The sequence below is a fragment of the Thermobia domestica genome, chromosome 5, assembly GCF_964235325.1.
Source record: "Thermobia domestica chromosome 5, izTheDome1.hap1.1, whole genome shotgun sequence".
NCBI classification, from domain to species: domain Eukaryota; kingdom Metazoa; phylum Arthropoda; class Insecta; order Zygentoma; family Lepismatidae; genus Thermobia; species Thermobia domestica.
Genome location: NC_137458.1, coordinates 34647126 through 34705795, shown reverse-complemented (window position 1 = coordinate 34705795; position 58670 = coordinate 34647126). Strand labels below are relative to the sequence as shown.

The window sequence follows — 58670 nt, the reverse complement described above, 5'->3', positions numbered from 1 at the left end:
ACTTGGCTGCCATGCACTGCCGTGCATGTTGATAATATTACATACATTGGAGATCCAATGTAATTTTCTTAATGTAAATAAATAAATATTTTTCTTTTTCTAATTTGCGGAAGCAGGGGTAAGCCCCATGTAATGCCATGATTGTTCAAATCAGACACATTTTACAGATTATGCCCTGTGTCCCCCTTGTATATGTAAATATATAAGTTTATTATTATTATTATTATTATTATTATTATTATTATTATTATTATTATTATTATTATTATTATTTGATTGTAGAACGGAGAGCTATGGGTCCTGCAAGTTGCTGTCATTCTACTCATCATATGCTATAGTACTCACACCGAGTCGTGAAGCTTGGGCTGTAAACCAATCACATAAACATTTTGCTTCAGCTCATATGCATCGGAAAACTTCGGCACAATTCGTATAGCCGATTCCCGAGCGCACACTTGAGGAAACGTCAAACAGCTGAAATTCACCAATAATTCTGCCAAATTTTGAAGAGATAGTAAATGAGTATTTAAAAAAAAGCATTTAGAAATTACTAATAATAACATTGTACAACAATAACCACTGTAACAATTATTCTAAAACGGTAACAATAACACGAATAATAACAACGAAAATATAACGCAACAAAAAGTAATTAACAAAACGGAACTTGGCGCCGATCCGACAACACTGTACTCTCGGGAGATGTTTTCCGTGTAGTGCGAGAGACGATACTGACAAAATTTGATGGGAGGGGGTTAACGACTGGAACACACCCTCGTGTTCTATTGGGTGGTAAAAGCGATAGATCTAGGTCAAGCTTCATGACTCGGCGTGAATACTATAGACCCAAGAGCCAAACCATAGGATTACATAGGTTACCATGCCTCTACGCTACCTCAGAACAGGAAAAGAAAAATCCAAATACTATGTAGCTTTCGATGATAATGAGCATAACTTCAGTTTTGATAATTAAGAAAAGAGTGTTTTTTTTTTTGTTTGTTTGTTTGTTTTTTTTTTTTTTTTTTTTTTTGTTATTGCCATGCTGCAACTAATATTATTCATTTTAAAATAATTTTAATAATGTTCTTCTACTTTTCTTTTCTCGTCCATAATTTCAAAGCAAAACACTAAATATGTATTCATAAGTAAAAAAGGGGAAAAAATATATGTTTAAGAATAAAAGCGCCTTGATGTTGCTGTACTGCCCTCCTGATGATAGAATGGTTTATACTTTTCTTGCGTATGGTTTTCGCAGTTAGTGAGTCTGGCAATGCTGCTTGCTATGTACTTGGAAGATAGAGAAAAGTTCGTTGTAGTTCTCGAAGCATTTAGATGATAACATATTTTGTGAATGACACGTGATAATTAAGTGATATCTGGCAGTGTGTGATAAGATTTGCAAAGATCAGGAGAGTAAATATAATTATCGTTATAATAATAATTATGAACACTTTTGAGATTAAACGGCAAGTATTCTTGTCCTGTTGTTACAAAGCGTTGACTTCCGAAGTCATGTAGGTCCTATTCTTGTCGTGGAGGTTCCCAGATCAGTTCCCGGAGTTCTACACGCAGTTGAGGAAAGAAAACCATATAGCAGCATAAAGGTATGCAGTCCCTTCTGTTTACTTCTCAGGAAAAGTTACCATCTTTGTGCAGAAAGATTAGCTACTGGATAGTTTCAAATTAAATGCAGTGTCAAGTTTATTTTCCCTAAAAAGACATGGAGATAAAAAGAAATTGCAAACGAAAAGTGATCCAAATTAGCAGTTCCAAGGTGTTATCTCTATATAACGAAAACAGTAATAGGTGCGAGAATAGTTTCGTTTTGCCTACAATTCAGAGTCTGATGACGACATACTCTGAAAAGAAGTCGTTCAAATTTACTTACTTCCGGTTTCAATATCGATTTCAACGTTTATCGCCATAGAACGTAACAGTACCAGCGATAAGTGATTTGTTTGCAAACTATTCAGCGTTTCAAGAAAATATATTGTGACTATCCAAAACATTCTGTCTAAACCAAAAATGGTTCAAACTTTTTATTCCAGTTTCAATAGTGATTTCCATAGAGGCAAAACAGTAAACGTTTTCAATATGCGGTTTTAGACAGTCGATTCACGGTTCCACAAATAGGTTGCATTCCCTCTGGTTAACACTTTATTCCAGTCTAAGTGGTTCATATTAGCCATTTTTGGTTCAACGTTTATCTATATAGAACGAGAGCTGTAATAGCAACAAGGGTTTTAATATTTTTCGCCTGCGATTCAGCAGCTCAATACAACATATCACGACTGTAGACAACACTCTACTAAAACCAGAAGTGCTTTAAATTTACTGTTATTTTAGGTTTTAATGTGATTTTCGTAGATCAAAAACGGTAAATGCTATCAAGATGCCCTTTTCTACAATCGATTGAGCGTTTGAAGAATGTGTTCTGTTTCCTCCGTTGAAGCTATATTCAAACTAAAAGTAGGTAAAATTGCGATTTCCGGTTTCAACGTTTATCGTCACAGAAGGAACATAGTAATAGCGAGGAGCGTTTGTTTTTTCAAACAACTTAGCGTCCGAAGACATTATGATTATTTATAGCACTACTAAACTGGAAGTGGTTTATATTTACTATTACTTCCGGTTTCAATGCTGATTTCTATAGAACAAATACATTAAGAGATGTCAAGATGTAGTTTTTTGCAATTGATTCAGCTTGCCAAGAATAGGTTCAAATCTTTTCCATTAATCTTTTTTTAAACCCTTTCGGGCCCAGGTCATTTTTGGCTTTTTCCTACATTTTCAGTTAGTGACTTCTTCCTGAAAAACTGTTTACCCGATTGATATGGTTATGGCCTTGCTTTTTAGAACAGGAATATGGCTACCTTTGGTGTAAGTTACCTTGCAGTGTTGGCAACGGGAGGGAAATTATTGAGAGCAATATAGGGGTGAGAATTTACAAAAAAAAAAAAAAAAAAAAAAAAAGAAAGAAACAGAAAAAACACTAACCTAATTTAAAGATTTTTTGTAGCTGGCATCACTTTTGTCACATGGGTCCAAGTCACCTAAAAATTCTTAGGTGTGTTGAGAAGGCACAATGAAAACCTGAAGACGCTGACTGTCATACAAAGAGAGAAAAAATATTCTCTCCGTACACACGAAATTTTTACACTTTTTCCGCCTCAGAAGCAAATATCAACAGTTGTGCAGGTGCTGCAGCTTCCCTATTTGTCCTATTGAAGCTTTGTGTGGTACATTGAGGTAGCCAAAGACGAGACCCTTGAGATACTGGTACGTTTCTTCCAATGTGGAAAACGAGAGGAAAATTACACAAGGAAATGTGGGATATTTTCCAAACTTTCCACCTATAATCAGGAATAAAAATTTTCTGTGACTGGAAACACTGTTACCGGACAACCGCAAACTATCTTTAGAAAAACCTATCTTACACCATTAATAAATCCTAGAAGTATCATGACTATATCTAATAAACTAAGCATGTCCTTACAAAAATATCTCATTCTACCTAAAGAAAAATCACAATTATCTTTCCGCTTAGAGAACAAGGTCTACTGCAAACCTCTACTGTACTAACCCTAATTATCCTATTGAAACTGTCTATGGTGCATTGTGTAGGGCAAAGACGAAACTTTCAGATACTGGTACGTTTGTCCGGATGTAGCCAATATGACGGATATGTAGTCAACAAGAGAGAAAAATGGGATTTTTCCAAATTTTCCCTAAAATAAGGAATTAAAATATGGCTGGAAACACTGCTACCAGACAGGCACAAACTATCTTAAAATAAACTTTGGTATACTTAATACTTACCCAATAGATGAAAAATTTAAGAAAAGAAAATAAAACCCAATAATTTAAAAACATAAAATATCTGAAGAATATTTTCTTTTGAATTGGTGCTTCTGATTTGTAAGAATATCTAGTGTTTTTGATAAAACGTCTAGTGCTTTGTGAAGCAGAAACAGCCACAAACAACAAAGATGAAAGAAACATTTTAAATGGTATTGTATGTATTACCTATCTGACGAGTTGTTGCGCTTGTTTCGTAGAGTCGCTTTTTGTGTTTATTCGTTAATGAAGGAGTTGTCGAGAGGAAAAGATTGGTTTTCTGTTTTAATTTACATGGTGGCCAGAAGACTAACGAACACTAACAGTCATTACCCATAGTCCATTTCTTGATTTGTTGTGTTATACGTATTATTGCTAAAGTAATTTTTGTGATTTGAAGTGGAAAATGGAAACGAAAAGAAAAAATCTCGACGCGAAGTAACGCATTCGAATACTAGGAGTACTCTATATAACTTTATACAAAAGAAAGGAAAATGCACACTGATATTGCAGTTAGTAAAACAAGAAAAACAACTGCCTGTTCAATAGATAGAAGTGTAAGGACTGTTATAAATATTGATACGTTTTTTCCAATCATGCTATTCAAACTAGATTATACGCTTAAAACCACACTAGACCAGTGGCGTAGGGAAGGAGCTGACACACTGTTGGTTAACCCCTCTTAGCGATATCAAAAATTGATTCTGGTAATATGCAATGTATTCCATTTGTGATCCCCGATAATACGACTTTCTTATAATATATCATAAGTATTGTGCAGCCATGTTAAAAACGGAACCTACTTTCCAGAAGTTTCCTTGAACCCTACATCAGGTTTTAACAAATTAGTTATGTAGGCCTACTGAATGATTCTTTTAGAGAAATATGCTCTTTCTCGCCAGCATTAGCATCACAATGTACAGTGCGGGTGCGAGTTAGAGCATCAAAAAATAAACAACTTGTTTTACTTTTTAAATGCAATGGTGTGCTTAGTAGAATTGTTAGTGCTCATGACTTCATAGTGCGTGGTCCTGGTTCTACTCCCAATTGAACCACTACCATTTTATGGTGTTGGCTCAACATCATAAAGGACCGCGGTAGGTCAGTATAGTAGAGCATTTCCCTCTGATGCTTAATCCCTGGCTTAATCTCTGGTTTAATCCCAGCTAGCGCCAAGTAGGCCTTGTGCTCGACAACCACCATTTCGAAGGTTTTCTCATGCTCTTCCGTTTCCTTCCACTTTTTCGATCATTACCATCATCTCCCTTAGCCTGAAAAGTATAAGGGTGGGTCGTAAAATAATATATATATATATATATATATATATATATATATATATAGATAGATAGATAGATAGATAGATAGATAGATATAGATGTAGATATAGATATGTGTGTGTGTGTGTAATTATTTACTTAATTTTTTAAGTTAATTAATTGTTAGTTTTAATTATTTTAGATCGTCATTTTGTGTAATTAGCAACAATACAAAGCATCTATATAGAAATTTTCAAATAAGTATAATTGAAAGGGATTTGCTGCTGCCAGGAGCCAATCAGAAGAAAGATCTCTCAGCTGTTGAATGTATATACGATTTTACAGTTATCCTGTATCACATAGTGTCTGATGGAGCCAAAGAATAGTTGGTGAAACTGTAACAAGTGTTGAATTTTAATGAAAATATAGTTTTGCTCAGCAAATAATTAGTTTGTATTTAAAATAAAATCATTTTTTCATATCATGAGGCAATTCGGGGATTACGTGAATTAAGAAGTAAGGAACTCATATCCAGAAAATCTGAAATAATGACACCTGAGAGCTGTTGCACTAACAAGACATCACCACGTTGAACGTGTTACATCTGGGAAATCATAATTGTTCATGGAGTGTAGCGGCAGCTAATTAGGTATTTATTTATGTCTGTTAACTAATTTCATCAGTAGTTATATCAAGCCATATTACTCTAAAGAAAACTTTGAGACTTGTTTGTTATTTGTCTCTACTGCAATTTGTCTCACCTCTGGTACTTCACGTAGTAAATAAAATATTTAAAGTGGGGTTTAAAGAGAACATGGAAGCCCATTTTACCATGCGACGAGGGTTTTAGCCGGTGACACATGGTCAGTGCATCCGTTGATATATAAAGGGTGTTAACGAAGTAGACCGACAAACTGAAACAAGTGATTCCTCACATCCAAAAAGGGAAAAGGAAAAATGATCATATAGACTTGTGGTCAGAAATGTATAATTTCAGAGCTAGGGCTGTCCAAAATCGTGGGAAAATTATCTCTGGGGGATGAATATCTCCGAAACTATTAGCCATTGGTCTGAGGCGGCATGTTATTATCTTAGACTTCCACTGTGCTCTTTTCTAAATATGCATGATTCTAAATCATTCACTGGCGGTGCAAGAGATTCCTAACCGGAAGTGGGGAGTCCCGAATATTCCATTAGGAAAGATATTTCCGATCCATAACAGATAGAACGACTCCCAACAAGTAACAAAAAGTCGATAAACTATTGATATTTGGAACACAATCAAGATGGCGAAGGATTTGTGGTGTGTGTATGGTTGCATAACTACAACATTGACTACATGAGTGGATAAAATGAAATTAAATAAAATCGTTACATCTGCAGATTCATAACCTCCTATCGTGATCTGTGTGCTAAAGGAGATAAACATTAATTATTCTTACTTATATTCGTACACAGTTCAACTATGTGATCAGATGACGGGAAGTCTTTACTTTAGGCAAGGCAGTGACAATAACCAATTCATCTGAACCGGTTTCCGTAGTTACAGTTATAGTTCCCAAGAAAGAAAGACAGAAAACAACGTGCTCTGCGGGGCTGTAACCCGCCTTGACTCGCTAACGTTCGCTCTCCAATACTATGTACTGACATAATATCACTGCCTGGCCCAAAGTAAAGAGTTACCCAGATTGACAACAACGGACAATGTTCTGATATAAGCATGCCTACTTTGGCTTCAGTTGCACGCGAACATTATGATGATGATGTATGTATAGGTTTCAACCCTAATGTCTTTTGTCTTCTATTAATAAAAGAATTTGAAGCCTTCTTGTGTTTTCACGTGTGTTTTTAGAGCATATAGTTTCGTCCTTAACTCTCATTTACAATACATATAATGCGCCTTACCGACATCATTAGAAACAACCTCCAACCAAACACATTAGAAACAATGTACAACGAACCACAACATTCACCAGTTGATTCCCACTCTTGTCTATAATGTTGGGCATACTTCGAAGACATTTTCGGAACATTCTATAGTGGAATTCACGAAACCAAATCCACCACCCATACACTACCAAAAGTTCAGACTGATCACTCGTTAATATAACATTTTCGTATTTTGTGTCAAATTATTATTTCCCAGAAGTTGGAGAAGGAAGGTGTTCTGCAGAAGAAACACTCTGTCAAGCTTGTAACTTCAAACTCCTAAATTAAATTGGTGATGACACATTGAGAAGATGTGAAGCAGTGTTTCTCTCCTCAGAGGGTGGGCAGATAGAAAAATATATGAAAGTCAGAACAAGATGAGTAAAATGACATTTTCGAATTGTGTTCATGTCGAGTGTTGAGAAACCAAGTTTGACATAGATACACACACATTTCCTTCTTTCTCTTAATACTAAAAAAATCCTATAACAAGGATATGGGGGAGCTCATTAGTACTAGATTGCTCACTACTAGTGCGTATGCTTCCTTCTTATGTCTTACTTATTTGTCTGTAAACCAGATAAATATTCATTAAAGCAGATAATATACAAAATCAATCCTTCAAGTAATGTTCAAAAATGCTACTTTAAACAATATAAGGAATACATGCACATTTATACTTGATTTATTTAACAAACTTCCAGCTACAGCATACGCCACTGATTTACACTAACGAAGTTGCCGACGGCGGGGTGTCAAGCCACTGGGGTTATTAATTGAACTATCCCACTGTAAGTCACTTACTGAAGGGTCTGTCAGCGACGCGTATAAACATTATACCTGCTAAAAGTATTTTGAGCAAAAGCATAACAAATATACTTAAGAATTATGTGCGTGAAATTAATTAGGATTATGTTAAGATGACATTGCTATACGTACGATTGTTTTCGTCTGAGAAGAGAGCCATGTATCGTCTCTTATAAAAATATATTATTTCTCTAAGACCTACCAACAATCTGGTATAGCTAATGTTATTATAACAATAAGCAGTTAGGAGAGAAAGGACAACTTACTGGCCAGGGGAGTGTGTTGCCATCCTCGATGAACCTATTCAAGATCTTGGTAGTCGATTCAACTCGAATTTTTAAATCATAACTTGTTGTTAAAAGTGAGTCCTTTTTTTATATGATTGTGGCAAGACACTTTCCCTTTCACCAGAAGTTGTTTACAATGATTTGTCCGTCTGATGAAATACCTTGTTTTCTAAAGAGTGTTGCTATTTTTATATTTAAATGAGTTTTTTAAAAAAAGTTTTAGTTATACTTAATATCATTATCAAATTTATATTAAACAACACAATTAGGTAAAATAGTTAGAATATTGCTTGATCTTAATTATTTAAAGGAATCGCCTGACAGGTAAACTTAGAATTCGTGAGGTATCTCAAAGTCGATACCAATTTCATAAGGTGGAGAGATGCTCTGTTCCGTTCGAATAACTGCCAACCAACAATTAACTAGAACAAAAAGTTAATGAGAATTCAAAATAGCATTAATGTGTAGGTGACACACAAATATATACCAGTTGAAGTGCTGTCAGCGCCAGGTAACTATTCCACCGTTGCCGACCAATTGAAGCGGTGGGAAGGAAACAATTTGAACACGGAAGCCAAAAGGAACAATAAAGTCTATCGCCGAGAAGTAATTATTTGTAGTGGGATGACAGCCTTGCTCAATATTGTATGCAGAAGCAATTTGCAAACAAAAAAATTAATTAGGCAAGATTAATTACAATGGAAATGAATTTGATTTAATAACGTGATTACTCACAGCATAAAATTATAATTGAAAAGAGACTGTCAGGCTCTGACTATTCTTAGTCAACAATAGCAACACGTAATTAACTAACATCATAAAATAAGTTTGTTTAGTAATAAGTTTTGAGTCAATCAAAACAAATGAACGGACGATATATTTGACGCCAGCAACCAAGTTTGGAGGGATCACCTTAATAACAAAATTAAACATTTAATACAGACACTAGGCACATAAAATAGCGCTTGATCTCGTAATTAAATGCGCAAAAGAGACACAACAAAATCAGAACAATGAATATATCATTTACTCACCCTACAGCTGAAAAAGGGTGTGGTGATAACAATGTTTGGTGGAATCTCGAGCGTTGCCACGTATAACGCTATGGATAGACATAAACTTTTAAATCAACCCTCGTATTTCCCAACGCCATTCTTAGAAGCAAAACGCAACGAGCTAACATTTGAAGGAGAACGAAGCTCAGGAATTTTGTTACCCAAAAGGTGCCTCACTTTTCCAGACAGTTCTACTTCCTCCCGTCAGACCAAATTAGGTGAGGAATTTTGCTACTTTCGTGCTGAACGCCCACGCAGAATAGACTCATGTTATGACGACAGATCCTACGTGAAAATTCAGCATTTGTACATAACCATTGATTTCATATTTTATTGGGATGATCAGTGTCTTCAATATGATTTTAATTAACTTGTGGATTATTCATTATGCATTATTAGTAAAACAATGAAGCAAAAACTTAATGTTCTAAGTGGACTATATTTCAGTTTGGTAGTGTATTCTTACGCTGCTCAACTGGCAACTATGTGACGCTTCAAGAGGGGCGTCAGAGTTTGTTTATATCCTTCTTGTGAGCTCGGCGTATAAAGCATACGCTCTAAACAAAAACCATCGAAGTGCATAGGATTCTATTGTTGAGCTATTAAATAGAATCCCAAAATGGTTTCTAGCATCGTAATGTTGAAATGGAACTAAAGAAATCGTAATAATTTCTTACATCAGTAAATGATGTAAACAGCAAGGAAATGTGACTGAAATAATGCGATATTCATTACAAATTATAGATTGAACCGTATCGTTCTACGCATCCTAATGGAAGTGAAATGTCTGGAGTGAACCTTTATCTTCGTTCGAATCACAGCATCCGCCGATCGCGAATATCATGCGCGTCAACGATGTCGTTTCGTAAAATAAATGGGCCAGTGTGATTAAAAGTGAAAATTTACATAATAATTCAAAGGTGTTTTGTGTTGATGCTTATTTGTAAATGTTTTATTTTTATGGAAGTTAAATTAAAAAATACAAGTGTGTAGCAAAATATTTCCTTTTTTTTTAATATTCGTTGAAAGTGATGTTTAATAGCATGAAAGTGTGTGATTTTACATTTTTTTCTTTCTTAGTGAATGAAGGATAGTAAGTCCTAAATATGTGTGTAGCTTAAAGTAGGACGTCACGAGGTAAGGTATCTTCGAGGCAGTGAAGTGCAAATGTTTACTTACGTCCTCCACTACTCGTCTGGTGTTAACTATGCATATCCGTTCCGCCTTGTATTCTTTTACAGGTATTAAGGAGTCTACATTTAAATTGACGCAACAGTGACGGTGGGTACACGGCATATGCCTCTGGTATTTATAACACCCGGATCCTAAGACAGTGGGAGTGGAGTTATTTGTTTTGTTACCAGTTCCTTACTGGATCCCATTAGTTTGTTTGCAATTGAATGATACTATAAAGAAGATTTCTAAAAAGATCCAAGGTTCGGATCCTGATAATGTCATAGGTGGTCCCATGAATTGGAACAGGTAAATTTTGAATCTCAAAATCCCATCATAAAAATGGCATCCCGAACAGATATGGATGGGAATCGAACCCCGTCGGGTCATACATGTCGTCTCGAAGATGACGGTGACGGTGAGCATGACAATACTAATTGTCTAGAAGAAAGTCATCGTTCCGAAAGGCGAAGCGAAGCCCAAAAGATCCGAACGGTTGATCTTCCAGTGGCATAGCCGATTTCCTTCAGAAAGGTCGAAGTCATTGCCCCAACAGGAATCCCACGGACTAAGGCCGAGATGGAATTGGACTCATGGGACACAAGGTGATATTAATCCTTGCAGCTTTCCAGACACAGAGTCACTTTAGCACGGTAACTGTCCAACACATGTGAATGAGAATTAAATTCACAAGAAAATCGATTATGGTAAGGTAGTTTTCATAAGTGAGCGACGACAGACGGTACGCTGATATTCGAAGGTAAATTAAGAGAAAGAATTGCTTAGTGAATGAGGTAATATGGTTTGTAGGCGTTGAACAACTGGAACGCCATGTTAGATAAAGAATGAGTTTTTATTGCTGGTTGCCAAGATACAACACAGAAGAATTTTTGAAATATTTCAGTTCATACAATTGACTCAGAAACTAAAGTCTGAATTCTTAAAGGCATGAAAGTTTCTAGCAGTGGCGTATGTGCTTGTCCTGTATAGTTAAGAATGCAGTGTGATATACAAAGAGAGTAAGAGAAGTCAAGTTAATGTATCGGAAGTTAACTGCCAGAATGTTTGTTTCGAGGCGTTTGAAGTAAGATTTCAGCAAACAATAAAGTTGTTAATAATTGTCACACACACTGAATATCGGCTAGTACACTAATGGAGAACGAAGATGAGAGGAGTTCTCTCACTGAGGCGGTGTAGTAACACACTGAGAAACTAAGTAATAATTTGTTTGTCTCAATGACTAATAACAAAAGTTAAAGTCGCAGAAAAAACGTAGAAGTTTGGAAGGCGTGGGACAGAGTCCTCGCCTAAAGTGTGGCCTGAGCCCCTAAAGTTTTACAAGCACGAAGTTCGTGCCTTGCAAAGTGCAGATGGAATCCCCACAAAACGAGCTTGCATAGCTGTTTTGTCTTGAGGAAGGATTTCCACACGGCCCTAATCACAGGCGTGGAGTAAGAAGTATCCTTCTCTGATATTAGACATTCGCATACAAAGAGGATATTCGTCTATTTCGGATTGGGTGTGAAAGGTAATTCGGATTTCCGCACATAGGTCGAAGATTAACTGATCTAAGCTTTCGGCATCCTCTATAATAAAATATTCAAATTAAAGTTTAATAGGTAAAGTGACATCTGCTATAAAATCGAGTTTTGGCCGGAAATTACAAATTATAAGGTGACACACATAGCTGTATACATGAATCAAACCAATAAATACAGTGTCTAAAATAGACCAGTATATGAGGTTCAAGTGTCACGAGTGGCAACAAAACATTAATTATGCATCTACGACACGTTACTAGAACACTCGTATTAAAACAGAAAAAAAGTAGCATTCAGAAAATACACGGAGCACATTTTGATAATCACAGAGCTGGAATATATTGAACACGTCCACAGTGAATCATAGGTCAAAAGGTTAGAGTTTAATTTTCTTTCCCTCGATTGCATGAACATGGGGAAAGAAAAAGATGAGATGAGATGACTCTCACGCAATGTTACAGAATACATAGCTTGGGATTTTAGTTTTCACTAAGTTGTACCAAATGAATTAATGCAAAATAATGAAATAAACACAAGTAGAGTAAAACTATCTGAATTAACTATGTAGTAATAAATGATAATAAACTCTAATTATGCCATTTAAACCATGAAAAAGCAAAAAGTAACCTCGGAGAAAATGAAACTATTCAAACCACTATACTATAACCAATAGTAATCAACATCATCTTCAACAATAGTGAGAAATTAAGTCGCCCAAAACCTGTATTAAAAGTACGGTATTCACCTTGAAACAAATTCTCAGTCATGAACGCCAGCTCATGGATTTGATCCTCATACGTAACAACTGCCAATAAGCGCGCTACCCACAGGCCTATCCCCGTTGTAAACAAAACTATTTTTCATGTAGCCAGTGATACTATTAACCATAATCCTCTTATCTTAAATTTTCTGTTCTGTATCAATTAATTTCATTTTTCTGATTTGAAATGTTGTAAAGATAAAATAGAAAATACTTACGTAAGTTTTAAAACTTAGTAATATTGCATTAGATTAAATTTGAGTTATTTTATATTTTATTTTATTTAGCTTATAATCTTTCTACTTTCCTTGTATTTTCCTTTGTATATAGTATCCTATTGCAATTTTTATCTATTAGATTTACCTTATAGCATTTTGAGTATGTTAATGCACTTACTGTGATTATTTCTTTCACACGATAATTGATAAATATTTTACTGTAATATCAAATGGTTTCATTATAATACTTGAAAATAAGACTTCGAAGTATTAAAAGTAGAGAAAATAGTTTATTATACGTATCTCTTCCTAAGTTTTTACGCTGTTGGTCATTTTCCTGGAATCTAGGCGTGATTATATGTATTAGGGATGGCCAGATCCGGATCTAGCCGGAACATGGATCTGGATCCGGATCTCGGATCTTTATCAACATCTCGGATCTGCATCCGGATCTCAGATTTCGGATCTGGGTCCCGATCTCGGATCTGGATCCGGATCTTGAATCTGAATTCGAAATTCTAATCTTGGATCTGGATCCGAAATTCGTATCTGGATCCGAAATCCGGATCTCGGATCTTGATTCTTACTCAAACCCACATCCCACCGACATTGTGATAAACTTGAATATGGAAAATTCGCTGAAAGTAATTTTACGAAGTCCTGACAGTGAAGAAGAAAACAGAAAATTAAGACGAATATTGAGAAGACTATTTGTCTACTTCATCTTTAATGCTTGCCTTCTTTAAAAAAATCTGATTTGATCCGGATGAGAGTTCGAATGTCGAATCTAGGTCAGCCCGGTTCCAGGACCGAGATACACATCTGGGATTTGGAACATCTGAAACCAAAATACATTTGAAACCGGAATACAAAACTTGAATATTTAAAATTCCTCAAGAGACGTATTTCATTGACAATTAAGAAAACATAAACAGTTAAGACAAGTATTGACTAGTTTTTACTTATGTTCAGTGGCGTATTTACGATTTTGTTTCGGGGGGGCTTTGCCTGAAATTTTAAAATTCTTCAAGATTTTTCATATACTTTACTATAGTAAGTAATATTTCGGGGTAGGGGGCTTAAGCCCAGAAGCCCCCCCTAAATACGTCACTGCGTATATTTATTTTGCTCAGTCTGCTCAAACTATCAAAAGTACACCTTACAATTAGATTTAATAATTATTTAGTAAATCACAATATGAGCACCGAGAATATAGCATCATTTTGGTGCCCTTATCTAGATTTGAAATTTCGGATTCATACATAGAATCAGGCTGAATGGTAAATATTTGAGATCTGGAAACCGAAACATGTGCTAGTACCAAGATCGTAGCCGTTTGTACCTAGGTAATGCGAGCGGAAGGCACTTGCACTAATTCCACGTGTACTTTGGGGAACAAGAGAAACTAAAAAAAAGATAAATATTCTTTTCAGAGGGTAAGTCGCGCTTTAACATGACTTTTCATGAGTGTTTTTTTTCAAATACTAAAACTGTAATGGCGACTTGTTTGAAATAAAGGCCTTTTCATTTTTAACAATAAAGTTAGGTACTTTCACATTGGGGAAAAATTTAGCAAGGCACATTCCACCGATTAGGGTGCTGATTCTTATGGAAGCTTTCACTTGAACGGGAAGATTTCCTGATTGCCACAATTCACCTTGCTGAAAGACGTGGTTTATCAGGAGGTCGGCCAAGATTCTTTTGGACTTAGCCTGTAGACTGGTCTCAATTATTCCCATATAACAAGACTAACCATATATATAGTTGGTTCGAAATAAGTTAAAACATCACTAATTGACCTTAAAGGGATAATCCCGATTTAAATATTCGTAAATCAGAAGAGATGTGAAAGTTAAGCGTTAAAATAAATTCAATAATTCAGAAATGAAGAGATTTATATGCAACCTAAAGATAGCAATAAAACTCCTTATGCAACATTTTCAAAGCTAAGATTAACAGTTATCTTCTTTGAAGAGGGTTTACGGCAGCATAGTGAATTATAAATCCAATTATTATAAGTAGTACCTCTGACAGCTCCGCATTTCACATCACAAGCGCCCTTCATCCAGAGAAGTGGGCAATTCACTTACCCATAATGACTTTTCAACCGTTTCAGTAACATTATCAATATCTCACTTTGGGTTTGGGGATCATGCTTCAGTAAACCGTGACTATCACCATCAACAGCTAATAGAGAATCAGAACTTATTTCTGTACTAGATAATATGGGTAACAATAGCTTTTCGTCTGTAGAAGACGGAGAGTGTATGGTATTATCGCAGGAAATATTTGATACATAAGATTTAGATTGTCAGTATTTAGGAGCAACTTTTAAAATAATCAGTTACCTTAAATGTGCTACCGCTTAGCCGAGAATACCCAACAGCCATAGTCGGGTGGTCTGTAGCATTAGGCTATGAATCGTTTGCTGTGAATGTCTTGGACTCGAATCCCGCTTCGGGCATAAGTGCTTTAACTGTCCTCGTTTACTTCTATGTCTGTGTGGTGTCGTAATCGTTACAGTGTAATCCGTGCAAAGCGTTCAGCAGGTTGAATAATTTGATAAAAAGCTGCTACCTTTTCATATATATAATAGTGGTTAGGGCGTGCCTTCGGTGCCCGTGGTCATGGGTTCAATTTCCGGAGAGGCACTCAACAATTTCATGCTGAGCCAGCCGTATCAAAATATTTTCGCTTATTAAAATCAAATCACGAGGAAAAATTAAATTATTTCGACAATTGTCATGTTTCTTGTTTCGTCTCAAATTTGAAAATATACTTCTCGTCTCGATTTCGAGACGAGATTAGAGATATGAGAAATTTCGCGACCTATAGGGATCACTACACAACCATTGAGAAAGTCTTATCTTTTATATTGCTATTGAGGAGGGCATAAAAGAAGAATTTAGGGATGTAGCATCATTAATCTTAGGGGCAGAGGCTTGGGCACTCTTGAGGTAATCATCCGTTTTTATTAAACATCCACTTTAACTTGCACGACATTATTATGAACCCTGAACTAAATTTTCCATTTCGTAGCCTGGAAAGATTTCTCAATTCTGAAATCATTCTCAACATTTTTTAAAGTTTTGCATAGTAGAAATAATTGTGAAGTTACGTTCTCTGCACTTTATTTTTTATTATTATATTTCCCATCCATCGTTTCTATAGACTATCAGATACAGAAAGATATTTAGTATTAACAATGTGATAATCCTCCTTTTAACATGTGATTGTTTTCCATTCGCTCCTCTGAAGTAAACTAAAATTTGCTTACATTTGATAACTTTGCCGAATCCACTTTCCCTAGAAACTTGCTTAGAGAACGTACAGTTGTATTCGAAAACTTCTTGACGACCCATCTCTGAAAAGCTTTGTATTCTTGCGCACAGAGGGAATTAAATCAAACAAACCTGGATACACTTTGATCAATTTGAGATCTATAATTAGAGTAAAAGTATTAGAATTTTCTACATATAGTTATCTGAATATGCCCATCTCAAAAGACGTGAGTAGGTTAAATGTTTTAAACAAGACTCTATGGTAATATTATATATGTGTGTGTTCATGACAAAGTTATAAATGTATCAAGAATTTTGCTATACTTTCCTACCATTTGTTAACGTAAGGAAAGACTGTAAAAAATGAAAAATGTCAAGATATTTTAACCATACACCACACAAAATGGGTCAAAGCATCTAAATGCGTCGTAGGAAGTAAATTACATAGCGTATATTTATACTTATGCAGAGTAACGTATCACTACAGTAATAAATGCTTTCTACGTAATATCTACTGTACAATACATTCTTTTTTAAAAGTGCATTCTTTCTTTACATCTTAAAGTGCATCAATACATTCTTTCTTTACATTCCCCTCATTTCCGTCGGTTTGAAAATTTTACATAAGGCAGTGTCCCTGTATTACATTTTTTTATACTACCAACAATTTTAAACTGAAAGTTGTTCAATTGCACTATTCTATGTTTTGTTTCAACTGTTAGAAACATGCCACGAAAGTGTATTATTAATGCTTAATATTTTTAGGAGATCATAAGGAGAAAAGTGAAATTCTACGCCTTTGTTAGGAAAAGAACTCAGGACAAACGCTCTAACTTAAGTTGTAGATCGTGTTCTCAGATCATTCCCACTGAAGAAACACACACCCACTTTAATCGGAAGTAATTGTACGAATAATTGTAGAACTAAACTTGGGAGTCTAATAAAAAGATGAATGACAAATTTAAGTGTGTATGCACATTTTTATGTTTCTGCTATCGTAATCTTTAAAACAAGAATTATTATTTGAATCAACAAGCAATATGGTTGATATTTTTTTCTTTTTCTTGTAGGTGGGAAATGATATATCAGAGAATTTGGTAGTCCAACTATTGCATATACTACACATCCTGACTTGCAAGTTTTCGTTTTAAAATGCTACAAACAACCACTAAAATGTTCCTGTAGTCTTTCATTTTGAACGCAACAACGTGACAAATTTGCAGGGAAATGAAATGAAATTAAAACCTGTAATCGAACTTTATAAAATAAGGATCATTAGCGACAATGCCCACGTACAAGCTTTGTCACAATTGTGAAAAGTATATCGAAGGAGACTTGGAAAACCACCAATTATATTGTGTACGTGACGAAACTCATTCACAGCAAACTGATACGACTGTCAATACTGATAACAACTGCACTGGCGAGATGTTGAAATGTGAATTCTGTTCACAAGAATTTAACACTCAGCAACTACATAGTGATCATATTGAACAATGTAAAGCAGAAGTCATACAGTGTACAAAATGTTCTGTGAAAACACAACGTTTTGACATGTCTGAACATGAAAAGAAACATTCTCAAGAAGCTTACTCTAATTGTAATTATTGTGGAAAGAAAATGCCAGAAGCTGATTTAGAATTACACATCCAAATCTGTGAATTTGCTTTAATTCGATGTGAGAAATGTGCTGTAATGGTTCAAAGGTTATATAAGGAACATCATATGGAGAATATTTGCAGTAAGAGAATTGTGAAGTGTGACTATTGTGTTTGTGAAGTAGTGGCTGATATACTTCAAGACCATTTTAATGTGTGTGATTTAATTCCTATTTACTGCGAAAATAAATGTGGAAGAGAAATGCCGCGTAAAGATATGAAGAAACATTTGTTGGAGGAATGTCCTAAAAGACTGGTCATTTGTGAATATTGTAGTGAGGAAATGGAGGCCAAAAATTTGGAAGATCATCATTCGAAGTGCGTGAGATTCCCAGTAGATTGTCCAGAGAATTGTGGCGTAAGTGTTGAAAGAGGTAATATAGATACACATCTTGATGAAGAATGTGTGAAACTCTTTGCTAAATGTAGCTTTGAAAGTGTTGGTTGCAGTTACGAAGGGTTCCCCATAGCATTACGTAACCACATGCAAGAATTTAATATTCCCCATTCAGTGCTTACCAAGGAAATGGTGGAGCAACTTTCAAAACAACTTGAAACCAAAGATATTGCAATGTTGCTGTTAGAAGAGAAGCTCAAAGCAATGGAAATGAAATTGATTGAAATAACAACGAAGAGTAATTGCACGTTTTTGTGGAGAATTCCAAATATTTCTGAGAATTTACAATTACATAGAATAGATAATCCTTTATACAGTAATTACTTTTATGACTCTCAGTATGGGTATAAGTTAAAAGTAAAGATGTACTGTTGTGAAGATTGGCCTTCTACAAGTTATATTTTATACTTTTTTATTGTAATATGTTCCGGAGAATATGATTCTCTTTTGCAATGGCCTTTCAAGAAGAAAGTAATTTTTAAACTGATTAATTTAAAAGACAGAAAAAAGGATGTCATTCGTTCTGTTGTTGGTAATGACAGTAAATACTTCGGAAAACCTTTGAATGGTAAAGATAATGATATTATTGTCATCATCGAGAATATGAGTTGTCACAGACTAAATTATGAAGGCTATATTTCCGATAATGATGAAATATTTTTGAAAGTAAATGTAAACTAGAAAGCTTTGCAAGACAGTCTAAGAGTAGTAAAAGCATGATTTTATTTGGATTATGGAAAATGTAGGTTCAACACTTTTATGAATCTAAATAAATGCTAGACTCTTCAAGTACCTAGGTATTAGTAATTTTACATTTTAGATTGTCTGTCCACTATTTTATTTTACTTCTAGAATTAGTTAAACTTATTTTTCCTTAGAATATTATCATTATTTCATAGCCCAAAATTATTTGTATACTGTGTTGAAAATCCATTTTACAGTAACTTACCGTATATATGTTTTTAATTAAGAAATTCGTTAAGCACATAAATTGAAGGATTTCCTTTCTTTGTAATTTTAATCCTTACGTCGAAACTTTTGGTCCCATAGGCTTGAATTTCAAATGAACAAAAGCAAATGGGAGGGCTATAACTGCAGGAAGTCTATAATGTTCAGGAATACAAGATGATTTCGCTTAGTGTCAGTGAAATGTTGAACGAAATGTTTCACAAGGTTCATTTAGTCTAAAAGTGGGATAAAAGTGACACTACTTAAACACCGAAAAAGCGACACAACATAGTGCTGTATCTTGTATATATTTAATCCAATAGATAAGGAACAGTAAAAAATTGTAACAATTTTATTGGTCATGATATGAAGAGTAATATACACAATCAACACATAATATTTTTTAAATAGAAGTTTGGGTTCCTTTTGAAGTATATGCGTGCTAATGTCCTCTGCCCGCATGAATGCGCTTTTGGAGGTGTGGCAGTTTGTGCTGTTAAATCTGGTGTACTTCATGATAAATTAATGATTTCAATTCCTCAAGCTTTATTATTATTATTATTATTATTATTATTATTATTATTATTATTATTATTATTATTATTATTATTATTATTATTATTATTATTATTAAGAGGAAAAATCCTCGCATTGAGGAACAAACAAAGCAATTAGTACTAATATGTTAATCTGGAGGTGACGTGGTTAATTTAAAAAGCGACAATCTCCGCACAATCTAAGAATTGACGGCATCTATCCGTTGATAAATGCGCACGATTCCACGAAATTTAGTGCTAGTCCTTATGGATGATTTTCCACCCGAAATTCATTCAATATCCTTACAGACACTTGTAGGCGAAGAACACTTAAAAGACGTCATTTTGCAAAGAAACTGGTTCTTGTACACTGTATTAAATGCGATTGTAACGTTTAACGTCTTTGACAAACTTAAGTTTTCGCTATTCTTTAATAACGACATATACAACAAGGTGGCAGAAAAGACAACTTCTTCTATGAGGGAGAAAGATTATATTTGTAATACAAAAATGTTTATTTCCTGCTTTAGAAAGGTAAGAGAATCACAAAATACCGCACATGCTTCATATGGTTCTTATCATTTCTAATTCATTCTAAGTAACTATGATAACACTTATATATCTTTGGTAACAAATCTCTAGTGTGTTAAATTTCATCAAAAAATGTCAATGCATGTAGCAAATCATTCAAAATGTAATTTCTCTGAGAGCTGAATCACAAGGTATAAAATGGCATGAACGAGGATGTCAGCCTAATATATTACGGCAACGATCTATTCAGCTATGTATTTATTCAAGAAATAAGAAAAAAGAACCATGGTGTGGACCATCTTGTTGCCAGATAAAGTATTAAACATATTGGTACATACAGTCGCTTTCACAATTGAGTAATCTATTTAGATGGCGCTAATTCTAAGCAGAATTTTCCCGGAGGGGTTCTTGATACAATATTTTATTTTTAATTATTTGAGTTACATAGCGTACTCAGTTTCTCGTGGTGAAGCAGACTTTTGAGCCACGTGAGTACAATGATAGAATGCGAATACACTAGAAACCTTTTATTGATTTGATGGTCTAGCGTTCGATTCAAGAATTCTTGCATAATGCTTCTATTTAGGAAATTTATTTTTAAAATTCAAAAATTGATTATGGGACGTTCCATGTGAAATCAACCAATGAAATGTCAAAAACTGACCTGACGACCTTAGATTTTTGTAAAAAAAATTGGTACACAGCTTTATTACAGTGGGAAATGAAAAAAATTCAAAATATTACCACTCTCCTCCTGAAAGTGTTCCCTAAACGGTGCTCAAAAATTAAAAAAAGGCATTTTTTCAGTTACAGTGATTATTAAAAATTGTCATAAAATGGTTAATGTATGTATAAGAGAGATGAAACAAACATCATTGAGAAGCCCAAAGGTTTCTCTACAAGTCATAATATATTGAAAAAACCTGTACAATAAAAAATAACACTTCAAAAATTCAAATAAAAATTTGAGTTTTGAATTTTGTTCAAAAATGTCCTTGTGAATTGGTACAAAATTGTCCAGATTGTAGTCTGATATGTGTACTAAAACACCACTAAGTTGCATTTTGGGCACTCAATGCTATCCGATTCAAAATTCAACATAAACCAAACATTGCAAGATATTGACCATGTGAATATCTGCCGGGGCCGCGGTGGCTCAGTGGTAGAGCGTTCACCTCTGGTGCTAGGGGTCTCGGGTTCAAACCCTGCTCCCGCCAAGTGAATTTAGTGGTGGACAAACACCGTGTGCGTGGGTGTTCTCGGGGTTCTCCCGTTTCCTCCCACTTTCTTAATTCCACCATTTTCATTCATTACTCATCATCACCGTCTCCTTTAGCCTAACCGGCATAAGCGTGGGACGTAAAACTCAAAAATTTCATTTCATTTTTTTTTCATGTGAATATCTGAGTTCAGCTCGATAATCATTTGCCTGTAGCTATTTACCTGCAGCATCAAAGGAACTTATATTCAACTTCATTTGTTTCTTGGTGTGTTCATTCTTGCCATTAAGCATTTTATGACAATTTTTAATAATCACTGCAACTGAAAAAATGTCCCTTTTCGAAATTTTTCAAATTTTTCATCTCCCACTGTAATAAAGCTGGGCACCAATTTTTACAAAACTCTAAGATGGTCAAGTCTGATGACTTGTTGATTTGACATGGAATGTCCCTTATGTGAACAAGTGTATTAATAATTCTAATGTGTAATTACTGTTAATTAATAGTGTACTCACTGAATATAACTACTGTAGAAATTTCTCAATATTTTGTCAATAGTATTTTTGGATACGTGTTGCATTTTAGTGTATAGTCTTTGTTATATTTTGTGTTAACAGTTGTTTTACGCAGTTCATGACTAACTCTGTTCATTTCAAATCATTTGATATTTACCAGCTATTTTTCTCATTCGTTAAGTAATGGTTGTTTTACTAATAAGTCGTAACATTTTAAGACTCATTTAGTGAAAAGAATGATTCACTTATGCTTAGTTGTAACAGACGTTGGTGCCAATTTTAACGGTGATTGTTGAAAGCTAGTGTTTTGCTTAGAATAATAGTATACTGTAGTTGTAAGAAAGATGTTCATTTCCAGGCACACTTGAAAGAGAAATAAAAATAATAAAAAAAAAAATAAGTAAATCATTTGTTAAGAAAAGGTTGTTTGTTGCAAACAAAGAACCGTTGAGAATAGCAGGAATTTTACTTTTGTTCATTGTACACTATCTTCTCGGAAAAGTGACACGCATTATAACTTGCTTATCATAATAGCCATTAGTTTCGTTTCAGTCTACAGAAGAAACTGTCGAATAACATTTGTTTGCCTTTGAGATATGAAAGAAATGTGGAAATGGGGAAGAGTGCAAAACATTCTCTGAGTAAGATTCTATAAAAGCAATCTGAAACACACGGCGTATACCCATCTCTAAATTTTGGAAACTATCGTATAGCCACCTTGAAATTTAGGAAGTACGCAGGTATACGCTACATTCAGTCAATAGTATACTCACTTCATTGGAACAAACAACTGTTTTTCATGTACTTTATTTAAAACCAAAAAGTCTTTCTAAACAGCTGGTCGTCAGGCTGTTACCGTCAATGATGTCTAAATTCTTTTAAAATTTTTGCGTTTTCGGGACGTGGGAATCAAATCTCTTCTATAATGGAAAACAGCGCTCTGAACATGCAGTGGTTTTTCCTCAAGATGTCACATGCGTTGTCTCTACCTTCCAAATTCAAATTCAAAGTGTGTCGATTGGATACAATTTGAGCAAGGCAATATGGGATGGAAACAGTTTTAATTTCTAATCGAGGTTTCGAAAAAAAATGTGGTCTTTACTTTAAGAGTTAAGAGGAAATTAAATTAATATATTTGCGCCAAGAAATCGTTGGCGTCCACAAAAATAGCAAAACATATGACCTATCTTGGGTCTGGTTTGAAGCATTCATCGTCGTTCCCAATACCACCAAATACAACAGCGAACCTCGAATTAGTACAGCTCATTTGTAGCCGCAATTGAAATCAAAGAAAGGAGCGATTAATTTCCATTCCATATAAACTCAGCAGCTAGTACTAGTAGTGCCTTTTCTTCAACCTACTGAACAAAAAAGGGACGGGTTAAAAATAAACATTTTTCTTTGTTGTTTCATTTTCTTTCAGATAAAAAAGGAAATTGAAGAAAAATTGAAGAAAAATCCCACCCTTAGTTTTCAAGATATCAAGATTTAAATTTTCATATGGGTTGTGTGCACCTTTGAGTATTTCTCAATTTTTTTTTTTTTTTTTTTTGTTTTGTTTTTGAGATCCCTAGCTGAATCCAGGCCCGAGGGGTGCAAATATTCCGAGAGGGTGTTTTTTCAGAAAAAATCCGGTTTTCCCGAATTTTCGGATTCATGTGTATGATATGGACGTGGTGGTGGTACCATTGGAAAGGGCGCGTAATATTGAAAAAAAAAAATGACGTTTAGAACCATGATTCTAGGGCAAAAAGTAATGTTGTAGGAATTTTTAGTATATATGTATATTAGGGTGTATCGAAAAAAACTTTTTTTCGAAATCTGGTTACGGCTAGTGCGGATTTTTGGCCAAATGGCATCAATAAAACGTATAAAAAATCTCAACTCGATCAGACAACTCCTTCTGCTGCCGAGTAGAGTCCAAATATTAGAAAAATCAACAAAAGATTCACTTTTCAACTGATTTTCCAAAAAATATCTTTTAAATATTTCCTATATTTTTTGGTCTTTTAAATTATTGAAATAGCATTGGAAAGGAGAAATAAATACATAAAACAAATTTCTTACGGTTATTTCTGTACACCATAAGCACAAAAATCTAGTTAATTATTTGTAAAAATACACTGATTTTCTGGCGTATCGTACAATTAAATTTTAATATAAAATTATTGAAGTCTATTGAATAACGAAGAAAACACTTTAGTGCTAAATTCTAAGAGCAGTAATAGTACAGGGTGCGGCACGTAAAACCGGCCCGTAAAGTGAACACATAAAATGAAATGTAATGTATTGAATATGATTAACTACAACACATAAATGAAATGTAATGTATTGAATATGACTACTCACCTTCACAGCAGGTGCTGAAAGTGTCCTCCGCCTACTTCAACACATATGTGAGCACGATTGAGGAGATTCATATATACCCTTGTCAGTTCTTGTGTTGTAATGCTATTGGTGACATCCTGGATCCTGGTCTTGAGCTCTTGAATTGTGTGTGGATTTGTTTCGTATACTCTTCCCTTTAACAGTCCCCATAAGTAAAAGTCACACGTTAGCAACATTGCTCAACAGCCATGAACAGAAATGCCCCCTCTTCTGCAGGTCAGGCTCCTTGAGTTCTTGCACAACACTTATCCGGTACGGTTTTAACTTCAGTCCCCTTAAAACGTCTGCAACTTTTCTCACTCGCATGAACCTGTTGACTCAATCTCCTGGTTGACTTTCGAGGACTTCTTGTCATTATCTCCTCCACCTGCATCTTTAATTCAGGTGTGCAGACAGATGGTCGTCTGTTCCTGGGAACATTTTGAACCGATCCTGTACGCCGCCATTTTTCAATCAATTCCTGAATGGTGCTTTTTGCTGGCACAGAACGTCCTGGAAATTTCTCCCGAAACAAATTCTTTGTTTTCACAAAAGATCCAGTGAGAATGAACCCTTCAACAATGGCAACACGCTCGGGTATCGAATACGGCATTATCACACACTGACACTCACCCGGCTTAACACAACGAGGCCTTTTTCTCAACTGGTTTCGACAAGTTTCACTGGCTGCGGCTGCACGTGACTGCTGCAGGTCACGTAAATCGACCCGACCTCGACACGCCATCTCTTGGTAGGAAGGTAGATTATGGTGCCTTCCATTTCAATTCAGGCAGAGCATGTACCATCACCATCTCAGATATTGTTGAAACTTTTTTTATAGCAACTAGACATGTTTTTAAGAGACCCATATTTTTTTGTTTTGTCGAAAAAAATTTTCCCGCCAAGTAATGGGCCATCAAAGACGGGGAGTACAATTTATGAATTGTAGAAGACATGGAAAATGGTCAACTTCGGAGCTCCACCATTCGGCTATGGAGACAGGTAGAGTTATAATTCTTGTTGTGGTATGTACATAGGGATATAAATAAACTATATTTTATTATAGTTTGGTTTGCACATGCGTATCTTTTTGTACATAAATTAACAAATGAACGTCAATTTATCTGAAAAGTCGAAATTTGCGAATTTTTTTCGAGCACTTCCGGTTCGAATTTCAAAATTTTGTTTTCACGGTTGGTAAGACCTAGCTACCCGCTTTCCGAAACAATTTTTGTGTCGCTTCTGTATGCAACCGTTTTGTCGCAAAAAATTCGAGAAATTGTAAAATTTTCAAAAATCGCCATTTTTGGGCGCCATTTTCTCGAAAACACCATCTTTTAAAATTCTGAAATTTTGTCAGATGGTTCAACTTTACATGAATAATAAACACACCAAATATCATTCTCGACCAATGCTTCATGAATTAATTGCAGCCTTTTAAAGTTAGCGAAGTTTTATTAACTTTGATGTCACAGTTAGCAACACTGGGAACAATAAAAGTGCAATGATTTGATGATGTTTGTGGTTCACATTCATCAAATGAAGAATAGAAGGTTTTCTTGACTGTTTTTTTCATTATTTTGATCAAGAAGGCTCTCTGAAATAGTAAAATGAGCCTCCCCCTATTCCTCCGTTTTCTTAAACCGAAATAATCTGAGGTGGAAATTATGATTACGAAACACACAAATTTTAACTTTACTTGAAACGGTCATCCAATAAATTCTGATGATCTACAAAAAGTCTGAACTATTACCTCAGTGATGATTTGGAATGCTCCAGACAAAGTCACAATTAAGTGCGATGTCATTACAGTGATTGAAAAAGGACGAAAAGTTTTAAAAAATCGATACGTTTTCTTACGCGTTCCAAAGAAATTTACTGACTTTTTAAACAGAACAATCCCAACATAAGAATGGGTCACTCGGAATTTTACAGTATTCGACTAAAGTGGGTCAGTCCGCAACCTGCGAGGGAAGTGTGTATGTGTGTGTGTGTGTATTGTGCAAATTTTAAGTTAGCTGCTACTGCGTTGCTACAAATCAAAGGTGGAGCTTGTATTGAAGCTGTCATGAGTGACCTATTTCCTTTAGTAGTATGATCCACAGAAAATGACAACTGTCTTCTGCAAGAATGTGGTGAATGTCCTGGAGTGGAAGGAATAAGTGTGGAGTCTTTAATTATTGATCCTGATGAAAATGAAAGTGTTACGTATGCCATATGGGAAAACAATAATCTCGTTAAAAAACTGTGCCACTTTCTGTTTTCGTATCGTACATTGCTGGTTTAACGGCACGGTGTTTGTCCACCACAAAGCCCACACGGCGCGATCTGGGATCGAACCAGGGACCCCAAACACCGGAGGTGAACGCTCTAACACTGAGCCATCGCGCCCCCACTAAAACCGTAGAAGAAGTCGTGAGTATAGTGCAAGTACAAACTCCGGGTATTACTCTCGTTTTGTTCCCTGGAACTGAATTCGATGACTACCGGAAGAAAAAAAGGGAAAGTATGCGACCGGTAACTGGTATTCAACGAAGTCATCTTTGGCTTTCGGAAAATGGCGAAGTTTTTATGGCAGTAACGAGTCACCATGAATTAACTTCATGCTTCCCCCAAAATCGAACATCTGCAATTCAAAGTGTAGATTTAAGAAATCTGCAAAAAGGAACTTTTGTTATATACATATATGTATGATAATCAGTGGTGCGTAGCAGAAATATTATGAATAAATCATGAATTACGTGAAGTTGAAGTGCTGTTTATGCTTCCACATGGACCTTCAGCATTTGTGACTATCGACAATGTGCTACGCAGGGGCGGATCCAGGACGGACTTCTGTAAGAAGGGGGGGATATACTGCTACTTAGAGCTACTTTTATGAGCTGCAAACTCTAAGATCGGTTTTATTTATATATAAAATAAAAAAGTTTATTGCCCCTAGATCCACTCCTGGACGAGTTGTGAGTGAGCCAACACTTATTGGAGCACGTGCACGGTTACATGCTATTAGCGAAGAAGACACCAACCAAGCAAATGATTGGTCCATGTGAAAAATAAAAAAAATATAAAAAATCAGTGAAATTTTGTTTCCGAAGACCATTTTAATTAAGTGAACTTGAAATTTGTGAGTTTCGTAATCGTAATTTCCACCTCAGATTATTTCGGTTTAAGAAAACGGAGGAGTAGGGGGAGGCTCATTTTACTATTTCAGAGAGCCTTCTTGATCAAAATAATGAAAAAAACAGTCAAGAAAACCTTCTGTTCTTCATTTGATGAATGTGAACCACAAACATCATCAAATCATTGCACTTTTATTGTTCCCAGTGTTGCTAACTGTGACATCAAAGTTAATAAAACTTCGCTAACTTTAAAAGGCTGCAATTAATTCATGAAGCATTGGTCGAGAATGATATTTGGTGTGTTTATTATTCATGTAAAGTTGAACCATCTGACAAAATTTCAGAATTTTAAAAGATGGTGTTTTCGAGAAAATGGCGCCCAAAAATGGCGATTTTTGAAAATTTTACAATTTCTCGAATTTTTTGCGACAAAACGGTTGCATACAGAAGCGACACAAAAATTGTTTCGGAAAGCGGGTAGCTAGGTCTTACCAACCGTGAAAACAGAATTTTGAAATTCGAACCGGAAGTGCTCGAAAAAAATTCGCAAATTTCGACTTTTCAGATAAATTGACGTTCATTTGTTAATTTATGTACAAAAAGATACGCATGTGCAAACCAAACTATAATAAAATATAGTTTATTTATATCCCTATGTACATACCACAACAAGAATTATAACTCTACCTGTCTCCATAGCCGAGTGGTGAAGCTCCGAAGTTGACCATTTTCCATGTCTTCTACAATTCATAAATTGTACTCCCCGTCTTTGATGGCCCATTACTTGGCGGGAAAATTTTTTTCGACAAAACAAAAAAATATGGGTCTCTTAAAAACACGTCTAGTTGCTATAAAAAAGTTTCAACAATATCTGAGATGGTGATGGTACAATTTTATATTTTTTTGCCTGAGTTGAAATGGAAGGCACCTTATTTAACCCATTAACGCCGAAATTATTTTTTGTTTTTATTTTCGGTGAAATTTGTAATTTTGAGTTATTTAGGTGTAAAGACCATTCACGAGAAATTTTGAGTTCGTGAGGTAAGCGGTTTTGTTGGGGTGCCCCGTGATCATATGAACACGCTAGGCGTTCAAGTACTTTCGTATATCATGATTAAGTGGATGCCCTGTTAAATTATTAAGACATATGGAAAAGAAAAGAGACATTTATTGTCTTAGAAATTGTTACACTTTAGAAGGCAAAAATAAACACAGTATTTGGACTATGGAATTACAGGCTATGGAGCCCAATATCTATGGGACTTTATGGAAATTGAAAAAAAAGTTGGTAGGCGCACAAACCCATGCTAGATTTGAAACATTTCGTATGTACTGTGTTTGAACACAGTGTACTTGCACAACGTTTACGCTTGGACCGAACCACTAAGTGGTTTCTCCCGTAAAGACAAACGTCATCTCTTACATGGTGTTGTTGACTGCTGGACTCAGAAATGGCTGGAAGCCCTGCATCCAATAGAATGGCTTTATAATTTTGCAAATAAGTTTGTAAAATATGTCTTGCAAATTCTAAGTGTGAGATGCCTATTCTGGCTTTTTCTCAACATTAGCCATGCGATTCGTGCGCTACATCAATCATCCAAGAGAGAGGCGCCCACCACCACGTTTTGGACTTGATTATAATTCCATAATATGAGATATCCTGGTCCATTTGATCACTAAGTTTCATGTGCTTGCTAATATTCTCTGAATTCATACGAACGAGTACTTTCTGTTTTCATTTTAGAAATTTTGCTCGACATTAAAAACAGTCTGAACCCCGTTACACGTAACGCAGTTGTAACGAGAGTTGTCACATCATCTTCACCAAGTTGAGTATTATCTATAAAAACAATTTCAGCATGACTGGTAAGTTGGCGCCCTGTAAGGTTGTCCATTTCCATCCCCTTTCCCCGAATCTTCATCCGAAAAGACGTTAGGTCTCGGAGGTTCAGCATGTCTTGCATGTCATGCACGTCATCCGATTCTCAAATATCAAGAATTTGTTGAAAAGAAGGACCTCTGTATCTAAAGGGATAACCATACAATTACCAGTAACAGGAGTTGTAATAGTCATTTCAAATAATAATGATAATGATAATAATAATAATAATAATAATAATAATAATAATAATAATAATAATAATAATAATAATAATAATAATAATAATAGTAAAATAAAAAGAATAGAGTATGTCAACTGAAAGCATGTACAAACTGTTCATAATTGATATACCTGCAAAATTTTACTGTAATATTGACACCTATACGTACGTACGTAAGAGAGAAGAAGCTACTTAAACGCCTTGCGTGTTCATATGATCACACTGTTGGAAAATGTCAATAAGCATGACCCAAATATTTTCAGATAAGTGAAATGTAATCTGTAACAACTTTTGATATCTCTAAAACATAAGCCAGCAGTAATATATTAGATTGTTTTTAACACTTACTGCGAGGACGATGCCATTTTTCTTGTATATCTGGCGCGTTGTGGATATATGTACCTCTAGGTTACATTCACGCCGCAATGTGGTATTTGTTTTGTCTGAATATCGTTAACAGAACCTTTTCCTAGTAGTCAACACACAAAACGTAAAGAAACCACTGAAAGTATGTTATACAAGGCTTATTTTCATAAATACTAACTGCTGTGATCATATGATCACGCACGGCGCTAATGGGTTAAGTGTTGCCAAAAACACAATATACCAGCATATTACGACGGGCCGGTTTTACGTGCCGCACCCTGTATAAATAATTTGCTCCCAATGCCGTATGCATCTGCTTATCACACTAGATCACCTGCCGCCCACCTCTCACCGAACGCCTCTTCTCTTGTACTTGCCCAGCTGAAAGGATCGGTCTTATCAGTCGCCAGTAGTCAACCAGCTGTGTCGAACGTGATTGTCGCTGCTTGAGTTATTTATTAGTGCTGAAGGAAATTTTAACTAAATATTTTTTTTTCGTGTGAAGTGCAGTATGTAGAAGTGAGAAAGAGCCTTCAACAAAGGATTTATCTTCTATCGTCGCCAGGAAGATTGTAGAAAATTGAGATTATGCCTCAATCAGCGGCGAAGCAATTTTCAGTGTCAGAAGGATTGTTGCAATGATATTGAAGTACCATAATATTGGGTGATATCAATAAAAATAAGTAACTACTCCTGAGAAGTCCTGCTCGAGAATCGGAGTAACTACACCTGGAGTAATCTCCTCCCTCAATTTCGTATCAATAAAACAAGCCACTACTCAGGTCTAGTCTGCTCCAGATTTATGAACGTTTACTCGCGCTTCCTCTGCACGTAGCACTGAGTCGTATCAATAAAAGAAATAGTTACTCATTTCTCCCATCCGTCGCGCGGTCATTTCGTTGTTTTTAACCTATGGCGTAGTATCTTAAAAGCCATGAAACGGGCAAGTAGCAACGACAGCTTCAATCAAAGTGCATTTGTGGATATTATAAAAGTTCCAGTAGTACTTTCAAAGTCACAGTTACCAGGAAGTAAACGAAGGAAAGCCGAAGCTTTGAAGGCAAGTACAGTGAAATGCAACGAAATATCAAATACATCTACAAATGAGACACAAATCCAGAAGAGAATCTTTAATATCCGAGCGAGCATTAAATAAATAAATAAATAAATAAACTAATTTGAAAAAGAAAACGGGAAACAAGAAAGTAATACTGAAACCACGGGAACGAACCTCTTGGAACTGATGGGTGTTGATTGGAATCCAGCAATATCAAGATTAGCACGACAAGTGCATATCACATGATGCCCAAGGTCTTGTCCAAGATTGTTTGGCTTTAAGAACGAAATCAGATACTTGGTCCCTTTGTTTTCTTTTTTAAATAGTCCAGCCAGTCACGTCATAAAGCACGTCCATCTGATTGCGTTTTCCACACCATACGCGTCCCCTTTCACCTTGGCATAAAAAAAATATACATTCTCATGTATACACCCTTCCTATCAGCGTTGAGTTGAGTTGATTTTGAGTTTAATGTCCTTTTCAGTAGCGAGGCTATATGAGACGGGACCCACTGATTAACTTAGAATCCGAACCATATGAGCTCCCGCCGGGAATCAAACGCGGGTCTCTCATGCCAAAGGCATGTACGCTATCCGCTTAGCCACGAAGGAGCTCTTCCTATTAGCGTATTCGTCTCCAAAATACTAGTTTCATTTATTGCCACGTGTGTATAGTCAAGTGCTCCGATAGCACCCGGAAATGTATATTGTTCTTGCCACTCTGCCTTTCCTGTTTGAAAATTACACACACCTCCGGAAACAATCAATTTTCAGATTTCCCAATAATCGCATCCATTACACTTGTAGCAGTCATAGACACAGTACTTTGAGCCACAACAGAATCCCCTGACATTCAGACCTGGAATCCCGGATCACTCACGTAAAGCAAGAAAACCCGCATCTTTTCGTCATTACGTAGTGCACTACCCCAAATTTCCTTTGATTCTCCTAAAAAATGTTGTGCTAACTACTCTACATTTTCTTTCATGAACCTATGTTTTTAGTAATCTCTATTTGCAACATTTCTATGCAATTTATAAGTTTTGCTACATAGCAAAACAATCATATACTGTCATATTTCGCACGGAGTCACCTATTTAGCTTGCTCCACAAATTTGGAGAAGTTACTAGCATCACAGAGGAGTCTTTGATTTTTATTGATATCAAACGCGGAGTAGATACTCGGCTCGAGAATAGAGGTGTGGTTACTTCAAAAGGGCGGGGCTTCTCCGAGGTCAGCCGAGACGACTAGTGCTCAGTTCTCTTTTTATTGATACCAATGCGAGTAACTACTTCAAAATTGGGCGTAATGAGTAACTTCTCCGTTTTATTGATATCACCCATTGTCCGTGACTTGCAAAACGCAGCAAAGTCCGGTTTCCAAACTTCTGCAAAACGAATTGCTGATTTTCAACAGTCTGCCAAAAATATTTCATTTGATATAGCCTTTTGTAAGTGTTCCAATCCTCTTGCCTGCAACTACGAAAAAGGAAGAAAAGTGCCAGTGCTAGAGGCGCCTTTTCTTCTAGATCAAAGAACCACAAGATTGAGGCGTATCTCAATTTTCTACAATCTTCCTGGCGACGATAGAAGATAAATCCTTTGTTGAAGGCTCTTTCCGGGATCCCGAAATTCTCATTTTTTCTTCTCGCTCTCATAGGTATTGTCTCAATACATTTCAACGGTTGGTAGCTGTGTTCTACCCAATTCCTTGGGTGTCCCAATAATGCTATTCCTAACGTCAGACCGTAACAAACTTGTCGATGCCATAACGTCAGCGTATCTGTCACTCTCTTCCTAATAAAAAGTACTTAACACAACTAAAACACTGTTCTCACTTCTACATACTGCACTTCACACGAAAACAAATTATTTAGTTAAAATTTCCTACAGCACTAATAAATAACTCAAGCAGCGACAATCACGTTCGACACAGCTGGTTGACTACTGGCGACTGATAAGACCGATCCTTTCAGCTGGGCAAGTACAAGAGAAGAGGCGTTCGGTGAGAGGTGGGCGGCAGGTGATCTAGTGTGATAAGCAGATGCATACGGCATTGGGAGCAAATTATTTATACTATTACTGCTCTTAGAATTTAGCACTAAAGTGTTTTCTTCGTTATTCAAGAGACTTCAATAATTTTATATTAAAATTTAATTGTACGATACGCCAGAAAATCAGTGTATTTTTACAAATAATTAAGTAGATTTTTGTGCTTATTGTGTACAGAAATAACCGTAAGAAATTTGTTTTATGTATTTATTTCTCCTTTCCAATGCTATTTCAATAATTTAAAAGACCAAAAAATATAGGAAATATTTAAAAGATATTTTTTGGAAAATCAGTTGAAAAGTGAATCTTTTGTTGATTTTTCTAATATTTGGACTCTACTCGGCAGCAGAAGGAGTTGTCTGATCGAGTTGAGATTTTTTATACGTTTTATTGATGCCATTTGGCCAAAAATCCGCACTAGCCGTAACCGGATTTCGAAAAAAAGTTTTTTTCGATACACCCTAATGTATATATATCTATAAATGGATCACCTTCAGATTTTCAATTTTTTTTCTCCTCTTTGTTTTCAAGATATCAGATTGAAATTTTGCACACGCATTGTGTATATAACAATGTATTTTACAAGAGATTTTCAGATCCCTACCTGAACCCAGGCCGGGCCAGAGGGGCGAAATGTTCCGAGAAAAGTTAAAAGAAATCCGGTTTTCTCGAATTTCCCGATTCAGGTGCACTATATGGACATGTGATGGTACCATTGGAAAGGGTGCGTAATACTGAAGAAAATGGCGTTTGAACCATGATGCTAGGCCAAGTAGGAATAACGCAGTAATTTTTTTGATTATATATATAGGGTATATATAAATGGGCGTAAAAATTTTGAAAAAATCTAAAAAGCTCCTGGTTTTCCTCGCTTTTCACATTTCTGGTGTATAATACGGACAAGCGAGTGGTACCGTTGGAAAGGATGATGCTCTATTCTGAAGAAGAAGAAGAAAAAGGTATGAACCATGATCCTACGATAACTAGTAAGGAAGCAGTAACTGTTTTTAGTGAAAGTCTAAAATTTACTTCAGAAAGTGGAAATCCCAACTTTCTTTGTGGGTTGATGAATTAATAGTTGCTTCGCAATTTGCCAGATGTCCAAGAAGGTATTATCAAATCGGTTAAAAAGGAAAAGAGACATTAGCTGTGTAAATTCCATTGACGAAAATGTGAAAACCAATACATCGAGAAATAGTGAGGAAAAATCCAAAGAACTCATTAATTTGCCAGCTACTACTTCATGGAAAGACATAAGTATATTTATTTATTTGTTTGACGTTATGAAGGTTCTTATGGCATCTCCGGCTTGATAACGAAGATATCAGATAGATAGCGTCCTTCGTTAAAGGCATTGGATAGGAGAGTACTTGGGGCCTGTAGGTTAGGTACTATTCCGACATTTGCCTGCTGCAAATGAAGAAAAACCTCTCATAGCAAAAGCTTTTCTATATCCTCTTGACCGATTTATTATTAGTAGTAGTATTGGAATCATGTGTGTGAACGGCCCCAAGAGTTAAATTTCGCTGGAAACAACTGTTCGAGTAATTCTACTCTTAAAAAATCGACAGACAGCCATCCTTACTGGTCTTTCCAATCTTTCACAGATTAAGTGAATGCTAGAATAGTACATCAGCTTATAAGTCCAGGCAGCATCCTTTTCAAATTAATTTGTCTGCCAGTATACTCGAAACACCTTTGAACAACTGAGAAAATATCTGACCACGAAAATTCTAATCTAACTAGAAGAGCTAAACTTGCGGGTTTTCTTATTTGCTTCCTCGGTTTTATATATATATATATTTTAACTTGGTTTACAACTTTTATTATTTTAGGAAATACTTTTAGGAGGAGAGTATTTTTTTGGTCTTTATCTATTTTTCCTTTTTTTCCAGGGTGCGTATTTATTTTATTTATTTAACAATCACCAGATACAGCTCACAGGTCACTTTATACTGCATATCTAACAACAACAACAATAATAGAAAGGATTTGGGAATGTATCGGCCAGGGCCTGTTTAGTAGGTATTATCCTGGTATTTGCCTGGTAGGACTGAGGAAAACCCCAGTCAAAATAGTTAGCAGCAGGAATCGAACCCACGATCTACCGAATGTGAAGCCACGCTCTACCACTTGAGCTACTTCTGTCGGAAAGATTGTCGTTTGTGTTTCGTTTTTAAATCGCTCCTGACGGGAAACCTAAACCACGAATCAAAAGAAAGTTTGGACTAAAGTTTTAGATGGGTATACCGATACTACCCGACTCTAACTTCGGCGCTGGTATCAGGGCTTAATTCAACCATAAATTGGCCTTGAAAATGTTTTCCAAGGTGTATATTTGTTGTTTGGTGGAAGTGCTCTTTTGAATCGCTTCTGATAAAAAAAATAAACGTTTAATTAGAAAAAAAACTTATCGGACCAAGTTACAAACACGAAAAATATTCCATCATAAGGCCTCCGCTGTCATCACATGTTTAATTCGGTCTAAGTTTGTCTTGAAATTGGCACCTAGAACAAACGAAAACTTCGTGTCTGAAGATCTCAATAAAGACTAGATTTGTACTTATGACAGTGGTATAACCTAAGTTTATTTCTGCTTTTCCGACACATCTAAAATTCTAAGTTCTAGGTGTGGTAGTTCTTGGAAACAGCTTGTCTTCGTATTATTGTATTGTTCATTTGCGTATTCTTTATACTTCGCTATTTAACGCTTCAAGTCATTAATTATTTGCTCATTTGGACATAGCTGTCATTGTTTTAATTGAATAGTTGAGTGACACAGTAGCCTAAGTACCAACAGAAATAAGGCGATATTAATATTAATACGGATACTAATTTCGACATTATTGCTGTTGGCACTTACGCTACTGGGTCACTCAACCTATCAATTCTAAAACGGTCATGAGCCAACGAGATCAAAATTAAACTCTTTCTATTTTAAAGCAATTATGATTCGACAAAAGAAAGCAAAATTCATTCTCCGAGCAAAAGAACAACTACTAAACACAATTTGGGGGAGAGAGAAAGAGAGGGGTTGTAAGCTGCAGGACGGATAAACTACAGATGAAGGCGATTAATCTCTTCTTGGTTATGGCCCTGATTAACACAGCAGCCAGTAGGCCGTGGTTCGCGACCGATTTACAATGTTAAAATTCAAAATTTCAATCTTAAATTACTCCAAATGTACTCAACATTTTAACACAAACAAGATGTGTGTATTTCTGTGTACAATAACTACATCCTTTGAAAGTGTCATAGTGATAGATAGGACCAAAGGAATGAGCAAGGTGGCGGAAATAACATTGGTCCAAGTCATTTTTTCTTCTTATAGTTATCAGTCATACAAGTACAACCACTTCTACAGCCTGACCTACTTAATGCAGAGAGCTAAATAAGGTCTTAAATTAATCAATAAAATTATACGTAATGTTTTTCTTAACCTCTGCTTGATAGGTTAAGTGGTTCGGTAACTGTTCTCCAAAACATAGCTCTCCATGAAGATTTCTCTTGTTACTTCATATAGGCCTACATATCCTGCGTGTTATGCAACCGACATGCGCAGAGAACCAGTGCGAATTGCCTATAAGCAAGGATATTTCATAACTTACGAACTTTAAATCTTAATAGTGCAAAGACTAATAATATTGAAACACCCGATATATATATATATATATATATATATATATATATATATGTGTGTGTGTGTGTGTGTGTGTGTATGTGTGTGTGTGACAAGGGATGGAGCGTATACTCACCTAAAAAATTGGCATTACATCACTGTGTATAACTACTGGCTACAAAAGAGGAATAAGATAAAACCTGCATTTCCGACGTTGAATGCATATCAAAAAACCATTACTTCCTATCTTTTACTGTTCTTGTTCGATGAGATTAAAGTTAAGACCGGAAGTTATAATTGATAGCAGTCACCTTCAGTTACAATAGAGGAATAAACTAGAGGCGAAACATTATCTTGACACTGAACCCATATTAAAAAAGATGCTTGTCGCTAACTATTATGGAATAAGTGTCGTAACCGAAAAATCGCAGATTTTCACCTATTCCGCCTTCAACAGATATATAAAAGTCGAGACGAAGATTAATGGGGACTCAGAATCTGTGTCGGAAACCATTTTGCAATACCGTTTTTGTTCTATGAAAATGAGTATTGACACCGGAAGTACTAGTAAATTTCAATACCTTTCTGTTTTGGTAGAGTTTTATGGGTTGTCACGATATACTCTCTTCAGACGCTGTATCTATAAAAAATAGTTTTTCACTATCCATAATCGTTTCGATTCTAGGTAGATAAACGTTCAAAAGGGAAACGGTTCATTTGAACTACTTTAGTTTGAATAGAGATGAACGAAAAAGATTAAATCTATTTTTGGAAAACTGAATGGCTTACAAGAAACTGCATCTCGATACCTCTTACCATTTTTGCTCTATGAAAATCAGTATTGAAACTGGACGTAGAAGTAAATTTAAACCATTTATGATTTTGGTAGAGTGCCGCGGATTGTAATATATGTTCCGTTGAGACCCTGAATGAATTGCAAGAAGCTGCTTGTCACTGGCGGCGTAAGAGGGGGCGAGTGGTGCCTTGCCCGGGCCCTACTTTGTGGGACCCTCGGACGGTAGGTAAAAAATAATTACTAAGAAACCTAGGTAGCACGAGCTGTACAAAGGCCGTCAAGGTTTATAATCCACATCTTCCTAAAAGTAAGCGCAATTAATTGTCAATCAATGTTACACCAAATAACGGATAAAAAACAGAAATATCTAATAAATCTAATCGATGCCGGATTTCCGTATATGCTAAACAAGCTATAAGTTAGGGCCTCACTCTCTTGGGAACCCGCAAAGAAATTTAAAGAAAAACTGAATGTTGTTTAAAAATAACTAAAATAAAAGTTTTACCTTGGGGCCCCCCAAAGAAATTTAAAGAAAAAAGCTGTATGCAGGTGGAAAATAGATAAAATGAAAGTCACACTGTCTTGGAGTCTCAAAGAAATTTAAAGGAAAAATGTATTTGCATTAAAATATGAATAAAATAAAAGTTTCATTCTGTTCAATAATCTTAGAGAAATTTAAATGAAAAACAGAGCGTAGATTAAAATATAATACAAGAAAAGTCGAAGTATATTGTGTTTTTTTTACATTCTAAGGGCTTATGATGCAAGTAATGGGGCTCCGTCTGCTAGTTTGCTTCCTAAAATATCACTGTTTATTTATTTAATTATTTATTTATTAGTTCAAAGGAAGGGCATAAAGAAGGAATCAACATACATAATGCTTTATTAGTGTACTAGAGCCTTACTATTTCAAGTGTGACCTCGGAAAATATGTGAAGCATCCTTCGGCCCCGCCTCCGCCGCTTTCTTACGGAGGGAACCTTCCTTATGCTTTGGGGGAATAAGTGAGTGACCTTCACTTGTTGCCAGTTTGTCATTCAGTCGTTTGGTCTTGGTTAGTGAAGATCGTTAGATACCTAGAATGGCTAACAAGACAGTGCAGAGTGAAGCCAGTGAAATAAATTGTTGTGGCAATCAACTACTGAAAGATCTCGGTCACAGCAACTTGTCCCTTCTCTTTCGAGGGAGGTACAGAAAAACACACATCGACAGCGGCGTGAACAGGGACACGCTTGAAATCGAAGGGCTTCAGCAGTATGTTGCTAACTAAAACCTCTTTGGTGCAGAAGCTGTATAGAAGCATTTGATTTCATCTCTGTCGAAGGAAAGACTGTTGAGAGTATTTCTTCTAAAATACTGAAGAAACTTCAACGTAATAAGCTAGGTATTTAAGATTGGAGAGGCCAGTCTTATGATTAGAGCCCGGATTTCCATGCACAAACAGTTTGAAATATGCATGCAAATATGTGCGAAAATTATCAAAAATATGCACTAAAATATGAATTAAAATTTCAACATATCCACTGAAATATATACTAAGAAAGTAAAATTTCAATTTCTTTCAATACCTTGAATACCTCTCTTGCAATGTACTATGAACGTCGTCCTTAGGTTTTCTTCTGTAAACCTAACATGCATTTTACATATAAATCCGGGCTGTACTTATGATAATCAGGCTACAATGGCCGGTCAATATTCTGGAGTTCAAATTTTGATACGGAATATAAATCCTCTTGCTATTTTCGTTCCTTGTAACAATCATTCATTGAGCCTTGTCCGTTACGCTGCGCACGTTATCACTTTGGTCCAGAAGCTCTTGGTGATCACTTTCTTTGGAGCAACGGAATGATTGTTTGTATTCTTCTCTGGATCTACTCACCGATGGAATGTGCTGCAAAAGCACGTAAAGATTGGTCTGAAACGTGAAAGTGACATAGATAGAGTTCAAAAGCAGAAGCTGTGAAGGCACTTTCTAGTCAATCGGATGAAGTATTTGATATGTTGGAAGAATCACCTGACACTTCAACTGAAACACTTGATACTCGAGGAGATGCTGCAGAGGAGATCTTCTTGTAAGCATCCAGTCATCTATCTTCATCGCTTTACTGTATTTCTGGTCTGAAGTTCTTCCATATATTGATCGGATCTAAAAATGCCTTCAATCTCAGGATATGAGTTTCAATCAGACTCTTATTCAGTTACAGAGCCTTTTTGCACCATTGATACCTGGTGACTTGAGCTTGCCGAGGAAATCATATCCGCAGCTGAAAGAAGTTGTAGAGAATGGAATATAACTGTGGGTACACGCAGTAGGAGGAGATGAATGCCTAGAGAAGAAGCAAAGGATGAACCTCGGACGGCACAGGTCGAAGTGAAGCGCTCTATCAATGAAGTTTAAATGAGATGAGACAAGAAATGTATGACCGTTTTACTCAGATACGTGACGTGAATGACAGATTTGGATTCTGCGTTCTATCCCCAACTTTGTGCAGCAGCTAGATGATGAAAGCGACGAGAGACTATAAGCATGTTGGTCTGATTTGGCTTTGTTCCACCCGAATGACCTGGAATTATTTCAGGATTGTAAGGACATAATCCGTTTTCTAAGGTGTGCTCAGAAAGCTAAAGAAAAACTTGACTTTTCCCTACAAGGAATACTGAAATATGTATGTTCAATGGGGCTTGAAGTTTACAAAAGTTTGGCAACCGCTCTTCAGATTTTAGTAACACTGCTCATATGTGTCGCATCATGTTGAAAGGTATTTCACCAAAATGAGGCTGATGAAATCATACTTTCGCTCCACAATGAGTCAAGAAAGACTCACGAATTTGGCCACTCTTTCTTTCGAAAATGAAATAGTATCTATATTGGATTTGATAATATAATTGAGATTTTCGCAGCTGCCGAAGCAAGGAAGGTAGCATTCTGAATGCTGGTGGAACACAAGCTTATAGGGTAATGGGACTGTCGTCGAAAGTAGCTTCATATTTCAACTTAAGACAATGAAAAACTTGACAACAAAAGTACCAAAAGAATAATAAAAAACTGTCAAGATTTGTCAACTGACTGGTGATGGGTGATAATGAAAAATAGGATGGTGTAACTCGTAGTAGAATTCTGTGCTTACATATTTAATCTATTATATATCCCAATTATTCAATATATTCAGGATTTTTTGTTGGAATATATTCTAATACAAAGTGTGTTAGTAAGTGGTAATGGAAACAGTCATAAGTGTCAGAACATAAACATGACTGAATTATTAAATACAAAATAATATAATACCGTGGGACGTAAAACTTAAAGATTTCATTTCATTTTCAAAATAATATAATCATAAAACAAGTGAAATCTGAAAACAATAATAGAAGGACAAGCAGGGGAGAAACACTCTAGTGTTTATTTATTCATCGATATTTCCGCGAAAGCAGTGGCACTAAATAGATCGTATATTATTACCGGTGAGAAACCTAGTAAAAAATAAGTGAAGAAGACAAGCAGAAGATAAATTTATTCTAGCCGTTATTTAATGATAGTTCGATAAAAAAAAAGTGATCACGGTATCGTTATGATCACTAGAGAGAAACCTAATGTTAAATTGAATGGAGCTAATTGTAGGAGGAAAATCTAATCAAATAAAATCCATGTAGCGTAAACTCAGACAGGTGAGAAACCATGAATAAACTTATAGTGCAGTCAAAATAAGGTTTAAGGTAGATTTTAAGAATAAAATGATGGGACCTTCTGTAATTTCTTCAAAATCTCGTCCCCAATAACCTTCAGAAAATCCAAAAAAATCCAGTTGCTGGTTTTCCGCCATTTTGAATAAATAATCTGCCATCTTGGATTTGTCATAAGCACTTAGTTTATTTCACATAACTTCTAAACTAATTAACGTAGAAGGATCATTCTTTCTTTATTATAACTCCAATATTATACGCAATGGAACAAGTTATTATCACTTTCCTCCGAGTAACCATTGTTGCATAAATTTAGGATAAAGTGAAAAATTGTGATCTCTGTTAGGGGACATATTCTTTTCATTGCCGGGTTCGATCCCAGCCCCCACCAAGTGAACCTTGTAGTGGACAAACACCGTGTGCGTGGGTTTTCTCGGGGTACTCCCGTTTCCTCCCACTTTCTTCATTCCACCATTTCATTCATTACACATCATCACCGTCTCCTTTAGCCTCACCGGCATAACCGTGGAACGTAAAACTTAAAGATTTCATTTCATTTTTTCTTTTCATTCCCCATAAAACTTAACAGAGTAGAAATATGAAAAAAAAAGTGCTCGAATAAAAGTTGTTGGAAATTTCATAAGCTTTAAAACGATGTATATACCGTTACTATATACAATGTCAGAGTTGCACAATGAAGCTTCAAACATTATCGGACTGCGCACAATTTCTGTAGAAACATGAATGAATCATTTAACACGAAGAAAAAAATATTTAGTGATTTGACACGGCTTTTCGTTGTAATTTCCGATAAGTACAAACAGGTTTGGAAGTCCGGCTAATTTAATAAATAGTTCGTAAACAGTGGCGTGGCTAGGGGGTGCACAAGAATTTTGAAAGTAGTCTTTCGCACTATCTTTCTGTATTTATGAATGTGGGTCAATGCAAATTAGGGTTTCAGATAAACGATTTAAAACGAAGATGAAATCTATTGAAATATGTTTTACTGATGTTATCCTACAAAAACTCCAGTTGCTGATTTTCTGCCTTTTTGAATAAATAGCCCTAGCCCAGTGCAATTACGGCAAAAATCAATCAAACATAAATATATTTTTAAAGAAAAAATTAAACCTGTTACAATATGTTCGATATATTGATATTATACTAAAACAGTCCCAAAACTCTAGTTGCTGGTTTCCCGCCATTTGAAATAGGCAGTACGCCATCTTGAAATTTTCCCCAGCACGTAGTTTTTGCGTTATGGCTCCTAAGCCAATAAATGTAACAATATTATTATTTCGTTATTATGCTTCTAATATTATGGGTTATATTAGATTAGAACTTGGAATACCAAGAAAGCTAATTAGATTAATTAAGATATGTTTAAATGAATCCCAAAGTAAAGTCCGGGTAGGAAAATTTTTGTGCACGAGCTTTCACGTCGAAAATGGCCGGAAACAAGGAGATGCGTTGTCGCCATTATTATTTAACTTCGTTCTGGAATACGCTATAAGGAAAATCAAAGATAGCAACCAGGGCCTAGAGTTGAACGGTATTCACCAGGTTATGGCATATGCTGATGATGTAAATTTAGTAGGGGATGATAGGAGAACGATAGAAAGAAATGCAGAGATCTTATTAAACGCTTGCAGGGACGTGGGCTTAGAAGTAAATGCAGAGAAAACTAAATACATGGAAGTGCGTCGGGACCGGAATACAGCAAATTATGGATGCGTTAAAATATTATTTTAAATAATACTTTTGATAAAGTGGATAATTTCAAATATCTAGGGTCAATATTAACAGAGGAAAATCATATTCATGGAGAAATTAAATGTCGACTAAAAGCAGGGAATTCGTGTTACTATTCGGTTCAAAATCTCTTGTCGTCGCGAATTCTGTCGAGGAATTTGAAGCTTAAAATATACAAAACGATAATCATGCCTATTGTTCTGTATGGTTGTGAAACATGGTCACTTACTCTGAGGGAAAAACATAGACTGAAAGTATTTGAGAACAAGATCCTGAGACGAATATTCGGACCCAAGAGGAACGGGAATGGGGAATGGCGGAAACTTCATAACAAGGAGCTACATAATTTATATGGTTTACCCAACATTGTTAGGGTCGTCAAGTCTAGGAGGCTTAGGTGGGTGGGTCATGTAGCTAGAATGGAAGAAAGTAGAAACGCTTTCAAAGTCTTGACTGGAAGACCCATCGGAAAACGACCATTAGGAAGACCTAGGCGCAGATGGGAGGACAATATTAAGATGGATCTCGCAGAGATTGGAATACAAAATAGAAACTGGATGCAGTTAGGTAAGGATAGAAGTCAGTGGAGAGCTTTTGTGAACGCGGCATTGAACCTCCGGGTTCCATAAGCCATAGAGTTAGTTAGTTTAGTTATTATGGGTTATATAGGTGTTCATTTTCTCTGCCTTCGTTACTATAAATTTAGTGTACCTTAAAGTTTTATCTATTAGTGCTTGAAAATATAACTTTAGGAAAATTAAAAATGGTGATTTAATCAAGGGATTAATTATTGAAAATAAAGGAAAATGATACTTACTAGAATTATTTGAGATGCATTTTGTATTCTATTTACAATAAATACTATCATATCCTGATTTATGATTTTCACTATTTCACTATATATACTAGCTTTCATAATTGTACTTAGATTCTTCTGCGCGTCTATTAAACTGTTATTAAAATTTAATGTATTGTAGTTATAAATAGGAAGACAACATAAACTGATCACCAGTTGAATTATAGACTCCTTCCTAATAGCGTGAAACACCACCTTTTGCTTTGATAACGGCGGGTACTCGCCGCGGCATGGACTCCATGAGGCGCCTGAAGTGTTGTTGTGGAACCTCAATCCATATCTGCTACAAAGTCTCCCACAAAGGATAGTTAGAAGAGGGTCCACAGCCGAAGGTGTCGTTTCATGGTATCCCAGATGTGTTATATTGGATTGAGATCTGATGACCGTGTTGCCAGATCAAAGGAGTGCTCATCAAACCAGTTTGCTGCCATCGTAGAGCGGTGGGTGGGCCGGGGCATTCTCCTACTGCAAGATGAGGTAACCACCTGGATGAAGCAGTCGAGCAAATGACATGAAATTGTTATTCGGAATATTGCGGTAGCGTTTACCTGTGAGGAACTATGTTACACGTGTTAGGGGACACATTTCAATCTAAGACGCCTCAGATGAGAATACCACCACCACCGGCCTACATAGTTCCCTGCTGTCACGATAGATCCATACCCTCTTGCGGTTGGCGACGCTCCCTTACTGGTTCATCGCCATGTACCAATGTAAAGCTGTCCAGGCAACCTTTTTCCACATTTCCACAGTCCAGAGGCAGTGTTCCTTTTCCCATGCTAGACGTTGTTTCCTGTGTTGTACTATTAGAAGGGATACTCGCGTAGGTCGATGGCTTCTGTACCCCATGGCGAGCAGGTGATTGCAAATTGTGTGGCTGCTGACGCGGCGTTGTTGTCTTGCATTTAACCACTCAACGATTTGACGCACTACGGCCCGTCTATCAGCTATTACGATGCGGGCCACTCGGCGTCTACCCCTGTCTTAGACATACTACTGACCGCGGCAGTTTACCCGTGTGCGTGCGGTTTTTACCAGAAGCCAGGTACTTACACTATTGACACAGTTGTCTTTGAATATCCGAGTGCCGCAGCCACTTCCGAAATCGAGCCACCCAGCCGTGTGGCCACTACGATTTGACCACGGTCACGTGCACTCAGGTCCTTCGTTTTGTCTACCACACACTGCATTGACACGGATATCGAGAGAGGAAGTACACAGCAGCAATAACTTCGCAATGCATTTCATTTACATTCACTGGTGGAGCCTCTGTAGGCTGTCCTGCTGTCTCTAATTCAACTACTGATCTGTGTATATGAAACCGTAATAAGCTTTGCGATTATAAATAAACTTAAACAAAAGTTCTAAATATACCAGTGTACTTTGAGACTTACTTTTCTCGATGGCGTTTTGCAGTTTGAATGTTCGAATTTTTCGTTAACTTCCTTCTCAAAGAAGTTGGTTTTGGTGACAGCTTCATCATCACTTCCTTCAGCTGCATCTTCAATTAAAGTAGTGCTATTACCACATCCGTGTCCACTATTCTGCCCACAAAATGATGTACAATCTAGCTCTTTTCTTTTGCACCCACAATTCTTTCCGCAGTTTGCCTGGCAGTTACATGCTGTAAACTTAGCAACTCTTCTGGAGCAGGTTATTTAAATATTGTTACAGGAAGAAGGCAATCACCATCAATTCTCCAGCCACATTCAATTGGAGTCATCTCTTTATTTTTCCACTGCTGAACTTAATAGAACACATGGAGACTATGCTGATTTGCAGCAGCTATTGTTGGAGATAGTACTTTTAAAAGTTAAAAGTGTCACTAATGCGAAGTTAAAAGTGTCACTAATGCGTTGTTCGGATACAATCTTTTTGTATATGTAGAATCTTGTGCAATCCAAATTTTGTTTCTCTGTTCATCAGGGCCGGCCTTAGGTGGTACGGGGCCCGATTGGGAACATTGTGCGGGACCCCAGGTTTACAACTAACTTGCACCAAGCTCTGTAGAACATATATATATATCGTTCTCCCTGCTGGTCTAGTAGTTATACCCATTTACCTTTAAGAAGTTTTTCCATCTGGAAAATATTCTGGTAAAAATGCTCACACTGTTCATTACTTATACCAACTAATTTTTCAGGGCAGACAGTGAATGAAATTTAAAATACGTTTCACTCTTGTGCCTTGCTATTTCTCAAGAAGGTCCTGTAAATCCAGTATTTCATAGTTGTCCCCTCTTACAAGTAAATCCATCAACGTCGAATTCTAATTTCTTGACCAAACTTGTCAGAGATGTGTGGAATATCAAAAAACGAGCGTGAGCAAAATTTATAGTGCTTCCGTCCATAAAGACGGCCGCAGTGGCAAAAAACCTGATTGATCAGAATAAGCAACTACCATGTGTTTCAAGTTTGAAAATTTCATTTTATTTGTAAACCGAGTAAAGGGATGAAAAACAAAAACACATTAACCGACACCGGGAGGAAGTAGACGTCTATTTGAGGGTATGCTTATAATGGTCGCCATCTTGAAGTCGTCCATCTTGCATCTCGCTCGACTTTTTTAAATAGTAAGGGATCATGTAATATATAAATTGGGTTAGAATTTTACGAGATATACAATGCTGAAGTCCATGTTTCCATAAGTTTATATTTGTAAGACATAATGAAATGCATTCGTTGATGTGAATTCGTTGGTTCAAAGATTTATTAACAGCTGTATCTGTTTGAAAATAATTCAAGTCAGGAAAAACTTAATGTACGCTATTGAGAACATCGTAGGTACTCGTAACTACTTATGAAAGGTATAATCAGCTTGAAATCATCATGGATTTTTTTTTTTCAAAAACAACACATCCACGTAATTTTTAGCAGGAGAGGGCAAGGTTTGTCCTCTGGTTTTGTGTTTTGAATGTAGCTATAATAAGAGACTTCCTTCAATATCTCCACCTTGCCGCGATGGGGGGGGGGGGCTTGCGTGCTCTAGTCATCCCAAAAGCTATGCCGGAAATAGTTTTGCTATCAGAGGGCTTCCCATGCTGGACAGGTCTTTACGGTTAGGAGACAGACGAAGAGAGATATTATGGTAGTGGGCAGCAGCTCCATCATTACCACACTGATTCCGAAGATGATTGACATCGGCAAAACAGGCAGGGATAGGATGTCTTCTATGGCTATTTCACTGCGAGGTGGAAGAACTTGGGACACCACTACCTTTCTCAGTCCCTAGAAAACAACATGGAAAGACAAATAAGAAAATGTAATATTAGGGAATACAACACTACTGTTTCACAGAAGGTCGTTCCCGGCAGTGGAAGGACGCAGAAGTATTGATGAAAGTTGAAGATAAGGACTATTTAATCATAATTGGTGACTGGAACGCAGCAGTCGCCGAAGGAAAAAAAGAGAATGTAACTGGTAATTTCGGCCTAGGAGAAAAGAAGGAATCTGGAAAGAAATGGAACGCATTAAGATAGATATCTTGGAAATCGGCTGTGTTAGGTGGCCTGATTCAGGAGACATGTGGAGCGAGCTCTTCAGAATGATTTACTCAGTAGCTATAAACGGTACAACAGGAGTCGGTTTTGTCTTGAATAAGAAGATACGATAGAAAGGTATAGGCAGCTGGAGATACAATAAAACGATAGTAATGTTGAAGATAGCAACAGAACCGAGGAATATGACGATAATCCAAGTAATTATGCCTACATCAATCTACACAAATGAGGAAGTAGAAGAAACCTATGAGCAAATAGAAGAAGTATTGATGAAAGTTGAAGATCAGGACAATTTAATTATAATTGGTGACTGGAACGCAGCAGTCGCCGAAGGCAAAAAAGAGAATGTAACTGGGAATTTTGGCCTAGGAGAAAAGAATGCGAGAGGTGCACGACTAGTTGAGTTTTGCAAAACCCATAATCTGCTTCTAACAAATACTTTTTCGACCCACCACTAAGAAGAAGATATACATGGACAAGACCAGTAGACAAAGAAAAATACAAAATAGACTATATACTGGTCCGACAAGCATTTAGAAATCAAGTGAAGAATAGTAGGAGATACCCAGTTGCAGACGTTTACTCAGACCATAATTTAGTTTTGATGAAGAGCGAACTCCAGAAGCGAGAACCCAATATAAACCATGGATAATAGCAGAAATATTAGAAATGATGGAGAAAAGCAGATAGTTCAAGATAACAAAAAAGAGGAATAAGGAAGGCGCAGAAATCACATCAATAGAAAAGTAAAGAAGGCCAGAGAAGACTGGATAAACAACTTGTGCAAGAAATTGAGGAAAATATAGTCAAAGACAATACAGAAACGGCATATAGAAAAGTTAGAAAACAGTTCGGTAAGATAAAGAAACGCACAGACATTATCATAGACAAGGACGGGACAGCGCTAATAGAAGAGGAGCAGATAACAGGAAGATGGAAGGGAAGACACAATGAAAGAAGAAGAGATAGAGAAGGATGAGGACGTCGATGAAAATGAATTAGGACGATCAATTTTACAGTACGAATTTAACAATGCTTTGGAGAAAATGCAACATGGTAAAGCCCCAGGAATAGACCAAATACCAACGGAAGTGATTAAAAATCTCGGAATAGCAACAAAGAAGAAACTATTCAATCTTATTAATGAAATGTATATTTTGGGAAAAATACCAAGAGACTTCGAGAAAAGCATATTAGTCCCTATCCCAAAGAGAAAAGGCGCACGGAAATGCGTAGAACACAGAACGTTAAGTTTGCTTTCCCTTGCATAAAAAATATTCTGCAAAATTATCGCACAATGACTAGAAGGGAAAATCGAAGAACGGCTATCGGAAGACCAGTTTGGATTCAGAAGAAAAAAGAGAAGCAATACTGAGTCTACGGTTGATCATGGAACAGCACATCAGAAGAAGCAAACCAATTGTGATAGCATTTGTAGATATAGAAAAAGCTTTTGACAACGTGGATTGGAATACTTGAAGAATCTGAAAGTGGATTACAGAGACAGAAAAATAATATACCAACTTTACAGGAACCAGACAGTTATAGGAAGAAATCAGAAAGAACTAGGAGTAAGACAAGGATCTGGACTTCCATCTCTCCTGTTCAATGTCTATATAGAAGAGGCTATGAAATAATTCTTTGATAAAAACGAGAAAAGCGTAAAAGTACATGACCAATTTTTCAGCACAATAAGGTTTGCTGATGATATAGCACTGGTAGCGGAGAACGAAAATGACTTGCATTAAGCACTTTCAAACCTGAACGACCAACTGTGAAAAACATGCAAAATGAAGATCAATAAGAAGAAAACTAAAGTGATAAAGTGCAAAAGAACAGGACAGGAAGAGGCAAACGTATGGCTAGATGGAAAGAAAATCGAAGACGCTAAGACGTTCCCCTATTTAGGAAGTCGAATATCCTCGGACGGAAGGAGTGAAAAAGACGTAAGTTCAGAACAGCACAGACTAAACAAGCATTCAATAGGGAAAGAGGACTGCTAACATCACGAAATGTGTTGTTGGATGTTCAAAAACGATTTATTAAAGCACTGGTATAGAGTGTGGAACTTTACGGATCAGAGACATGGACATTTAGAAAAGCTGAAATATCCAACCTGGAAGCATTTGGAGTGTGGTGTTGGCACAGAATACTACACATACACATATTATGGAGTCGAAATGAAAAGGAATGAAGACGTACTAAAGGAAGCTAATGAAGGACGACAGATAATGAAGATAATAGGAAAAAGAAGAAACAGTATGCTTGGCCATCTTATTCGGCACTGTCATTGGATCAACGTGCTGATAGAGGGAAGGACAGAAGGAAAACCAGGAAGAGGAAGACTAAGGATAGAATATCTAGATGCAGTTACGAAGAAGAGACCATATCAAAATATAAAACAGCTCTCCCTAGGGAGAGAAGAGTTTTAAAATTTCCATGTTGCACACCAATCTATGGTTGAGTTGAACAAGATGAAGAGACAAGATAATAAGAGAAAGGAAATGCAAGGCATTGAATCGCATGGAGGCTGATTTATTTGATACCATCTCGGTGTTCACGGTTGTATAATATGACATAATTAGTAAGAACTCCAGGAATTTTTACTTAACGGAGTGTTCAAAATAAAAGAGAGTGTGCACCCAGAACAATTATATATATATTTTGCACAAACTCAAAGAAAACAATATTTTACACCCAGGGGTATGTGTAAGGAAATTTGGGCGAGCTTTAGAAATGTTGGGGTGTGCAGAATGCTCCCTGGACATATCTATTTTACACAATAGAAGTTGTAAACGTTAAAATGTAAAGAAATTACTGCACCATTAAATTGAGGAAATAACCCGGAAACTACAAACTATTCATTTACTTGTTAGGCAGAGGCCATACCCTCCCTTGTGGAGTCCATGGACGTATTGTGTGTAGTTGCAACATGTTGTTGTGTGTAATTGATAACCGAAAGTAGCAGTCATCTTAAGTACCATAGCCACTTGACCGGGGACCCCGCGAGCAGAATGTTATGTATTAATTACATGTGTTAGGAGCAAAATTTAGTCATAGGGACCACAGCGCACTTGTTTGCTCTGGGCCCAATATGTTGTTAAAACGGCACTGGAGAGTAGATTAGACTGGACAGTAGAATAGACGACACTAGCGCGGGCCCCCTTAGGCGCGGGGCCCGATTTGGAGCAATTGGTCCAATCGGCTTAACACCGGCCCTGCTGTACATCTATATAACACTAAGAACATTTTTTCTCTAGCAGCTACCACTTTATCAGCAGATGATGTTGGGTTGTTGAACACATCCATTTCTAGATTCAGTTCTTCATTTCCCCAGTATTTTGTACACAATTTTCTTCCTTTTACTGTATGGAGCAGAAGTTGGGTCACAACCAGTGAAGGCCTGCAGAAATAAAACGCAGTTCACCATATCTCCCAATACTCTCTGAAGTTTGGTACTGCTCTATATCTTATGTGGTCGCTTCGAGGCAGGAATAAACATGAAGGTCTCAGCTATTGCGAGTGCTACCATCAGAACCAAAATATCTGAATCTTCTCCCACTATTACTGGCGAGCCATATTTGCAACATTTGTTGCGACTAACACAACTAATATGTCTGCATCTCTAGGTGATAGAAGTACGGTACAACCAGATTTCTTGAGATATTTCGTCAGAAGTGATATCAATTCGGATTTGTTCTTTGTGTTAGAAAGAAATTCCTGTTGAGTTAAACGAACAACGTGGATGTTATACTCAACGTTTACGGATATTCATGGTTTATTTTTTCAGTCCAGTGTTTTATATTCTTTACGCTAGGTCCACCATCATAACAATCAAACACAATACATTATTTACCATAGTGTTTTGTGATAAACCTCACATATTGCTCATATAATTGGCCGCAAAAATTATGGAAAACCAACAACTAGAGCTTTGGGACTGTTTTAGTATAATATCAATACATATAACATATTCTAACAGGTTTAATCTTTTCTTTAAAAACATGTTTAAGTTTGATTGATTTTTGTCGTAATTGCACTTTACTAGGGCTATTTATTCAAAAAGGCAGAAAATCAGCAACTGGAGTTTTTGTAGGATAACATCGGTAAAACAAATTTCAATAGATTTCATCTTCGTTTTAAAACGTTTATCTGAAACCCTAATTGAGAATTGACCCACATTCATAAATACAGAAAGATAGTGCGAAAAACTACTTTCAAGATTCTTGTGCACCCCCTGCCCACGCTACTGTTTACGAACTATTTATTAAATTAGCCAGACTTCCAAACCTGTTTGTACTTATTGGAAATTGCAATGAAAAGCCGTGTCAAATCACTAAATATCTTTTTCTTCGTGTTAAATGATTCATTCATACGTTTCTACAGAAATTGTGCGCAGTTCGATGACGTTTGAAGCTTCATTGTGCACCTCTGACATTGTATATAGTAACGATATATACGTTTTAAAGCTTATGAAATTTCCAACAACTTTTATTCGAGCACTGGTTTTCATATTTCTACTCTGTTAAGTTTTATGAAGCAATGAAAGGAATATGTCCTCTAATAGGGTTCACAATTTTTCACATTGTCCTAAGTTTATGCAACAATGGTTACTCGGAGGAAACTAATAATAACTTGTTCCATTGCGTATAATATTAGAGTTATAATAAAGAAAGAATGATCTTTCTACGTTAATTAGTTTAGAAGTTATGTGCAATAAACTAAGTGCATGTGACAAATCCAAGATGGCAGATTATTTATTCAAAATGGCGGAAAACCCGCAACTGAATTTTTTGGGATTCTCTGGAGGTTATTGAGGACGAGATGACGAAGAAATTCCAAAAGGTTCCATCCTTTTTTTTCTAAATGTCTAGGTTTGGCCCGTTTTTGATGTAATTTGACTGGACTACCAACCATATTAGAAATTCCACAGGAGAAACACCAAAGGCGAGAGCCGAATAAGAAAATTTTAGAAAACATAGAGCATACATTTAGAAATCGCATCGGTTATATCTAGATATTATTATTTGCAATTTTTCAATATCAGCTCATTGTTACATTTTGTGTTTAAGTTTGTCTCTAAGTGTATTATTAGGGGCATTACTTCCACTATTGAATGTAATTAACAGTATACGTTACTATTCAATGTAATCGACAGTATACGTTTAAACTAGGATAGTATAGGTGTAGGACAAATTCTGGGTTCTTTGTTGTTATGTTATGTTTGTTCTTGAGATTGTTATTTTTGTTGTGGGTTATAATTTCCGTGAATTAGTCCCAGAAGCGACAGTTCTATTAGCGACAGGAACTGTTATCAGTCCTATGAGCGACCGATTTATTTATATTGAGATGATGGAAGATGATATGATTCCATCTCGTAAGATATGTTTGCCTCTGGTGTTATTAGCACCCGAACAACTTTGGTATTAAATATGTACGTGCCAGTGATACTGTTCCTCAAATATACTTTTCCTCTACTGTGAGTGCAAATAAAACTTATTTTAATTTTGAGTTAGATTTGACATAAAACATATCAAATAACGAGACAACATGGATATTTTCATGAAAAGTGTATTCCTATGTAATTATTGAAAATTCAGTTGTAATATCCCCTTTCTTCAAAAGCTCTGTTTCGTGTACTTAATTTGATTCAAATCTAATTACTCACTGAGCACAGTAATATATTTTATTTTGAAAAACTTAAACGTGTAACTGTTTCGCCAACTATCTACTTTTTAGACTTTCTAAGACACTGTGAATAAAATAAAATAAAAAATGTCAATGATAAAAGACAGCTTTTGAGATCCCTTACATCTGATTGGCTATTCTCAACCAATCCCACCAATTACAATGCAGTTCACTCTAAACTATCCAAAAGGTAAACAAACTCTTTAAACTACCTTCCCCCATATTGTAAGTTACTAAAACGTAAACTAATTGCTTAATTTGTCTTCCTCCCTTGTTTTGACATACATAAAAGCTTGTCGTATAGCAATCTGAAATAATCCCTTATAACTAGACGAACTATTAAGTCCTGCGAGAGATTTGTAACTTGTGTAATAATTTCTTCGAATACACCATGTTTTCAGATTTCTTTGATATCCTCAAGTGGTGAACACCCTCTTTCCTTGGACGCCCGATGGGAAGGCAGGGATCGCTCCCCTGGCACACAAAAATGTATACGTAATATAGCAAACCACGTATTGAAGATACCCCTCCCTAGAAAATTTTCTTCGGGCGCCCCTACCTCTTTCAGATTTCTTTCTTATACCATAAACATATTCAATGTAAACTTATGCTCCGCATCAATTTAACATGAAATTTTTAATTATATTAGAATCATAGACAAAGGCGGAGCTATTCTAAATATTTAGTTAGTTTTCCCCTTGGTATAGTCAGTGTATTCATAGAAATTAATTCAAAAATATAATATTAGTAAAAACGTATAAAATATTGTTAATGTAATGAGAGCAGTCTCACGTATTAAATTGAGGTAGAGCGAAATTTTGCATAGTACATTTTGTTAGGTTCTAAATCACATTAGGATGAAACAAGTTAAAGAAGAGAGAACCTTATCTTCTTCCACTATCTTAGTATGAACGAATCGGTGACTCATAGCACAGTTAACAGATCGAATCGGTCGCTCATAGGACAGTTAACAGTTCCTGTCGCTAATAGGACTGTCGCAAGTGGGAGGACACCAATTCCCGTTACACTTGTGTCCCTAATCCTTTTCTATCGTGTTCTTTGTTTAAAAATGAATTTTAAAAATTATGCAATGATAGCCGTGGTCCGGTTTTATTTTTAGATACCAGCCTGAAGGCGGCTCTGAGCATTAACAAAATAGAAAGGGATGTTGAATGTCACCCCCATTTATTTAATATATATATATATATATATATATATATATATATATATATATATATATATATATATATATATATATATATATATATATATACCAGATTAGCAACAGGAAAGGGGGAAGAGTAAATAGGAAGAATGATTATGGAAATGAATGTCAAAAATAGCAGTGAATAAATTATGATTGTTCGTGAAGGGGCCCCGATCTACTCCATTGCCCTCGCTCCACTTTGTCATACGCCGCCACTGGTAAATAACACACAGTAAGTAAGTACTTTATACTTGTTGATTTGTCAACTATGATAAACATGACTTCATCTGTCGTGAAAACATTTATATATAAATAACACTTTAGAGATAGGTACGCTGAACGCAGTCATACAACAGTTGACATTCTGATACGTATCCTTCAAAGATGTGTGGAGCACTTTTTTCCTAGAATTACGACTACAACAGATTGGTTATCAAAATGCTGACATTTGCAAGATAACGAAAGTCCAAAGTCACATTGATACAGAAGGAAGATAGACGTAAGTATTTGCAGCAGCAATGCAAAGGAAAACATCTTAAAGTTTAGTGCTTTTTTCGTAACTGGTTTAATCACACCAAGAACTAGAGTTGAAAAATTTAAAAAAGCTATTTTATGTTCTATTCATGTTTATTTTCGTTGCTTTTTACATGTATAAACAGACACTCATGATCGAACCAATTATACGTATATTCAATGAATTTTATATTTTGTAGGTGATTGTATTCAACATGTTAAATACAGTAAAAAATGCTTATCTCGAAAGTCTTCAGTTGAAATTCGCTCGGCGATAGTCAGCTCAGAATTTCTAACAGGGAAAAGTGGATGGCTCAAAACCAATAAATTGTTATATATAAATCGTTAACCAAAAACTGCAAAGATTACTCACATATAATTTATTTCAAGTTGTTTCCATTGTTTTTTTTTTTTGTGTGTGTGTGTGTGTGTGTGTGTGCTTTACATTGCCCAACACTGAAAGAATTACAGAAACCTTTATGTTCTGTACGTTTTTTGTATAACAGTTTATGTCAAACCACCATGTAGAAATTGTGTGTGCACAATATTAGTGGCATGTTTAGCTTGGGAAATAACCAAAAGTCACGCGGAGCCATGTCGGATGAGTAGGGAGTCTGAGGACACTCAGGAATGTTGTTTTGCGATGAAAGCCTGAATCAAATTTCGCGAATAATGCCCAAATTCTAGTTTAAAATAGAATGTACCGATTCAATGGTTTCCGCTTGGGTATAGCCAAGCTTTTGGCAAAATTTGATGCAATATCGCTGCTCAAGTGTTTGTGTCATTTTACAAAAAAAACTTAAATCCGACGACCGCTCACTACACGTCTTCACTCGTTGGGCGACTGCTAGCAACTTACGCTTTCTGCGGGTGGGAAAATTTTCACGAGTGTCCCCTGCGCATGAGTGTCCCCTCTACATCTACACTGAAGAAAGTCTCCCGCGCTTCATTGGCTTACGCGGGAAAATATAAGGTTCGATAATTTTTGAACACACCTCGTTAGTTGACAGATTTGCAGTTGCAAAAGAATGATAAATATTAATTTTTATTTTTAAGTAAAACTTTGTTTCTTAGTACTTGTAGGTACACATTCCTAATAGTTGCTGAAATAGTAATTCTATATTATATATAAAATTTACATTTTATATTATTATTATTATTATTATTATTATTATTATTATTATTATTATTATTATTATTATTATTATTATTATTATTATTATTATTAGCAAAAGCCCACAATTTAAGTAAGTAATGAGTTACATGCAATATCTAGTTATTTTTTCAAGTTCTCATTTATTTTTCCTTTGTATATGTAAAATTCTTTCAAATGCATATTTCTGATCAGAAAATTGTCGAACGTAGTTAGTATCTACCTTAAGCTGAGTTTTTTTTTTAATCATAACAATTTTATTAAAGGAAGCATCCTAAAGGAATCGAAGGGTACAAAATGTGTTCCAGAAAGTAGCGTATCTTACTGGTTCTTATTGTTACATTTTCGTTGAAATACATATCCAAAGCGAGAAAAAGGGGTTCAAATATTTTATATCTATTTTTCCCATGTAAAAGAACGGGCATCTTTAGAAAGTTACTCATAAGGCAGATGCGTTTTTATTCAGAGCGAAAAGGTGAAATGGACATTTAAAAAGAAAATGAAAAATGGAAGAGACAGAGAGAAAACCAAATACGCAGTTAACAAGAAATGATTTTCCATCATTTCTGCGTCACATGTTGATATACCTTTAAAAGCTAAACAAACGCAGCCTATTTTTCAACAGAAGATGGAAGAAAATTACGACATGCTAATATGATTATAGTTACTTTCGACCGAGTAACCCTGTATGACGTGAATGAAGAAAACGCAATGCTGTTAGTCAAAGCCTGGAGGGCTTTGCTCTGACAAGTAAAGGGTCCAAATGGATGAATCGAGTTGCAGGATGAGACAGTGTGCGTGATAGAGGATTTTAAAATATGTGTATGTGCAAAGTTATAGCGGCTGAGCGGCTATATGAAACAGAGGGGCAGGGGGTAAAAGTTGGTGGGAGAAGGGCTACGCTGTTATAGAAATATATCAAATAAACTGTTGAATCACAAAAATAGTGAAAGATAGAAAATGCAAACGGTGATACTTTCACATATTGGTAAAAGAAGAATGGGCAGAGTAGATCACGAACCTCCGCCGCCATCTTGAAATCTACAACGATATTGTATATATTATTTTGTAACACTTCCATTTGTTTGTAATTTTAATTATTGTGGGTAAAATGTGTTGCTTAAAAGTGCACACACCGTGATGACGAAGAAGAGAAGCATATGTCGATATAGTTGCTATTGTAATACCAGTTTCGTAGTTTTTCGAGGTTGCTATGACAACCGTTAGTTGTTGATTGATTGTGATACTAAGAGAGAATATATATAATAAAAGTCGACGTTGTCCTAAAATCATTGTGTTTATTTCAAAGTAGTAAGTGATTGATCTTGTTGTGTGATTTCATTGTACGTAGGCATTATATTAGCGAACTGGGAAAAGTAACGATTATATTTAAGAAGTTATCGTTACATATAAATGGTGGTTCCTCCCAGGAATTTGAGACTAGTTTGAAGTTCAGAGTAGACCAGAGCCGTGCCGTGGGGGGCGAATGGGGCAACTGCCCCGGGCGCCGAAGTAAGGAGAGCGAAAAATTCGGGAGAAAAAAGGAAAAAGGATAGAAAAAATTGCTTGGAATCTATGTATGAGGGCGCCGTCGTATACTCTCGCCCCGGGCGCTGATTTTCCACGGCACGACCCTGGAGTAAACAGTCTCATATTTGTTGATCATCACCGATTATTCTATTAAGAAGCAAGAGAAAGATATATCACAATCCAAAAATGAATATTCACAGTGATGAAGGCACCAATAGTGGAATTGAAGATCTCCATTCTTCAGTGAACGTGACTGAGCTAATAAAGCAGTTAAGACAACAGTTGAATGGTAAAATGGAACAAGTTACGCAACAGATGAATTTCAACAACGAACAAATTACGCAGCAATTGGATGCTAAAATCGAACAAGTAGGTGCCCGGATGGAACAGTTGATACAACGTTCAGATACCAAGATCGAAGAAATATCCAAACAAATTGATACCAAACTGGAACTAACCGATAATAGGATAGAACAGATTATTCACAGTTTTGCGATAGTGCAAGGTTCAGTCAAAGCAGTAGAAACCAGGGTCAATAATCATCAGGATCAGATTACGAAGCTGCAAGAAGAAGTGCAAAACATCAAGGAAAGATTGGGGACAGCAGATAGATCTATTGATCCAGCTATCAACATGACTTGTGTAGACCAAAATGGTGACGGAACCCGATTATGTGAGGATGGCAGCATTCCAGCCGTATGTTATTCCGAAAATGAGGAAGTTTCCAATTCTGAAAACCAAGAAAGAAGACTAAGACAGAATATTGATAATCACGTAAAATTTAGAACTTCAAGGTATTCTAATACACATTTTAAAATTAGTGAAATTAAGTCGTTGACCAAATTCAGTGGTCGAGCCGAGGATATTCCGGCCAGTATATTTTTAGAAAATTTTGAACTGTGTGAATTAATCGGCGTAGGTGAGCATAGTTTTCTCAAAATTCTACCACATGTTTTATTGCCACCCTGTTCAGCTTGGTTTAACGCTGTTAGAATTAATTTATGTACACTCATGTCCAAAATGATTGTCGCATATCTATAATTGTCTTCTTGTAAGAATTTAATTTGATAATGATATTGCAGAGCACTTTTAATGCTGATACTATGTGTATAATCAGGAAATGTATATTTGCGGTAAATTTCATAGCGAAAGAATTATAAATACGAAAATTAGGATGAGTAAAACAAAATCTTGCTAAATATAGAAGAAAATTTTATTTTCGTTTTATTGTTCTTATTTACTGCTCTTTTGACATGAAATTTGCCACATACATGCCTTTGCCAATGATACATATACTAACATTATAAGAAATACCGGGTGAATTCGTTATCAAATTATATTCCTAGAACAACATATTTATAGACA

At 36.0% G+C, this 58670-nt stretch overlaps 1 protein-coding gene across 1 annotated transcript; it reads left to right on the top strand.

The window, feature by feature from the left end:
• Nucleotides 1-1551: 1551 nt before the first annotated feature.
• On the top strand, nucleotides 1552-22330 carry LOC145685852 (TNF receptor-associated factor 4-like; the record flags this gene model as incomplete). The annotated part of the gene is given in 2 exon segments (XM_081758481.1): nucleotides 1552-1604; nucleotides 17215-22330. A coding segment is annotated over 1 exon segment (1452 nt). The 3' UTR covers nucleotides 18881-22330.
• Nucleotides 22331-58670: the final 36340 nt, after the last annotated feature.